Consider the following 72089-nt stretch of genomic DNA (forward strand, 5'->3'; position numbering starts at 1 on the left):
TCGGCTTCCTATTTCGCAACAAAGCATCCTTCACTCATGCTACCAAACATACCCTCGTAAAACTGACCATCCTACTGATCCTCGACTTCGGCGATGTCATTTACAAAATAGCCCCATATATTACCCACCACTGCGACCTGTATGCTCTCGTTGGCTGGCCCTCGCTTCATACTCGTCGTCAAACCCACTGGCTCCAGGTCATCTACAAGTCTCTGCCAGGTAAAGCCCCGCCTTATCTCAGCTCACTGGTCACCATAGCAGCACCCACACGTAGCATGCGCTCCAGCAGGTATATCTCACTGGTCACCCCCAAAGCCAATTCTTCCTTTGGCCGCCTCTCCTTCCAGTTCTCTGCTGCCAATGACTGGAACGAACTGCAAAAATCTCTGAAGCTGGAGACTCTTACCTCCCTCACTAGCTTTAAGCACCAGCTGTCAGAGCAGCTCACAGATCACTGTACCTGTACATCGCTCATCTGTATGTAGCCCATCCAATCTACCTCATCCCCATACTGTATTTATTTATCTTGCTCCTTTGCACCCCACTATCTCTACTTGCACATTCATCTTCTGCACATCCTACCATTCCAGTGTTTAATTGCTATATTGTAATTACTTCGCCACTATGGCCTATTTATTGCCCCTTGCCTCTCTTATCCTACCTCATTTGCACATGCTGTATGTAGATTTGTCTACTGTATTATTGCTTGTATGTTTGTTTATTTCATGTGTAACTCTGTGTTGTTGTTTGTGTCGAAATGCTTTGCTTTATCTTGGCCAGGTCGCAGTTGTAAATGAGAACTTGTTCTCAACTAGCCTACCTGGTTAAATAAAGGTGAAATAAATCAAATAAAAAAAGAAGCGACAGGCCCGTTCCTGGTCCTCGGGACCGTCCCTCTGGCCGGCCTCGTGCTGCGGCTAGAGCCGCGCGTCAGAGAGGGGGTACTGTCACGTCTCCAGCACTCGACGTTGCCAGAGTATTATGCACACCTGCCACCATCGTTACGTGCACCTGTGCCTCATGACACTCACCTGAACTCCATCACCTTCCTGATTACCTTCTCTATATCTGTCACTCCCCTTGGTTCTTTCCCCAGGCGTTATTGACTCTGTCTCCGACTGTGTGTTTCATGTCTATATTTTACTCCTGTTTCTTGTTTAGTTCTATGATCGATTTATTATTAAACTCACCGCCTGCACTTGCTTTCCGACTCCCAGCATATACTGTACTCTACAATGCTGAAAATGTGTTTTCGTAAATAATGTGTTTACGTATAGCTTTTACCCGGTTTGTCGTTTTTTTGCCCTCTTGATGTTTACGTGTGATGAAAGTTAATAGGTTTGGGCTACACTTAGAGATAATATTCTCTGATGGGAGTTGTGCAAAGTTCTGCATGTTATGAATGTGTTCAGTGGTTTATAAATCTCTTTAATGAAGGGCAAGGTCACTCACTGCTGGTGTTTGGATGAATAGAAATCTTCTCTTTCCTTCCGTTCCATCCTTAATTACAATGCAACCTCCAAGGGAAAGTTTGGGACAGTTTCAGGTGACATTTGAATAGAACATCTGAGTAAAAAATTCTTGTTCCTACTTTTTTTTTTTTTAAAGCTATTGGCTGGTTCAGCCACATGAGTGTTTTAAGGTTTGGTTAAACCCCAAAAAATGCTCAAATAAATAGATTCCGAGGCTTGACTTCCCAGGCCTGGTGGATCCAGAACGTAGTGTTCATTCTGGATCCCCCAGGCTTCCCAAAACCATCTCTCGCAAGCAAAAACAAGCTTTGTTCCCAGTATTATGAGACGATTAGCTCTTTGATATGGGTATCTGTTAGTGGTGGACTAATGAATTGTTGTTTCGATATCCTCCATCTGCTGAGCGCTCCTCCCACACAGCTGCTTGGGTCATAACTGCAGTCTGTCAAACATATGAAACAGGAGGGTTGTGTGTGTGTGTGTGTGTGTGTGTGTGTGTGTGTGTGTGTGTGTGTGTGTGTGTGTGTGTGTGTGTGTGTGTGTGTGTGTGTGTGTGTGTGTGTGTGTGTGTGCGCGTGTGTGTGCGCGTGTGTTTGTGTGTACGAATTTTGCATCAAAGCCATCATGAGAGATGGAGACCAAGGAGTCCAAGGTAGTTTACAGCTACCGGCGATGGCGAGTAAGTTTGTTGTAAAGCAGTCAGAAGGGGTGACATAACGCTCCTCGTTTTTATGCCTCCTCAGTGTTGCTGTGTGTTTGTGTGACGTGTGTGACGTGTACTAGTAAACCCCCTCAGTGTTGCAGTAACCTTGGAAAAGAATTGCGTATTTTTTCCATGGCCCTTTGTCGTCACCTTAGAATACTGCAGAGGGTTTCCAAGTACCCTGAGACGGGTTATATCGCGGCCCTGAAAAACAATATGCTGTTAGAAGTCAATCTCGACACTGTGCCTTTGTTCCCCCCTGCCTCTGACAGTGTAATTGAAGTTCTTGAGGATGTCTAATTAAGGTGGAGGGAGAGTGTGTGAGTGTGTTGTGGTGGGTAATACTGGTAATACTGCTTGAAGGAGGAAGGATACACAAACAGAAGACCAAAGGACACCTCAGCTAGGAAAATGAATCACTACGTTCCAATGCATTGTTACATTTGTTCATTGTCTCTTTTCCCCCGCTAGTCATTAAGACGGTGGCGCTGAAGAGGGCGCGCGTCTTGCCGGTTCCTTACTGAGCCATTGACTTTATGTTCATATTCTTATCTTTAATTATTTCCCATCGCTGTTGCATTGTTGAGAAGTCAGCGTTTCTTTGGACGGTGGATACGATGCGTATCCTGTACACACCACTCATTAAACTTGAAACTGAAGCTGAAACTGAAACAATGGCCGACTTCGGTATTTTCAAATCCACAGAACAACCTGAACAAATGTTGTCCAAAATGCACGTCTGACAATTCTGTATTTTCAATAGGTTATGCTTGTTGTTAGGTGTGCATGTGAATGTATAGTTTGCCTGTGTAAATTTAAAAAAGGGACACATATCTTGTTGTTTTTTTACAGCTTTTCTGCTACATATATACATACATTTTACATAGACATTTGACATATACATTTTGCCTACACATTTTACATCACAGAACAATAACACATTCCCAAACATAAGCTCTTTAATCCCACCCCTCAGCCACTCTTAGCCCATCCCACCAATCACTATAGACCACCCTCGTTTTGGTTTCCAAGTGCCATATAGTGTCAATTGTGCTGTGATGTTTTGCATAAATTGGTTTGCCTGTGTGTGTATGTAAGAGAAAGAGTCCAATGCCCAACCTTAATCATTTTCAAATCCACCAACCTCAACAAACGTTGAGCCAAATGCCTCTGTATGCCAGTTCTGTTATTTAAACAGCTACTTGTTGTTGTTATAAGATGTGCTGCAATTTTTACATATTTCCTCCAACAAATGGCATCCAAAATGTCACTGTGTTCAAGGTTATATTGTGTAAACAAGTTATTATTCTTGTGATGCAACCTTTACTCTTTCCTCTTCCATGTAAGGCAGGTTAGCGTTTTTTTGTCATGAGTCTTGTTCTGGAGGCAGCTCTGCAGAGTGGTCACTAGCTGGCACAGCCACAAAGTCATCCAATCTGATTTTAAACATAACCCTAACCTTAACCTGAACCACACTGCCTAACTAACCTTAAATTAAGACGAAAAAGCAGTTTTGTTTTCAGGAATTTTAGCAATATAGCCAATTTTAACTTGCTGGCGTATCTAAGAGGAAATCGCTTGGTTCTGCCTCCAGGACAAGAAGGTTGATATTTATTGTCATGACAATAAATATTAACCTGCTTCCACCACTCTCCCTCCTTCCCCCCAGTGTTGTTCTAGCAAGGGGAGTTTCTCTTTATGTGGTAGTTGGAGGGCCCAGTAAATAGCCACTGCTGCTGCCTGCTTAACTAACCAGCCCCTTTAGTGTGTCTGCATCTGCCACTGCCCAGACACAAGTCCCCTCTGTCCCTCTCTCTGTCCCTCTCTTTGTCCCTCTCTCTGTCCCTCTCTCTGTCCCTCTCTCTGTCGCTCTCTCTGTCGCTCTCTCTGTCGCTCTCTCTGTCGCTCTCTCTGTCGCTCTCTCCCTCTCCTTTCTTCTATCTCGCTGTCTCTCTCTCTCCTTCTCCCTCCTCTCACTCTCTCTCTTTCTCTCTCTCTTTCTCTCTCTCTCAGTGGCTGCTGAGTGTGTGTCTGTGTGTAGGCGAGCTCACATCATGCGTTCTGCAACCTGCTGGCACCTCTTATCCACAACTGAAACTCTCATTCCGACTGAGGGCTGTATGGACCAGTGTGTATGTGTATTTTGGCAGGTCATTATCTGGTGTGAGTGTGTGAGTGTGTGAGTGAGTGTGTGTGAGTGAGTGTGTGTGAGAGTGTGTCTGTGTTTGTATGTAGGAGAAAAGGTGTTCTAATAAAGACTGTGTTCTAATAAACACTGTGATCTAATAAACAGTGTGTTCTAATAAACAGTGTGTTCTAATAAACACTGTGATCTAATAAACAGTGTGTTCTAATAAACAGTGTGTTCTAATAAACAGGGTGTTCTAATAAACAGGGTGTTCTAATAAACAGGGTGTTCTAATAAACACTGTGTTCTAATAAACAGTGTGTTCTAATAAACACTGTGTTCTAATAAACAGTGTGTTCTAATAAACAGTGTGTTCTAATAAACAGTGTGTTCTAATAAACAGTGTGTTCTAATAAACACTATCTTCTATTAAACAGTGTGATCTAATAAACACTGTGTTCTAATAAACAGTGTGATCTAATAAACACTGTGTTCTAATAAACAGTGTGTTCTAATAAACACTGTGTTCTAATAAACAGTGTGTTCTAATAAACAGTGTGTTCTAATAAACACTGTGTTCTAATAAACAGTGTGTTCTAATAAACAGTGTGTTCTAATAAACAGTGTGTTCTAATAAACACTGTGTTCTAATAAACACTGTGTTCTAATAAACAGTGTGATCTAATAAACACTGTGTTCTAATAAACAGTGTGTTCTAATAAACAGTGTGTTCTAATAAACAGTGTGTTCTAATAAACAGTGTGTTCTAATAAACAGTGTGTTCTAATAAACAGTGTGTTCTAATAAAGACTGTGTTCTAATAAACAGTGTGTTCTAATAAACAGTGTGTTCTAATAAACAGTGTGTTCTAATAAACAGGGTGTTCTAATAAACAGTGTGTTCTAATAAACAGTGTGTTCTAATAAACAGGGTGTTCTAATAAACAGGGTGTTCTAATAAACAGTGTGTTCTAATAAACACTATGTTCTAATAAACAGTGTGTTCTAATAAACAGTGTGTTCTAATAAACAGTGTGTTCTAATAAACAGTGTGTTCTAATAAACAGTATGTTCTAATAAACAGTGTGTTCTAATAAACAGTGTGTTCTAATAAAGACTGTGTTCTAATAAACACTATCTTCTATTAAACAGTGTGATCTAATAAACACTGTGTTCTAATAAACAGTGTGATCTAATAAACACTGTGTTCTAATAAACAGTGTGTTCTAATAAACACTGTGTTCTAATAAACAGTGTGTTCTAATAAACAGTGTGTTCTAATAAACACTGTGTTCTAATAAACAGTGTGTTCTAATAAACACTGTGTTCTAATAAACAGTGTGTTCTAATAAACACTGTGTTCTAATAAACAGTGTGTTCTAATAAACACTGTGTTCTAATAAACAGTGTGATCTAATAAACACTGTGTTCTAATAAACAGTGTGTTCTAATAAACAGTGTGTTCTAATAAACAGTGTGTTCTAATAAACAGTGTGTTCTAATAAACAGTGTGTTCTAATAAAGACTGTGTTCTAATAAACAGTGTGTTCTAATAAACAGTGTGTTCTAATAAACAGGGTGTTCTAATAAACAGTGTGTTCTAATAAACAGTGTGTTCTAATAAACAGGGTGTTCTAATAAACAGGGTGTTCTAATAAACAGTGTGTTCTAATAAACACTATGTTCTAATAAACAGTGTGTTCTAATAAACAGTGTGTTCTAATAAACAGTGTGTTCTAATAAACAGTGTGTTCTAATAAACAGTGTGTTCTAATAAACAGTATGTTCTAATAAACAGTGTGTTATAATAAACAGTGTGTTCTAATAAACACTATGTTCTATTAAACAGTGTGTTCTAATAAACACTATGTTCTATTAAACAGTGTGTTCTAATAAAGTGTGTTCTAATAAACACTATGTTCTATTAAACAGTGTGTTCTAATAAACAGTGTGTTCTAATAAACAGTGTGTTCTAATAAACACTATGTTCTATTAAACAGTGTGTTCTAATAAACACTATCTTCTATTAAACAGTGTGATCTAATAAACACTGTGTTCTAATAAACAGTGTGATCTAATAAACACTGTGTTCTAATAAACAGTGTGTTCTAATAAACACTGTGTTCTAATAAACAGTGTGTTCTAATAAACAGTGTGTTCTAATAAACACTGTGTTCTAATAAACAGTGTGTTCTAATAAACAGTGTGTTCTAATAAACAGTGTGTTCTAATAAACACTGTGTTCTAATAAACACTGTGTTCTAATAAACAGTGTGATCTAATAAACACTGTGTTCTAATAAACAGTGTGTTCTAATAAACAGTGTGTTCTAATAAACAGTGTGTTCTAATAAACAGTGTGTTCTAATAAACAGTGTGTTCTAATAAACAGTGTGTTCTAATAAAGACTGTGTTCTAATAAACAGTGTGTTCTAATAAACAGTGTGTTCTAATAAACAGTGTGTTCTAATAAACAGGGTGTTCTAATAAACAGTGTGTTCTAATAAACAGTGTGTTCTAATAAACAGGGTGTTCTAATAAACAGGGTGTTCTAATAAACAGTGTGTTCTAATAAACACTATGTTCTAATAAACAGTGTGTTCTAATAAACAGTGTGTTCTAATAAACAGTGTGTTCTAATAAACAGTGTGTTCTAATAAACAGTATGTTCTAATAAACAGTGTGTTCTAATAAACAGTGTGTTCTAATAAAGACTGTGTTCTAATAAACACTATCTTCTATTAAACAGTGTGATCTAATAAACACTGTGTTCTAATAAACAGTGTGATCTAATAAACACTGTGTTCTAATAAACAGTGTGTTCTAATAAACACTGTGTTCTAATAAACAGTGTGTTCTAATAAACAGTGTGTTCTAATAAACACTGTGTTCTAATAAACAGTGTGTTCTAATAAACACTGTGTTCTAATAAACAGTGTGTTCTAATAAACACTGTGTTCTAATAAACAGTGTGTTCTAATAAACACTGTGTTCTAATAAACAGTGTGATCTAATAAACACTGTGTTCTAATAAACAGTGTGTTCTAATAAACAGTGTGTTCTAATAAACAGTGTGTTCTAATAAACAGTGTGTTCTAATAAACAGTGTGTTCTAATAAACAGTGTGTTCTAATAAAGACTGTGTTCTAATAAACAGTGTGTTCTAATAAACAGTGTGTTCTAATAAACAGGGTGTTCTAATAAACAGTGTGTTCTAATAAACAGTGTGTTCTAATAAACAGGGTGTTCTAATAAACAGGGTGTTCTAATAAACAGTGTGTTCTAATAAACACTATGTTCTAATAAACAGTGTGTTCTAATAAACAGTGTGTTCTAATAAACAGTGTGTTCTAATAAACAGTGTGTTCTAATAAACAGTGTGTTCTAATAAACAGTATGTTCTAATAAACAGTGTGTTATAATAAACAGTGTGTTCTAATAAACACTATGTTCTATTAAACAGTGTGTTCTAATAAACACTATGTTCTATTAAACAGTGTGTTCTAATAAAGTGTGTTCTAATAAACACTATGTTCTATTAAACAGTGTGTTCTAATAAACAGTGTGTTCTAATAAACAGTGTGTTCTAATAAACACTATGTTCTATTAAACAGTGTGTTCTAATAAACAGTGTGTTCTAATAAACAGTGTGTTCTAATAAACACTATGTTCTATTAAACAGTATGTTCTAATAAACAGTGTGTTCTAATAAACAGTGTGTTCTAATAAACACTATGTTCTATTAAAGAGTATGTTCTAATAAACAGTGTGTTCTAATAAACAGTGTGTTCTAATAAACAGTGTGTTCTAATAAACAGTGTGTTCTAATAAACACTGTGTTATAATAAACAGGGTGTTCTAATAAACAGTGTGTTCTAATAAACAGTGTGTTCTAATAAACAGTGTGTTCTAATAAACAGTGTGTTCTAATCAACAGTGTGTTCTAATAAACAGTGTGTTCTAATAAACAGTGTGTTCTAATAAACAGGGTGTTCTAATAAACAGTGTGTTCTAATAAACAGGGTGTTCTATTAAACACTGTGTTCTATTAAACACTGTGTTCTAATAAACAGTGTGTTCTAATAAACAGTGTGTTCTAATAAACAGTGTGTTCTAATAAACAGTGTGTTCTAATAAACAGGGTGTTCTAATAAACAGTGTGTTCTAATAAACAGTGTGTTCTAATAAACAGTGTGTTCTAATAAACAGTGTGTTCTAATAAAGACTGTGTTCTAATAAACAGGGTGTTCTAATAAACAGGGTGTTCTAATAAACACTGTGTTCTAATAAACAGGGTGTTCTAATAAACAGTGTGTTCTAATAAACAGTGTGTTCTATTAAACACTGTGTTCTATTAAACACTGTGTTCTAATAAACAGTGTGTTCTAATAAACAGTGTGTTCTAATAAACAGTGTGTTCTAAAAACAGTGTGTTCTAATAAACAGTGTGTTCTAATAAACAGTGTGTTCTAATAAACAGTGTGTTCTAATAAAACACAGTGTGTTCTAATAAACAGTGTGTTCTAATAAAGACTGTGTTCTAATAAACATGTTCTAATAAACACTTGTTCTAATAACAGGTGACACTGTTCTAATAAACAGGGTGTTCTAATAAACACTGTGTTCTAATAAACAGGGTGTTCTAAAACACTGTGTTCTAATAAACAGGGTGTTCTAATAAAACAGTGTGTTCTAATAAACAGGTGTTCTAATAACAGTGTGTTCTAATAAACACGTGTTCTAATAAACAGTGTGTTCTAATAAACAGGTGTTCTAAAAACATTGTGTTCTAATAAGACGTGTGTTCTAATAAACAGTGTGTTCTAATAAACAGTGTGTTCTAATAAACATTGTGTTCTAATAAAGACTGTGTTCTAATAAACAGTGTGTTCTAATAAACAGTGTGTTCTAATAAACAGTGTTCTAAAAACTGTGTTCTAATAAACAGTGTGTTCTAATAAACAGTGTGTTCTAATAACAGGTGTTCTAATAAACAGTGTGTTCTAATAAACAGTGTGTTCTAATAAACAGTGTGTTCTAATAAAGACTGTGTTCTAATAAACAGTGTGTTCTAATAAAGACTGTGTTCTAATAAACAGTGTGTTCTAATAAACAGTGTGTTCTAATAAACACTGTGTTCTATTAAACAGTGTGTTCTAATAAACAGTGTGTTTTAATAAACAGTGTGTTCTAATAAACAGTATGTTCTAATAAACAGTGTGTTCTAATAAACAGTGTGTTCTAATAAACAGTGTGTTCTAATAAAAGACTGTGTTCTAATAAAAACTATGTTCTATAAACAGTGTGTTCTAATAAACAGTGTGTTCTAATAAACAGTGTGTTCTATAATAAACACTGTGTTCTATAAACAGTGTGTTCTAATAAAACTGTGTTTAATAAACAGTGTGTTTAATAAACAGTGTGTTCTAATAAACACTGTGTTCTAATAAACAGTGTGTTCTAATAAACAGTGTGTTTAATAAACAGTGTGTTTTATAAACAGTGGTTCTAATAAACAGTGTGTCTAATAAACAGTGTGTTCTAATAAACAGTGTGTTCTAATAAACAGTGTGTTCTATAAACAGTGTGTTCTAATAAACAGGTGTTCTAATAAACAGTGTGTGTTCTAATAAACAGTGTGTTTAATAAACAGTGTGTTCTAATAAACAGTGTGTTCTAATAAACCAGGGTGTTCTAATAAACAGTGTGTTCTAATAAACAGTGTGTTCTAATAAACAGTGTGTTCTAATAAACAGTGTGTTCTAATAAACAGTGTGTTCTAATAAACAGTGTGTTCTAATAAACAGTGTGTTTTAATAAACAGTGTGTTCTAATAAAGAGTGTGTTCTAATAACAGTGTGTTCTAATAAACAGGTGTTCTAATAAAACAGGTGTGTTCTAATAAACAGGTGTTCTAATAAACAGTGTGTTCTAATAAACAGTGTGTTCTAATAAACAGGGTGTTCTAATAAACAGTGTTTCTAATTAAACAGTGCTGTTCTAATAAACAGTGTGTTCTAATTAAACAGGTGTTCTAATAAACAGTGCTGTTCTAATAAACAGTGTGTTCTCATAAACAGTGTGTTCTAATAAACAGGGTGTTCTAATAAACAGGTGTGTTCTAATAAACAGTGTGTTCTAATAAACAGTGTGTTCTAATAAACAGGTGTGTCTAATAAACAGTGTGTTCTAATAAACAGGTGTTCTAATAAACAGTGTGTTCTAATAAAACAGTGTGTTCTAATAAACTGTGTTCTAATAAAACAGTGTGTTCTAATAAACAGTGTGTTCTAATAAACAGTTGTTCTAATAAACAGTGTGTTCTAATAAACAGTGTGTTCTAATAAAACACTGTGTTCTAATAAACAGTGTGTTCTAAATAAACAGTGTGTTCTAATAAACAGTGTGTTCTAATAAACAGGTGTTCTAATAAACAGTGTGTTCTAATAAGACTGTGTTCTAATAACAGTGTGTTCTAATAAACAGTGTGTTCTAATAAACAGTGTGTTCTAATAAACAGGTGTGTTCTAATAAACAGTGTGTTCTAATAAACAGTGTGTTCTAATAAACAGTGTGTTCTAATAAACAGTGTGTTCTAATAAACAGGGTGTTCTAATAAACAGTGTGTTCTAATAAACAGTGTGTTCTAATAAACAGTGTGTTCTAATAAACACTGTGTTCTAATAAACAGTGTGTCTAATAAACAGTGGTTCTAATAAACAGTGTGTTCTAATAAACAGTGTGTTCTAATAAACAGGGGTTCTAATAAACAGTGTGTTCTAATAAACAGTCATGTTCTAATAAACACTATGTTCTAATAAACACTATGTTCTAATAAACACTATGTTTCTAATAAACAGTGTGTTCTAATAAACAGTGTGTTTCTAATAAACAGTGTGTTCTAATAAACAGTATGTTCTAATAAACAGCTATGTTCTAATAAACAGGTGTTCTAATAAACACTATGTGTTCTAATAAACAGTGTGTTCTAATAAACAGGGTGTTCTAATAAACAGTGTGTTCTAATAAACACTATGTCTATTAAAACAGTGTGTTCTAATAAAACAGTGTGTTCTAATAAACAGTGTGTTCTAATAAACAGTGTGTTCTAATAAACAGTGGTTCTAATAAACAGTGTGTTCTAATAAACAGTGTGTTCTAATAACAGTGTGTTCTAATAAACAGTGTGTTCTAATAACAGTGTGTTCTAATAACACTATGTTCTAATAAACAGTGTGTTCTAATAAAGCACTGTGTTCTAATAACCAGGGTGTTCTAATAAACAGTGTGTTCTAATAAACAGTGTGTTCTAATAAACAGTGTGTTCTAATAAACAGTGTGTTCTAATAAACAGTGTGTTCTAATAAAGACGGTGTTCTAATAAACAGTGTGTTCTAATAAACAGTGTGTTCTAATAAACAGGGTGTTCTAATAAACAGTGTGTTCTAATAACAGGGTGTTCTAATAAACAGTGTGTTCTAATAAACAGGGTGTTCTAATAAACAGTGTGTTCTAATAAACAGTATGTTCTAATAACAGTGTGTTCTAATAAACAGTATGTTCTAATAAACAGTGTGTTCTAATAAACAGTGTTTCTAATAAACAGTGGTTCTAATAAACAGTATGTTCTAATAAACAGTGTGTTCTAATAAACAGTGTGTTCTAATAAACAGTGTGTTCTAATAAACAGGGTGTTCTAATAAACAGTGTGTTCTAATAAACAGTGTGTTCTAATAAACAGTGTGTTCTAATAAACAGTGTGTTCTAATAAACAGTGTGTTCTAATAAACAGTGTGTTCTAATAAAGACTGTGTTCTAATAAACAGTGTGTTCTAATAAACAGTGTGTTCTAATAAACAGGGTGTTCTAATAAACAGGGTGTTCTAATAAACAGTGTGTTCTAATAAACAGGGTGTTCTAATAAACAGTGTGTTCTAATAAACAGTATGTTCTAATAAACAGTGTGTTCTAATAAACAGTGTGTTCTAATAAACAGTGTGTTCTAATAAACAGTATGTTCTAATAAACAGTGTGTTCTAATAAACAGGGTGTTCTAATAAACAGGGTGCTCTAATAAACAGGGTGCTCTAATAAACAGGGTGCTCTAATAAACAGGGTGTTCTAATAAACAGGGTGTTCTAATAAACAGTGTGTTCTAATAAACAGGGTGTTCTAATAAACAGTGTGTTCTAATAAACAGTGTGTTCTAATTAAAGACTGTGTTCTAATAAACAGTATGTTCTAATAAACAGTGTGTTCTAATAAACAGTGTGTTCTAATAAACAGTGTGTTCTAATAAACAGGGTGTTCTAATAAACAGTGTGTTCTAATAAACAGTGTGTTCTAATAAACACTGTGTTCTAATAAACAGGGTGTTCTAATAAACAGTGTGTTCTAATAAACAGTGTGTTCTAATAAACAGTGTGTTCTAATAAACAGTGTGTTCTAATAAAGACTGTGTTCTAATAAACACTATGTTCTAATAAACACTATGTTCTAATAAAGACTGTGTTCTAATAAACAGGGTGTTCTAATAAACACTGTGTTCTAATAAACACTGTGTTCTAATAAACAGTGTGTTCTAATAAACAGTGTGTTCTAATAAACAGGGTGTTCTAATAAACAGGGTGTTCTAATAAACAGTGTGTTCTAATCAACAGTGTGTTCTAATAAACACTGTGTTCTAATAAACAGTGTGTTCTAATAAACAGTGTGTTCTAATAAACAGTGTGTTCTAATAAACAGTGTGTTCTAATAAACAGGGTGTTCTAATAAACAGTGTGTTCTAATAAACAGTATGTTCTAATAAACACTATGTTCTAATAAACACTATGTTCTAATAAACACTATGTTCTAATAAACACTATGTTCTAATAAACAGGGTGTTCTAATAAACAGTGTGTTCTAATAAACAGTATGTTCTAATAAACACTATGTTCTAATAAACACTATGTTCTAATAAACACTATGTTCTAATAAACAGGGTGTTCTAATAAACAGGGTGTTCTAATAAACAGTGTGTTCTAATAAACAGGGTGTTCTAATAAACAGTGTGTTCTAATAAACACTATGTTCTATTAAACAGTGTGTTCTAATAAACAGGGTGTTCTAATAAACAGTGTGTTCTAATAAAGAGTGTCTTCTAATAAACAGTGTGTTCTAATAAACAGTGTGTTCTAATAAACAGTGTGTTCTATTAAACAGTGTGTTCTAATAAACAGTGTGTTCTAATAAACAGGGTGCTCTAATAAACAGTGTGTTCTAATAAACAGTGTGTTCTAATAAACAGGGTGTTCTAATAAACAGTGTGTTCTAATAAACAGTATGTTCTAATAAACACTATGTTCTAATAAACACTATGTTCTAATAAACACTATGTTCTAATAAACAGGGTGTTCTAATAAACAGGGTGTTCTAATAAACAGTGTGTTCTAATAAACAGTGTGTTCTAATAAAGACTGTGTTCTAATAAACACTATGTTCTATTAAACAGTGTGTTCTAATAAACAGGGTGTTCTAATAAACAGTGTGTTCTAATAAACAGTGTGTTCTAATAAACAGTGTGTTCTAATAAACAGTGTGTTCTAATAAACAGTGTGTTCTAATAAACAGTGTGTTCTAATAAACAGTGTGTTCTATTAAACAGTGTGTTCTAAGAAACAGTATGTTCTAATAAACAGTGTGTTCTAATAAACAGTGTGTTCTAATAAACAGTGTGTTCTAATAAACAGTGTGTTCTAATAAACAGTGTGTTCTAATAAAGACTGTGTTCTAATAAACACTATCTTCTATTAAACAGTGTGTTCTAATAAACAGAGTGTTCTAATAAACAGTGTGTTCTAATAAACAGTGTGTTCTAATAAAGAATGTGTTCTAATAAACACTATGTTCTAATAAACAGTGTGTTCTAATAAACAGGGTGTTCTAATAAACACTGTGTTATAATTAACAGTGTGTTCTAATAAACAGTGTGTTCTAATAAACAGTGTGTTCTAATAAACACTGTGTTATAATAAACAGTGTGTTCTAATAAACAGTGTGTTCTAATAAACAGTGTGTTCTAATAAACACTGTGTTATAATTAACAGTGTGTTCTAATAAACAGTGTGTTCTAATAAACAGTGTGTTCTAATAAACAGTGTGTTCTAATAAACACTGTGTTCTAATAAACAGTGTGTTCTAATAAACACTGTGTTCTAATAAACACTGTGTTCTAATAAACAGTGTGTTCTAATAAACAGTGTGTTCTAATAAACAGGGTGTTCTAATAAACAGGGTGTTCTAATAAACAGTGTGTTCTAATCAACAGTGTGTTCTAATAAACAGTGTGTTCTAATAAACAGTGTGTTCTAATAAACAGTGTGTTCTAATAAACAGTGTGTTCTAATAAACAGTGTGTTCTAATAAACAGGGTGTTCTAATAAACAGTGTGTTCTAATAAACACTATGTTCTAATAAACACTATGTTCTAATAAACACTATGTTCTAATAAACACTATGTTCTAATAAACACTATGTTCTAATAAACAGGGTGTTCTAATAAACAGTGTGTTCTAATAAACAGTATGTTCTAATAAACACTATGTTCTAATAAACACTATGTTCTAATAAACACTATGTTCTAATAAACAGGGTGTTCTAATAAACAGGGTGTTCTTATAAACAGTGTGTTCTAATAAAGAGTGTCTTCTAATAAACAGTGTGTTCTAATAAACAGTGTGTTCTAATAAACAGTGTGTTCTATTAAACAGTGTGTTCTAATAAACAGTGTGTTCTAATAAACAGGGTGCTCTAATAAACAGTGTGTTCTAATAAACAGGGTGTTCTAATAAACAGTGTGTTCTAATAAACAGTGTGTTCTAATAAACAGTGTGTTCTAATAAAGACTGTGTTCTAATAAACACTATGTTCTATTAAACAGTGTGTTCTAATAAACAGGGTGTTCTAATAAACAGTGTGTTCTAATAAACAGTATGTTCTAATAAACAGTGTGTTCTAATAAACAGTGTGTTCTAATAAACAGTGTGTTCTAATAAACAGTGTGTTCTAATAAACAGTGTGTTCTATTAAACAGTGTGTTCTAAGAAACAGTATGTTCTAATAAACAGTGTGTTCTAATAAACAGTGTGTTCTAATAAACAGTGTGTTCTAATAAACAGTGTGTTCTAATAAAGACTGTGTTCTAATAAACACTATCTTCTATTAAACAGTGTGTTCTAATAAACAGAGTGTTCTAATAAACAGTGTGTTCTAATAAACAGTGTGTTCTAATAAAGAATGTGTTCTAATAAACACTATGTTCTAATAAACAGTGTGTTCTAATAAACAGGGTGTTCTAATAAACACTGTGTTATAATTAACAGTGTGTTCTAATAAACAGTGTGTTCTAATAAACAGTGTGTTCTAATAAACAGTGTGTTCTAATAAAGACTGTGTTCTAATAAACAGTGTGTTCTAATAAACAGTGTGTTCTAATAAACAGTGTGTTCTAATAAACAGTGTGTTCTAATAAACAGTGTGTTCTAATAAACAGTGTGTTCTAATAAAGACTGTGTTCTAATAAACAGTGTGTTCTAATAAACAGTGTGTTCTAATAAACAGTGTGTTCTAATAAACAGTGTGTTCTAATAAACAGTATGTTCTAATAAACAGTGTGTTCTAATAAACAGTGTGTTCTAATAAAGACTGTGTTCTAATAAACAGTGTGTTCTAATAAACAGTGTGTTCTAATAAACAGGGTGTTCTAATAAACAGTGTGTTCTAATAAACAGGGTGTTCTAATAAACAGTGTGTTCTAATAAACAGGGTGTTCTAATAAACAGTGTGTTCTAATAAACAGTATGTTCTAATAAACAGTGTGTTCTAATAAACAGTGTGTTCTAATAAACAGTGTGTTCTAATAAACAGTATGTTCTAATAAACAGTGTGTTCTAATAAACAGTGTGTTCTAATAAACAGGGTGTTCTAATAAACAGGGTGTTCTAATAAACAGTGTGTTCTAATAAACAGTGTGTTCTAATAAACAGTGTGTTCTAATAAACAGTATGTTCTAATAAACAGTGTGTTCTAATAAACAGTGTGTTCTAATAAAGACTGTGTTCTAATAAACAGTGTGTTCTAATAAACAGTGTGTTCTAATAAACAGGGTGTTCTAATAAACAGTGTGTTCTAATAAACAGGGTGTTCTAATAAACAGTGTGTTCTAATAAACAGGGTGTTCTAATAAACAGTGTGTTCTAATAAACAGTATGTTCTAATAAACAGTGTGTTCTAATAAACAGTGTGTTCTAATAAACAGTGTGTTCTAATAAACAGTATGTTCTAATAAACAGTGTGTTCTAATAAACAGTGTGTTCTAATAAACAGGGTGTTCTAATAAACAGGGTGTTCTAATAAACAGGGTGTTCTAATAAACAGTGTGTTCTAATAAACAGTGTGTTCTAATAAACAGTGTGTTCTAATAAACAGTGTGTTCTAATAAACAGTGTGTTCTAATAAAGACTGTGTTCTAATAAACAGTATGTTCTAATAAACAGTGTGTTCTAATAAACAGTGTGTTCTAATAAACAGTGTGTTCTAATAAACAGGGTGTTCTAATAAACAGTGTGTTCTAATAAACAGTGTGTTCTAATAAACAGTGTGTTCTAATAAACACTGTGTTCTAATAAACAGGGTGTTCTAATAAACAGTGTGTTCTAATAAACAGTGTGTTCTAATAAACAGTGTGTTCTAATAAACAGTGTGTTCTAATAAAGACTGTGTTCTAATAAACAGTATGTTCTAATAAACAGTGTGTTCTAATAAACAGTGTGTTCTAATAAACAGTGTGTTCTAATAAACAGGGTGTTCTAATAAACAGTGTGTTCTAATAAACAGTGTGTTCTAATAAACAGTGTGTTCTAATAAACAGTGTGTTCTATTAAACACTGTGTTCTAATAAACAGTGTGTTCTAATAAACAGTGCGTTCTAATAAAGACTGTGTTCTAATAAACAGTGTGTTCTAATAAACAGTGTGTTCTAATAAACATTGTGTTCTAATAAAGACTGTGTTCTAATAAACAGTGTGTTCTAATAAACAGTGTGTTCTAATAAACAGTATGTTCTAATAAACAGTGTGTTCTAATAAACAGTGTGTTCTAATAAACAGTGTGTTCTAATAAACACTGTGTTCTAATAAACAGTGTGTTCTAATAAACAGTGTGTTCTAATAAACAGTGTGTTCTAATAAACAGTGTGTTCTAATAAACAGTGTGTTCTAATAAACAGTGTGTTCTAATAAACACTGTGTTCTAATAAACATTGTGTTCTAATAAAGACTGTGTTCTAATAAACAGTGTGTTCTAATAAACACTGTGTTCTAATAAACACTATGTTCTAATAAAGACTGTGTTCTAATAAACAGTGTGTTCTAATAAACAGTGTGTTCTAATAAACAGTGTGTTCTAATAAACACTATGTTCTAATAAAGACTGTGTTCTAATAAACAGTGTGTTCTAATAAACAGTGTGTTCTAATAAACAGTGTGTTCTAATAAACAGTGTGTTCTAATAAACAGTGTGTTCTAATAAACACTATGTTCTAATAAACAGTGTGTTCTAATAAAGACTGTGTTCTAATAAACAGGGTGTTCTAATAAACAGTGTGTTCTAATAAACAGTGTGTTCTAATAAACAGTGTGTTCTAATAAACAGTGTGTTCTAATAAACAGTGTGTTCTAATAAAGACTGTGTTCTAATAAACAGTGTGTTCTAATAAACAGTGTGTTCTAATAAACAGGGTGTTCTAATAAACAGTGTGTTCTAATAAACAGGGTGTTCTAATAAACAGTGTGTTCTAATAAACAGGGTGTTCTAATAAACAGTGTGTTCTAATAAACAGTATGTTCTAATAAACAGTGTGTTCTAATAAACAGTGTGTTCTAATAAACAGTGTGTTCTAATAAACAGTATGTTCTAATAAACAGTGTGTTCTAATAAACAGTGTGTTCTAATAAACAGGGTGTTCTAATAAACAGGGTGTTCTAATAAACAGTGTGTTCTAATAAACAGTGTGTTCTAATAAACAGTGTGTTCTAATAAACAGTATGTTCTAATAAACAGTGTGTTCTAATAAACAGTGTGTTCTAATAAAGACTGTGTTCTAATAAACAGTGTGTTCTAATAAACAGTGTGTTCTAATAAACAGGGTGTTCTAATAAACAGTGTGTTCTAATAAACAGGGTGTTCTAATAAACAGTGTGTTCTAATAAACAGGGTGTTCTAATAAACAGTGTGTTCTAATAAACAGTATGTTCTAATAAACAGTGTGTTCTAATAAACAGTGTGTTCTAATAAACAGTGTGTTCTAATAAACAGTATGTTCTAATAAACAGTGTGTTCTAATAAACAGTGTGTTCTAATAAACAGGGTGTTCTAATAAACAGGGTGTTCTAATAAACAGGGTGTTCTAATAAACAGTGTGTTCTAATAAACAGTGTGTTCTAATAAACAGTGTGTTCTAATAAACAGTGTGTTCTAATAAACAGTGTGTTCTAATAAAGACTGTGTTCTAATAAACAGTATGTTCTAATAAACAGTGTGTTCTAATAAACAGTGTGTTCTAATAAACAGTGTGTTCTAATAAACAGGGTGTTCTAATAAACAGTGTGTTCTAATAAACAGTGTGTTCTAATAAACAGTGTGTTCTAATAAACACTGTGTTCTAATAAACAGGGTGTTCTAATAAACAGTGTGTTCTAATAAACAGTGTGTTCTAATAAACAGTGTGTTCTAATAAACAGTGTGTTCTAATAAACAGTGTGTTCTAATAAACAGTGTGTTCTAATAAACAGTATGTTCTAATAAACAGTGTGTTCTAATAAACAGTGTGTTCTAATAAACAGTGTGTTCTAATAAACAGGGTGTTCTAATAAACAGTGTGTTCTAATAAACAGTGTGTTCTAATAAACAGTGTGTTCTAATAAACAGTGTGTTCTAATAAACAGTGTGTTCTAATAAACAGTGTGTTCTAATAAACAGTGTGTTCTAATAAACAGTGCGTTCTAATAAAGACTGTGTTCTAATAAACAGTGTGTTCTAATAAACAGTGTGTTCTAATAAACAGTGTGTTCTAATAAACATTGTGTTCTAATAAAGACTGTGTTCTAATAAACAGTGTGTTCTAATAAACAGTGTGTTCTAATAAACAGTATGTTCTAATAAACAGTGTGTTCTAATAAACAGTGTGTTCTAATAAACAGTGTGTTCTAATAAACACTGTGTTCTAATAAACAGTGTGTTCTAATAAACAGTGTGTTCTAATAAACAGTGTGTTCTAATAAACAGTGTGTTCTAATAAACAGTGTGTTCTAATAAACACTGTGTTCTAATAAACATTGTGTTCTAATAAAGACTGTGTTCTAATAAACAGTGTGTTCTAATAAACACTGTGTTCTAATAAACACTATGTTCTAATAAAGACTGTGTTCTAATAAACAGTGTGTTCTAATAAACAGTGTGTTCTAATAAACAGTGTGTTCTAATAAACACTATGTTCTAATAAAGACTGTGTTCTAATAAACAGTGTGTTCTAATAAACAGTGTGTTCTAATAAACAGTGTGTTCTAATAAACAGTGTGTTCTAATAAACAGTGTGTTCTAATAAACACTATGTTCTAATAAACAGTGTGTTCTAATAAAGACTGTGTTCTAATAAACAGGGTGTTCTAATAAACAGTGTGTTCTAATAAACAGTGTGTTCTAATAAACAGTGTGTTCTAATAAACAGTGTGTTCTAATAAACAGTGTGTTCTAATAAACACTATGTTCTAATAAACAGTGTGTTCTAATAAACAGTGTGTTCTAATAAACACTAACAAATGCATGCTGATTCCCTGGCCGCCTGTCTCCATCAGATATCCTCTACATCTCAATCGCTCCAAAACAATCACCATTGTCTCTGCCCTGTGTTGTCTCTGTGTGAAAAGGTCATCTGCGCCTACATCCCCTTACTCTCTATCTCCCCTGTTCTCTCCTCTCTCCCCAAACCTTCTCTCTCCCAACTTCTCATCACCCTCCCAGCCCCTTATCTCTCAGCTCCCACCTGACTGTGACTGTTGGGTCCCTGGGGGGAAAGGTATCGTGTCTGTTCCCACCAGCCTCCGTAGCCATTTTGGCTCAAACATGACTTGTGGCAGGGGCTGACATCCTATACATACCTCTTCCAGTTCTCCACAGTGTGTTATCTATGCAGGTCACCCAGACAGACCAGCAATAAACTACCTCTGGCATGAGTCAAGCCAGCCCTAAACTCCGAAAGCTCCTTACACCAACACAATCATCTAGGAGCGTGCCAATCCAGCCCAAACAACGGCAAAATGGTTTACATTCTTCAGGCTCCATTTTGGGCGAATGCTTCTTTTTCGGTTGCTGAGTTTCAAGCCTGCCATAACAAGGCACACGATACCATAACGGAAGAAGAAAAAACATCTGAATTCCATGAATAGAAGGTTTACAAGAATGTTTACAAGAATGGGCTATGTGATCACACTAGTTACTCACTAGCCAATTCATTATGCATGACACACACACACACACACACACACACACACACACACACACACACACACACACACACACACACACACACACACACACACACACACACACACACACACACACAAACAAACAAACAAACAAACAAACAAACAAACAAACAAACAAACAAACACACACACGTGATAGGTGTCCAGCGGAAGCCCTAACCTGCATCCTGCAGAGAAGCTGATAAGACTGCAGACACTCAAACAGACTGGAGGCTGGAGCAGAGAAAGCCATGATGAGAGACAGTCTGAGGGTGTATGCGGTGGTGTAAAGTACTAGTTAAGTCGTTTTGGGCTATCTGTACTTTACTTTACTATTTTTGACATATTTTTTACTTTTACTTTTACTTCACTATATTCCTAAAGAAAATCATGTACTTTTTACTGCATACATTTTCCCTGACATCCAAAAGTACTTCTTACATTTCAAATGCTTAACAGGGCAGGAAAAGGGTGCAATTCACAACACTTATCAAGAGAACACCCTTACTGCCTCTGATCTGGCCGACTCACAAAACACACATGCTTCGTTTGTAAATGATCTCTGAGTGTTCCCCCGAGTGTGCCCCTGGCTATCCATGAATTTAAAAAAGAAAAAAGAAAATCGTGCCGTCTGGCTTACTAAATATACTGGATGTGAAATGATTTTTAATAGGCTAATTGCTTAGTCTTATTACGAATCACATGAGAGGTATTTATCATACATTATAAATATTTTGCACACTACAATACTGTCGCTGTGAGATCACGACATACGACTCTGTGTAAAACTGTCATATGCTTCCACATATGACATCAACGAGACTTGACGGGTGATCCACACTAGTGACGATATTTACTTGAAGAGTTATGTCTGTGCCTCATTACGATCCCTCTCAGATGCCTCTGTTGCCGTAATGAACACATGACATTGTGTAAAAAAAGAAACATTGTATTGTGTGTAAATGTTGTATTACGCCACAGTCATTCATATCGAGTGGCATGGGTTTAGTATGAACTCATTATGTGTGAGAATCAGACCTGGGTTCAAAAGGCATTGGGAATGTAAGCGTTAAATTGAGCCTGCCTGGAGTGACAGATGGGCTGGATTTGAAAATGTGGAACTATTCCCTTGGTTCCAAGGCGCCAGGCAAGTTCAATCAACCCCAGCTAAATGTGAACCCAGGTCTGATATGGAGTGTGGTGCTTGTTTAACCAGACTACTGTTTCAGCTGAACTGTGGCACAGACAGGTGCACTGTGCCGCTATTGACATCTTCATGGCAGGCAGACAAAATGAGTGTTTTCACACGAGGAGGACAGGGTTGCGGTTAACGGACCACTTCGTCCCAAATCTCACCCTCTTCCCTACATAGTGCACTACTTTTGACAAGGGCCCAAAGAGGGGAATAGGGTTCCATTTGGGACGCAACCCATGAGTGGGTCCTTTCCTCCTAACACCAGAGTTATGGTAAGAGCATTAAATCCAGTTGCCAGTGAAAGCGTGCCGTTTCAATTGTCTTTGTAATAGCTGTGAGAAATAGGAAACATCAATCGTGGAGCGAGGTGCTTTGAAAAGTAAACAGAGCTTTCGATCTTCTTTATCTGCCTGCGCCAGTCCGGCCTGCAACACGTCCTTACCCCTAGAATAGATCAATACAAAAATAAAACAGCCGCCATTTTTCAAATGACTATCACAGCATAGCAACAAAAATATCTGTCAAGTTTTTCCGTTGTCTGACCGACATATATCAGACCACGAGGACACATTGTCTGTAATCGAATACAACGGCCAGAGCTCCACAGGGCAGGCAGGCTCTTCATACACAGCAATGAAATCCAAATTGCTGAGATTCTTATTTCCGTGGGTGTATGTCAAAGCAGATTATCAAAGGAAATACCAGACATTTCTTACAGAGCACAAAGAGGACAGACCAGAGTTCACCTTATAAAAGGCTGGCGAAACGCAGCCTGCCAACACAGGAAATGTCACGTGATGTTACTCATTTACGTGTCAGTCAATAGCAAGGACACTTCATAACTTAATTCTGCATGCCGTCCTATTTCCTGGATATTATGAGTCCGAAAAGGACCAAACCAGATGCATCAAAGTCATGCCTATAGCAATGGTTCCCTGGTCTCTACAATACTATGTATGGCAGTATGTTGTCATTGTAATGTAAACATGACTGAGAACCAGAGGTGGAAAAAGTACCCAATTGTCATACTTGAGAAGGCAAATGTGTTTTTAATTTTTTTTTGTTTATATGCATTGTTTGTAACTTATTTTTTAACTTATTTTGTACATAATGTTGCCGCTACCGTCTCTTATGACCGAAAATAAATTCTAGACATCAGGACTGCGATTTCTCAACACAGACTAGCAGAATCTTTTTTTTCCTTTCACGACTCTGACGAGCCCGACGCAAAGGATAAACTGCTTCCTCGGGAACAGGCCCTGATCAACGTGAACTGCGTGAAGAGGAGGAGGAGAAAGAGGGATCGAAGGGCGGGCTGCCTTCTGACAATTCGTAGGCGATCGAATAAACACCCACTTCCCTCCATTCTGCTAGCAAACGTGCAATCCTTGCAGAATAAAATTGCAGAGTTACGCGGAATATTAAACTACCAACGGGACATTAAAAACTGTAGCATCTTATGCTTCACGGAATCAATCAATCAATCAAATGTATTTATAAAGCCCTTTTTACATCAGCAGATGTCACAAAGTGCTAGACAGAAACCCAGCCTAAAATCCCAAACAGCAAGCAATGCAGATGTAGAAGCACGGTGGTTAGGAAAAACTCCCTAGAAGGGAAGGAACCTAGGAAGAAATCTAGAGAGGAACCAGGTGCTGAGGGGTGGCCAGTCCTCTTCTGGCTGTGCCGGGTGGAGATTATAACAGTACATATCCAAGATGTTCAAATGTTCATAGATGATCAGCAGGGTCAAATAATAATAATCACAGTGGTTGTAGAGGGTTCAACAGGTCAGCACCTCAAGAGTAAATGTCAGTTGACTTTTCATAACCAATCATTCGGAGTTAGAGACAGCAGGTGCGGTAGAGAGAGAGAGTCGAAAACAGCAGGTCCGGGACAAGGTAGCACATCCAGTGAACAGGTCAGGGTTCCATTACCGCAAGCAGAACAGTTGAAACTGGAGCAGCAGCACGACCAGGTGGACTGGGGACAGCAAGGAGTCATCAGGCCAGGTAGTCCTGAGGCATGGTCCTAGGGCTCAGGTCCTCCGGGAATGGAGACAGAGAAAGAGAAAGAGAAAGAGAAAGAGAAAGAGAAAGAGAAAGAGAGAAAGCGAGAAAATTAGAGGGAGCATACTTAAATTCACGCAGGACACTGGATAAGACAGGAGAAATACTCCAGATATAACAGACTGACCCTAGCCCCCCCGACACATAAACTATTGCAGCATAATTACTGGAGGCTAAGACAGGAGGGGTCAGGAGACACTGTGGCCCCGTCCGACTATACCCCCGGACAGGGCAAACAGGCAGGATATAACCCCACCCACTTTGCCAAAGCACAGCCCCCACACAACTAGAGGGATATCTTCAACCACCAACTTACCGAGTATAGCCCACAAAGATCTCCCCCAAGGCACGAACCTGAGGGGGGCACCAACCCGGACAGGAAGATCAGATCAGAGACTCAACTCACTCAAGTGACGCACCCCTACTAGGGACGGCATGGAAGAGCACCAGTAAGCCAGTGACTCAGCCCCCGTAATAGGGTTAGAGGCAGAGAATCCCAATGGAGAGAGGGGAACCGGCCAGGCAGACAGCAAGGGTTGTTCGTTGCTCCAGTGCCTTCTGTTCACCTTCACACTCCTGGGCCAGACTACACTCAATCACACAACCTACTGAAGAGATGAGTCTTCAATAAAGACTTAAAGGTCGGGACCGAGTCTGCACCTCTCACATGGATAGACAGACCATTCCATAAAAATGGAGCTCTATAGGAGAAAGCCCTGCCTCCAGCTATTTGCTTTGAAATTCTAAGGACAATAAGGAGGCCTGCGTCTTGTGACTGTAGCGTATGTGTAGATATGTAAGGCAGGACCAAATCGGAGAGATAGGTAGTAGCAAGTCCATGTAATGCTTTGTAGGATAGCAGTAAAACCTTGAAATCAGCCCTAGCCTTAACAGGAAGCCAGTGGGTTCAAGTCAAGCCAATTTTTGGGTTCTAGTCAAGATTCTAGCAGCCGTGTTTAGCACTAACTGAAGTTCATTTAGTGCTTTATCCGGGTAGTCGGAGAGTCTAGTCTAATCTAGAAGTGACAAAATCATGGATACATTTTTCTGCATCCTTTTTGGAAAGAAAGTTTTCTGATTTTTGCAATGTTACACAGATGGAAAAAAGCTGTCCTTGAAACAGTCTTGATATGTTCATCAAAAGAGAGATCAGGGTCCAGAGTAACGCCGAGGTCCTTTACAGTTTTATTTGAGACGACTGTAGAACCATAAAGATTCATTGTCATATCCAACAGAAGATCTCTTTGTTTCTTGGGACCTAGAACTAGAATTTATGTTTTGTCCAAGTTTAAAAGTCAAAAATTTGCCGCCATCCACTTCCTTATGTCTGAAACACAGGCTTCCAGGGAGGGCAAATTTGGGCCTTCCCCATGTTTCATCAAAATGTACAGCTGTGTATCGTCTGCATAGCAGTGAAAGTAAACATTATGTTTTCGAATGACATCACCAAGAGGTAAAATATATCGTGAAAACAATAGAGGTCCTAGAAATAGAACCTTGAGGAACACCAGAATTTACAGTTGATTTGTCAGAGGACAAACCATCCACAGAGACAAACTGAAATCTTTCCGACAGATAAGATGTCACGTTCCTGACCTGTTTTCTTTTGTCTTGTATTTATTTAGTTGGTCAGGGCGTGAGTTGGGTGGGTTTGTCTATGTGTGATTTTCTATGTTGGGATGTTTGTGTTCGGCCGGGTATGATTCTCAATCAGAGGCAGCTGTCAATCGTTGTCCCTGATTGAGAATCATACTTAGGCAGCCTGGGTTTCACGTGTGTGTTGTGGGTGTTTGTTTCCGTGTTTGTATTCGTGCCACACGGGACTGTTGTCGGTTGTATTCATTTTGTTATTTTTGTTTCATGTTAGTGTTCAGTTTCGATTTAATAAATTATCATGAGCACTACCCACTCTGTGTGTTGGTCCGATCCATGCTCCTCCTCGTCTGAGGAGGAGAACAACTATGACGACCGTTACATAAGATCTAAACCAGGCTAGAACTTGTCCGTGTAGACCCATTTGGGTTTCCAATCTCTCCAAAAGAATGTGGTGATCGATGGTATCAAAAGCAGCACTAAGGTCTAGGAGCACGAGGACAGATGCAGAGCCTTGTTCTGACACCATTAAAAGGTAATTTACCACCTTCACAAGTGCAATCTCAGTGCTATGATGGGGTTTAAAACCAGACTGAAGCATTTTGTGTATTTTGTTAGCCTTCAGGTAGGCAGTGAGTTGCTGCGCAACAGCTTTTTCAAATTTTTTAGAGAGGAATGTAAGATTCGATATAGGCCGATAGTTTTTTATATTTTCTGGGTCAAGGTTTGGCTTTTTCAAGAAAGGCTTTATTACTGCCACTTTTAGTGAGTTTGGTACACATCCGGTGGATAGGGAGCCGTTTATTATGTTCAACATAGGAGGGCCAAGCACAGGAAGCAGCTCTTTCAGTAGTTTAGTTGGAATAGGGTCCAGTATGCAGCTTGAAGGTTTAGAGGCCATGATTATTTCCATCAATATGTCAAGAGATATAGTATTAAAAATCTTGAGTGTCTCCCTTGATCCTAGGTCCTGGCAGTGTTTTGCAGACTCAGGACAACTGAGCTTTGGAGAAATATGCAGATTTAAAGAGGAGTCCGTAATTTGCGTAATTTGCTCAAAAGACAAAAACGCAGTCACTTTTTTTCGTAAATTGAAATTTGCTCTCATAAATGTTAGCAACACCTCCACTTTTGTGGGATGCGCGGGGGATATGGTCACTAGTGTAACCAGGAGGAGAGGTCTCATTTAACACAGTAAATTCATCAGGCTTAAGCCATGTTTCAGTCAGGCCAATCACATCAAGATTATGATCAGTGATTAGTTCATTGACTATGACTGCCTTGGAAGTGAGGGATCTAACATTAAGTGACCCTATTTTGAGATGTGAGCTATCTCAATCTCTTTCAATAATGGCAGGAATAGAGGAGGTCTTTATTCCAGTGGGATTGTTAAGGTGAACAACGCCATGTTAGTTTTGCCCAACCTAGGTCGAGGCACAGACACGGTCTCAATGGAGATAGCTGAGCTGACTGCACTGTCTGTGCTAGTGGCAAACTCCACTAAGCTGGCAGGCTGGCTATCTCATTGTCGTCGTGGCTGAACGACGACAATATCAACATACAGCTGGCTAGTTATACAATGTACCAGCAGGATAGAACAGCAGCGTCTGGTAAGACAACGGACGGCGGACAATGTATTTTTGTAAATAACAGCTGGTGCACGATATCTAAGAAAGTCTCGAGCTATTGCTCGCCTGAGGAAATGTATCTCTTGAAAAGCTGTAGACCCCACTATCTACCTAGAGAGTTTTTATCTGTATTCTTCAAAGCTGTTTACATACCACCACAGTCAGAGGCTGGCACAGCATTGAATGAGCTGTATTTCGCCATAAGCAAACAAGAAAACGCTCACCGAGAGGTGGCACTCCTAGTAGCTGAGTACTTTAATGCAGGGAAACTTCAATCCGTTTTACCTCATTTCTATCAGCATGTTAAATGTGCAACCAGAGGGAAAACAACTCTGGACCACCTTTACTCCACAAACAGAGACGCATACAAAGCTCTCCCTCGCCATCCATTTGGCAAAGCTGACCATAATTATATCCTCCCGATTCCTGCTTACAAGCAAAAATTAAAGCTAGAAGCACCAATGACTAGATCAATAAAAAAGTGGTCAGATGAAGCAGATGCTAAGCTACAGGATTGTTTTGCTAGCACAGACTGGAATATGTTCCGGGATTCCATTGATGGCATTGAGGAGTACACCACATCAGTCATTGGTTTCATCAATAAGTGCATCGATGACGTCGTCCCCACAGTGACCGTACGTACCTACCCCAACCAGAAGCCATGGATTACAGGCAACATCCGCACTGAGCTAAAGGCTAGAGCTGCCGCTTTTAGGGAGTGGGACTCTAACCCGGAAGCTTATAAGAAATCCCGCTATGCCCTCCGACAAACCATCAAACAGGCAAAGCTTCAACACAGGCCTAAGATCGAATCATACTACACCAGCTCCAACGCTCGGCTTGCAAACTATTACAGACTGCAAAGGGAAGCACAGCTGAGAGCTGCCCAGTGACACTAGCCTACCAGATGAGCTAAACTATTTCTATGCTCGCTTCGAGGAACATAACATAGAAACATGCATGAGAGCACCAGCTGTTCCAGAAGACTGTGTGATCACGCTCTCCGCAGCCGATGTGAGTAAGACCTTTAAACAGGTTATCAGTCACAAGGCCGCAGGGCCACACGGATTACCAGGACGTGTACTGCGAGCATACTCTGACCAACTGGCAAGTGTCTTCAGTGACATTTTCAACCTCAAGCTGACCACAGGCCTGCGCCCAAGAACACTAAGGTAACCTGCCTAAATGACTACCGACTTGTAGCACTCACGTCTGTAGCCATGAAGTGCTTTGAAAAGCTGGTCATGGCTCACATCAACACCATCATCCCAGAAACCCTAGACCCACTCCAATTTGCATACCGCCCCAACAGATCCACAGATGATGCAATCTCTATTGCACTCCACACTGCCCTTTCCCATCTGGACAAAAGGAACACCTATGTGAGAATGCTATTCATTGACTACAGCTCAGCGTTCAACACCATAGTGCCATCAAAGCTCATCAATAAGCTAAGGACCCTGGGACCTAACACCTCCCTCTGCAACTGGATCCTGGACTTCCTGACGGGTCACCCCCAGGTGGTCGCACACATCAGCCACGCTGATCCTCATCACAGGGGCCCATCAGGGGTGCGTGCTCAGTCCCCCCCTGTACTCCTTGTTCACTCATTACTGCATGGCCAGGCACGACTCCAATACCATCATTCAATTTGCCGATGACACAACAGTGGTAGGCCTGATCACCGACAACGATGAGACACCCTATAGGGAGGAGGTCAGAGACCTGGCCATGTGGTGCAAGGACAACAACCTCTCCCTCAATGTCATCAAGACAAAGGAGATGATTGTGGACTACAGGAAAAAGAGGACAGAGCATGCCCCCATTCTCATCGAATGGGGCTGCAGTGGAGCAGGTTGAGAGCTTCAAGTTCCTTGATGTCCACATCACCAACAAACTAACATGGTCCAAGCACACCAAGACAGTCATGCAGAGGGCACGACAAAACCTATTCCCCCTCAGGAGACTGGAAATATTTGACATGGGTCCTCAGATCCTCAAAAGGTTCTACAGCTGCACCATTGAGAGCATCCTGACTGGTTGCATCACTGCCTGATATGGCAACTGCTCGGCCTCTGGCCGCAAGGCACTACAGAGGGTCGTCCAAACGGCCCAGTACATCACCGAGGCCAAGCTTCCTGCCATCCAGGACCTCTATACCAGGCGGTGTCAGAGGAAGGCCCTAACAATTGTCAAAGACTCCAGCCACCCTCGTCATAGACTGTTCTCTCTGCTACCGCACGGCCAGCGGTACCGGAGCGCCAAGTCTAGGTCCAAGAGGCTTCTAAGCAGCTTCTACCCCCAAGCCATAAGACTCCTGAACATCTAGTCAAATGGCTACCCAGACTAATTGTATTGCCCCCCCCCCCCCCCCCCTCTCTTCACACCACTGCTACTCTCTGTTGTAATCTATGCATAGTCACTTTAACAGCTCTATCTACATGTACATACTACATCAACTAACCGGTGCCCCCGCACATTGACTCTGTATCGGTACCCCTGTATATAGTCTCGCTATTGTTGTTTTACTGCTGCTTTTTAATTACTTGTTACTTTTATCTCTTATTCTTATCCGTATTTTTTGGAAACTGCATTGTTGGTTAGGGGCTCGTAAGTAAGCATTTCACTGTAAGGTCTAAACCTGTTGTATTCGGCGCATGTGACTAATACAATTTGATTTGATTTGTTGTGATTTGACTAAATGTAAAGCTACCTTAATAGAAAATGCTCAGACATAATTTACAAATGAAGCATGTGTGTTTAGTGAATCGGTCAGATCAGATGCAGTAAGGATGACCAGGATTTTTCTCTTGATAAATGCATGAATAGGACAATTTTCCTGTCCCGTTAAGCATTCAAAATGTAAGGAGTACTTTTGGGTGTCAGGGAAAATGTATGGAGTAAAAAGTACATTATTTTCTTAAGGAATGTAGTGAAGTAAAAGTAAAAGTTGTAAAAAATATAAATAGTAAAGTAAGTACAGATACCCCCAAAAATTACTTAAGTAGTACTTTAAAGTATTTTTACTTAAGTAACCGCTGCCAAGAACATGAGTGTTGTAGTTGCGCGCTGTGTGAACGAGAGCACCATGGAAGTGTGCATGTGTAGGTAATGATATAACGAAGCACAATATCCACTGAAGTTCATGGAAATGTCATATTGTTATGATGAACACGTTTTCCAGCGACACGAGCAACTCTCCAATTAATGCTGTTCATTGAAGAAACATGCACACGCGCACACAACCCGCGCACACACACATGCACATGCGAACTCATGCGCACACGCACACACAGGGGAAATGTAATCCTGCCGTCACTGCCTGGACGCCCTATCCTGGGGGGTGAAATGTATAACTGCCGAGTTATCCTTCACTCAAGGGGAACAGGATGAGCTCAGACAAACTATGGAGGGCAGAATGTTGATCAGCAGTCCAACCAAGACCTGGGTTCAAATCGTATTCTTCTATTTTGAAGTACTTAAGCTGCACTTGATTGAGGTTGCCTGGCACAATGGAATCAGTGGAATAGTCCCAAAAGTGCAGCTGCAAACCCCGCTCATCGGGCATTCCAGGTAGGGCTCAATCAAACAATAATTGAATACGAAAAATACTATTTGAACCCAGGTCTGAATGGGATGGATTGGGATGGGACAGAATGTTTTAACAGGACAGTAGCCCCAGTTGCACATAAAGGCTTCTGACTGGGAACTGTAACGAGGCGGTGGCTGTGACAGCTGAGCGTCCTCAACGCTACATAGGAAAGTGCTGGACACGGGGTTACATTTCAGACACTCTTACCAGTTTGGACAGGGGGGAGGGGGGTATCCACTATCCAGCGTGTATTTAAAATCTAAAAAGTAATAACAGTTGATTTAGCGACAGAAGGAAAACAGATGCAGGGGGAAATATACCTTAACTGTTTCCCATTCCTCTTTTCCATGTTTTAGATGTACTGCAGTGTTTAGAAATACCGAAGTGAGTCGGCTGGATAATTAGATTTGGATATGAACTGTACTACTGTGCGCTTGAGGCAAGAAGTTCTCCTAAATAGCGTTAGTCGATTTCCTCCTTAAAATGGATAACATGTCAAATATCAACTTTGTAAGTCACCTTGTATGGTCAAGGGTGTCTGCTACAAGAAGCAGAACAACGATAGAGGTTGCTTTCACCTAGACATGTCAATTGCACCCACAGTCACATCACAGACCATGTTAATAATTTCATTTCCTCGTTTTAAAGTTGCTTGTTACCGGAGGAGACTAGATTCATTGTTCCTTAAAGAACTTCACAGAAAAGTGACACGTTTGTCCGTGGAAGTTAATACGTTCAAAGGACAGCAAGAAAAAAAAATGTCTGCTTCTGTCTAGTTTCCAAAAGTGGAATAATACATTTGAGAAAAAAAAGTATGTTGGATTGGATAACAGTAGTGTTCTGCTGACATAGCACACTCGTAAATACATTCCCTCACATGTTCTGTAGTCATGTCCAGAGCCTACAAATGGACAGATTTAGAAACCATTATGATAAAAAAAGGACATGATGAAAAATGGAGATGATTGACAGGTGGCCATCTTGGAAGGACATTTCTGTAAGAGTTATGTTGCAGCCCCTCCAGGCTCCAGTTATCCGTATTCATGGTCCATGGGAGGTGTTCTGCATTGTTCCGAGAAGCTGCCTCTAGCCTGCAGACTGGCCAGGTTCAGGGTGACTGACATTGTGTCGTTAGTTATTGCATTATTCTGCATGAGCAGAAAAGCATCCAGCATACCCCCTTCTCACCCATATGCCACAACGAATCAGGGAAAAAAAGACAATATTTTAGACTTTTTTGAGGACTAACCCTGGATGTGTAGCCTAAGAGGGGATCGTTTTGAATCAGATATTATCAAACTATTACCTGTGATATAAAAATGAGATGTAGGCCTATGCTCATTCAGCCCGTGCATAAATAGCCATACTTCTCATACTTCCCATGCAATATGCATAGAAATATATAATCCAGTCCTCTTTCTTAGGCAATATCACGGCTAGCCTATACTCCTCAGCCAAGCATCTTGCTCGATGCTTTTGTGTGTTTTTCTCCACTTAGGTATCTTTTGAAACGCAACTGCAGAAAAAAAGGGAGTGCAGATTGAAGCACAGCATGTGTGTTGCCCCTTGTGAGTCCGGCAGCGACTCTGCATTCTGCCTCGCACCATTTTCCCAGAGCTTGTGTCCCCTCCGCTGCTCTCCCCCTCTCCCTGGTGGCTCATAACGACCAATCCCCCCCCCCCCCCCCCCCCCTTGGGGGACAGCAGCAGCTGTACAGAGTCACTGGGGACTTACAACTTTACAGCTAGGACCCAGAAGGCCATTTTCACTCAAACCTACAGCTCTGGGTTGGGGCCATGACTGACAGTGTCTTTGTTGCAGTGGTCATTTCAACTCACTTGTGGTTTTGGATTTGTTATGTTTCAAATATCTCTGCCAAATGTTTAAAATAATACTAACACATCTAACAGTATGTACCAGAGCTACAAAATGCACAATTAAGTATCTATTCTATTATATTCTAGCTATTATACACTACATGGCCAAAAGAATGTGGAACCCCCTTCAAATTAGTGGATTTGACTATTTCAGCCACACCCGTTGCTGACAGGTGTGAATGAAAACAAGCACACAGCCATGAAATCTCCATAGACAAACATTGGCAGTAGAATGGCCCGTACTGAAGAGCTCAATGACTTTCAACGTGGCACCGTCATAGGATGCCACCTTTCCAACAAGTCAGTTCGTCAAATTTCTGCCCTGCTAGAGCTGCCCCGGTCATATGTACGTGCTGTTATTTTGAAGTGGAAATGTCTAGCATAAAAATCGTCTGTCCTCAGTTGCAACACTCACTACCGAGTTCCAGACTACCTCTGGGAGCAACGTCAGCACAAGAACTGTTCGTCAGGAGCTTCATGAAATGGGTTTCCATGGCCGAGCAGCCGCACACAAGCCTAACATCACGATGCGCAATACCAAGCGTCGGCTGGAGTGGTGTAAAGCTTGCAGCCGTTGGACTCCGGAGAAGTGGAAACACGTTCTCTGGAGTGATGAATCACGCTTCACCACCTGGCAGTCCGGCAGACAAATCTGGATTTGACGGATGCCAAGAGAACGCTACCTGCCCAATGCATAGTGCCAACTGTAAAGTTTGGTGGAGGAGGAATAATGGACTGGGGATGTTTTTCGTGGTTCGGGCTAGGGCCCTTAGTTCCAGTGAAGGGAAATCTTAACACTACAGCATGCAATGACTTTCTAGATGATTCTGTGCTTCTAACTTTCTGGCAACAGTTTGGGGAAGGCCCTTTCCTATATCAGCATGACAAAGACCCCATGCACAAAGCGAGGTCCATACAGAAATGGTTTGTTGAGATCGGTGTGGAATAACTTGACTGGCAAGCACAGAGCCCTGACTTCAACCCCATCGAACACCTTTGGGATAAATTGGAACGCCAATCTCCCAACATCATTGCCCGACCTCACTAATGCTGTTGTGGCTGAATGGAAGCAAGTCCCCGCAGCAATGTTCCAACATGTAGTGGAAAGCTTTCCCAGAAGAGTAGAGGCTGTTATAGCAGAAAAGGGGGACCAACTCTATATTAATGGTCATGATTTTTTTATGAGATGTTCGACGAGCAGGTGTCCACATACTTTTGGTCATGTAGTGTATTATATTCTACTGAAGGGTTTAGTTTGCATGTAGTCTGGCTTCAGGTTGTATATGTCAGCGATATAATACTGAAATAGTCTAAACATCAACTGAATATTAGGCTATGGGTAAAATATATACACTCGCGGCGACACTGGCATGCGTGTTGAGTGTGTGGAAACGGGCGCGACTCCCTCTCGTGGCATCGCAGTTATTAGGCGACGCGTCACTTAATCCACTTGCTAGGGAGGAGCGCAGGGCTCAGATGCTGGGGTCCTAGGCAGGCTGAGACTCTGTCTTACGGGTTGGACTTCTTACTAAAAGAATACCAACAGTGGACTAGAATCGGACCATCCGGTGCTATGGAGCTACAAAAATATACTTACTGATACTTCATTTGAGATTTGACATTTTTACTACCTCAAAGAACTCAAAGAAAGTCCCTGGCTGGAGCAGTCTTCAGTTTTTAAAAAAAAGGAATAGTTGATCCTGCATTTTCAGACAGAGGGATGGTGCTGTTATTGCGCATCGGTTTTTATTTTTGTTGGGGAAAAATTACGCATTTAATAGATGAAACAATCTAGATTACACTGGAGATGTTTATAAATTCAAGACAATTCACATATGTGAGAAGAATGTCCCATTTCATCTCGTTTTCTTTGCATACTGGAAACAAACAAAACATTATGAATACCACTTTGTTTTCCCTTGGAATCAAACTATAACATTTTCTTTATGGAGTTTCAAAATGAAATATTCTAATTTGATGAACGAAAGCAATGATGAAATATATTTTGAAAAAGCTCTCAACGAATCCTTCCTGGACCAAATCTTATTCACAGACAACAGCACCAACTCCACCAGCTGCACGAACATCACACTGGACCCCCAGGTCATTGCGGTCGGGGTCTTTCTATCCGTGTTCATCTTGGTGGCTATCGTTGGGAACATTTTGGTTATCCTCTCGGTGCTATGCAATAGACACTTACAGACCGTCACCAACTTCTTTATAGTCAACCTGGCCATAGCGGACTTGCTATTGAGCATTATTGTGCTGCCTTTCTCCGCGTCTTTGGAAGTGCTGGGATGCTGGGTGTTCGGCCGGGTCTTCTGCAACATCTGGGCAGCGGTGGATGTGCTCTGCTGCACCGCGTCCATCCTCAGCCTCTGTATCATCTCCATAGACAGGTACATCGGGGTCAAACACTGCCTCAAATACCCCACCATCATGACGGAGAAGAAAGCCGCTGTCATTCTGGTGGTGGTCTGGGTCTCCTCCATGGTCATCTCCATAGGACCGCTGCTGGGATGGAAGGAACCGCCGCCGACCGACGAGAGCGTCTGCAGCATCACCGAAGAACCGGGCTATGCCCTCTTCTCCTCGCTCTTTTCCTTCTACCTCCCGCTTATGGTCATCCTAGTGATGTATTTCAGGGTCTACGTGGTGGCCCGGAGGACTACCAAGAGTTTAGAAGCGGGGGTCAAACGGGAGAGAAATAAGTCGATAGAAGTGGTGCTCAGGATTCACTGTCGGAGCATGCTGGAGGATACTTCCAAGAATAAAAACCACCCGTTCCGGAGTTCGCTGTCCGTGCGCTTGATGAAGTTCTCCCGTGAGAAGAAGGCTGCCAAAACCCTGGCGATTGTCGTCGGGATGTTCATCCTGTGTTGGCTACCGTTTTTCTTTGTTTTACCACTGGGTGAGTGTTGGTTTGCATTATCAACATTTAATTAGCAATTGATTGGGGGTTAAAGAGGTCCACAATAGAGGCTACAGTCTAATTGCTTCTCTGTTTTAACCATATGTAAAATATGTGTCTCAGAATCTGTACGTTTGTGGGTGCGCTCACTTGTGTGATCAGTAGGATTCGCTGTATTGATTGACGAGTGTGCATTTTACTGCGAGGATGTAGCCTATACCTCGTGTCCATATCACTCAAATACGATTAAATTACTTTTAAGTTATATCTTGTTCACTGTGCTTATGTTTACATATCGAAGTGCACTATTTAGAACGTGAAACATTATTAATTAAGCAAGGATGTTTGAAATTCATCCAAGTGCATAATTATTATGAGAAGGTTGCGCGCATCGTGCAAACTTCGAATAAAATACAGTCTTTTCATTTCTGAAATTGTGAGGTATTGGTTTTTCTTTTTTTTCTTTTCTAGAAGATCAACGTAGCATACTGAGAAAATCCACAATTACGCACAATTACGCACTACATATATTCGGTAACAATGTACTAAAACCTATCATGAAGAGTTGTAATTCTGGCATGCGGCATCATTACACATAACTATAAGTCCGATTTGTCATATGCCTATATACAAGTGCAATTCATCGATGTATTGTTTGCAGTCCATAGACATAAAATGTCCTTCAAAGGCGTCATCAATTGTGCTTAAAGCCCTACTGTTTGGTAGCAGTATGTTGAAGAGCAAATACAAGCCATTCCTATTTCTTTCCTGACATAAAAGTACACAAAAAAAAACTATTTTATTTATCATAGTGATTAAGGAGTCACATTAAAATATATAATATTCCCCACCAACATTAGACAACCATACAGAACATTTGAATTGCTTAAATAAGTACATGAAATCAATGATAAGAGAATAGTCAGATGAATTGATAACTGACACAGACATGGTGGTGTTGCAGGAAGATTGGCATGCCATGAACCAAGAGGTTGTGTGTTCAAATCCCAGGTGAGGACATGTTGAATCATAATTACTGTATAAATGAACATGCACCATGTCATCGTGTGACAACTATGTATGTTTAAAAAGCTGTGTGTAATCAACTGCACAGCCGTTTTTAGTTAAGATTCCCAAACAATAGTCTCTACTTGAATGAACATATGAGTTGAGCAAACATCATTTTAAATTGACAGAATTTTTGGGGACAAAGTTTTCTCAAGTTGGAGCTTAGTTTGGGCCAACGAAATGTTTTTTAGTTCAGGTTAACACTTGGACAAGAAAAGTTGAGCAAACAGAAAAAAGGCTGTGTAACCGGTTACTTAATAATAATTAGTTGAAATAACTAGAGTTGTGGGTGTTTGTTCTACAGTGAATCTCTCTGCAACAACAGGTCAATGGAAAAAAGGAGTCGAAAGGGTGTAGGAGGTGTTCAAACACAACACATAGATACACAACACATAGATACACAACACACAGATACACAACACATAGATACACAACACATAGATACACAACACATAGATACACAACGCACAGATACACAACACAATATACTATACAGATCATCAAACAGCAAAAAAAACTATGTGTAAGAGTAAAGTGCAAGAACCGTTGTCTGATGGTGATTTGAGAAACAAACAGGTGACTTGCTCACAGAGCAGCAGACAGTCAATAAAATGCTAATGAGTTGAAAGGTGCTTTACTGGTGAAATGGGGTCAGATGTAGAGACGAGAGGCACAACAGGAGTTAATCAAATACCACCCTAATTATCTCAGGTAATAGGTTTTATAAGGAGCATCAATGAGAAAGACTGGGGCATAGCGGAGCCATTTATGATAACATCCCACTGGGCAAAAACTGGTTGAATCAACGTTGTTTCCACATCATTTCAACCCCTCCCAAAATGATGTGATGACATTGAGTCAACATGGAAAACTGATTGGATCAATGTAAAGGGCATTTCATATTTTTGTCACCCAAATTTTAACCCAAGTCCAATGACATGGTAACATTTGTTGTTGATTTCACGTTGAATTCACGTTAGTTGACAACTCAAATCAAAATTAGATGGTGAACTGACGTCTCTGCTCACTGTGATGTCAAATAAGAAAGACACACACATTGTACACACCAATGGCGGTCAGTGCCATTTAAGATGAGGGAGGACACACCTTTCTTTTCATGAGCATGGCCTCTTACAGCATGTTGGATGGCTGTCATTCATAATCCATTCACCCAGTTCAATGTAACAGAGATAGGTTAAGGCTACTACATGATACTGACGTTTTCCCTATACCCATCATGAGGTTGCTACAACCTAGCCTATGAATGAAAGTTTACAACATAGGTGCACACAGGTCGAGGGAACATTTTCGAGGTGACAGAAAGTGTCATATGGACAGACAGTGACACATTCAATACTGCCTTGCACACTCTTGCCTGTATTTAGCTGATCTAGGGTGTAATCATTAGTCCAGCAGTTACAAACAGAGAGTTTCTACTGCACAAATTCAGGAAAGTTTATCCCCGTTTCGTTCTGATTACTTCCATTTAAGAAACGTTTCTCAACAGAATATGGCTAAATGAATACACCCCTGATCACACGTAAACACAGTTCACTTTCATAGCAGCCATGTTGTATCCCTTCTCGCATCTTTTCACTTCGTTTGTGGACTTCAATCCACAACACATCTGCTAAGTCTATGACATTAAAATACCTATTTATTCAGTTCCGTCTGACTGCGCAATCCACTGTTTCATCAGACTAGCCAGGGAATGTATAAACTTGATCTCCACTGTAAAAAGCATCCAGACATTTTCTCACATTTCTTTTAGACTAACATTTCATTTTCAATGGCGGAAATATGTATAAACCTTGCTGTCTGTCTCTATGACATTTACAACATTGTTTCAATATTCAAATTCTATCTCCAGCTGACCCATAGTAATGAATGTGTCGGGAGTCGGAACGAGACAGACAGGCAGGCAGCGTTTCCCAGCCAGTTGAAATCATGAATCAGCTGGCATCATTTTTATGGATATACAGTGCATTCGGAAAGTATTCAGAACCCACTTTTTCTACATCCTGCCTTATTCTGAAATTGATTAAATTGTCGTCGTCCCCCCCCCCCCCCCCCCCCCCCCCCATCAATCTACACACAATAGCCCATAATGACAAAGCAATAACAGGTTTTTAGACATTTTATCAAATTCATCCCCCCAAAAAACTGAAATATCACATTTACATAAGTATTCAGACCCTTTACTCAGCACTTTGTTCAAGCACCTTTGGCAGCAATTACAGCCTCGAGTCTTCTTGGGTAGGACGCTACAAGCTTGCCACACCTGTATTTGGGGAGTTTCTCCTATTCTTCTAAGCAGATCCTCTCAAAATCTGTCAGGTTGGATGGGGAGAGTCGCTACACAGCTATTTTCAAGTCTCTCCAGAGATGTTCGATCGAGTTCAAGTCTGGACTGTGGCACTCAAGGACATTTAGTGACTTGTCCCGAAGCCACTCCTGCGTTGTCTTGGCTTTGTGCTTAGGGTCATTGTCCTGTTGGAAAGTGAACCTTCACCCAAGTCTGAGGACCTGAGCGCACTGGAGCAGGTTTTCATCAAGGATCTCTTGGTACTTTGTTCTGTTCATCTTTCCCTCGATCCTGACTAGTCTCCTAGTCCCTGCCACTGAATAACATACCCACAGCATGATGCTGCCACCACCATGCTTCACCGTAAGGATGGTGTCAGGTTTCCTCCAGATGTGACGCTTGGCATTCAGGCCAAAGATTTCAATCTTGGTTTCATCAAACCAGAGAATCTTGTTTCTCATGGCCTGAGAGTCTTTAGGTGCCTTTTGGCAAACTCCAAGCGGCCTGTCATGTGCGGAGTGGCTTCCATCTGGCCACTCTACCATAAAGGCCTGATTGGTGAAATGCTGCAGAGATGGTTGTCTTTCTGGAAAGTTCTCCCATCTCCACAGAAGAACTCTGGAGCTCTGTCAGAGTGGACATCTGGTTCTTGGTCACCTCCGTGAACAAGGCCCTTCTCCCCCGATTGTTCAGTTTGGTTGGGCGGCCAGCTCTAGGAAGAGTCTTGGTGGATCCAAACGTCGTCCATTTAAGAAAGATGGAGGCCATTGTGTTCTTGGGGACCTTCAATGCTGCAGAAATGTTTTGGTACCCTTCCCCAGATCTGTGCCACACAATCCTGTCTCTGAATTTTATGGACAATTCCTTGGACCTCATGGCTTGGTTTTTGCTCTGACATGCACTGTCAACTGTGGGACCTTATATAGACAGGTGTGTGTCTTTCCAAATCATGTCCAATCAATTGAATTTACCACAGGTGGACTCCAATCAAGTTGAATAAACATCTCAAGGATGATCAATTGAAACAGGATGCACCTGAGCTCAATTTCGAGTCTCATAACAAAGGGTCTGAATACGTATGTAAATAAGGTATTTCAGATTAGATTTTCTTATAAATTTGCAAAAAAATCTAAAAACATGTTTTCGCTTTGTCATTATGGGGTATTGTGTGTTGATTGGTGAGGACATTCTTTTATAGATTTTTTTTAAATATAAGGCTGTAACGTAACAAAATGTGAAAAAAGTCAAGGGGTCTGAATACTTTTCGAATGCACTGTATACAAAGAAATGTCAATTGAAAAATTAAACAAAGTGTAGCTAGTTTGCAGTCTTTCCAGCTTCAGTTGGAAGTGATTGTTTTATCTGTGTTGTTGGCTAGCTCCTCGGAACAACAGTGTCCTAACAAGTGAGCACATTTTCTATGCCAGGCGAAATCGCACCTCATAAGCTCATTTTTATGGATGCATCCAAATAAATGTCACTAGAAAACAGCTTAAACAAATGCAAATGCAGCTACTGTTGCTGTTATTCTGACTGCACTTTTTGAAGTGACTGCAAGTTAGTCATAGTTGGCTAGCTAGCAAACAAGGGATAAGAACGTTGCCAGCCAGTATGGCAATGGAACATTTAGAAGGAACAACTGGGTTTTCTAGCTAAGTGATTGAAATTGAAAGTGGAAAACAAAAATATGAAATCCCTCTATCTCTCTCTCTCTTGCTTTTCCTTTTTTTGGAAGAAATGTATTTGTTCAAAACTGTTCAACTATTGTCTTTCTCTCTCTGAGTCAACTACTCACCACATTTTATGCACTGCAGTGCTAGCTGGCTGTAGCTCATGCTTTCAGTACTAGATTCATTATCTGATCCTTTGATTGGGTGGACAACATGTCAGTTCATGCTGCAAGAGCTCTGATAGGTTGGAGGATGTCCTCTTGAAGTTGTCATAATTACTCTGTAAGTCTATGGAAGGGGGTAAGAACCATGAGCCTCCTAGGTTTTGTATTGAAGTCAATGTACACAGAAGAGAACAGAAACTGTAGACCTTCATTGCAAAACAGTGTATTTTAATCAATTATTTTGATGACGTGAATATATTTAGTCTAGTTTTATATAAAAAGGATAACTTATAAAATGTTTTAAAATGTTTCTTTTACTGAAATTCACTGAGGAGTACAGTCCTCCCCGTCCTCTTCTGAGGAGCCTCCACTGGTACACACACACTCTATACCTCGTCCTTTCTATTGCATTATTTACAGTACGTATCAGGAAAATCATTCAAAAGATGGCCAGCACCACTTCATTAGTTCCACCCAGCGCTCAAATATTTGGCTGCAGTTCTATATTCTTAACAACAGAACAACAGAACAAATGGACTGTGCCCCCAAGATAGACAAAAGATTTTAGAGATGGGTAATTCTAAAAGCGATATTCTGGCAAACATTGCTTTTGGAACAATGCGGGAGTTTAGTCAGGCAGGAGTTTAGAGAGGGTGGCATCTTTTAGAAGTTTGCAATAGGGCTTTCTATAATGGGAAATCCTATTCGCACCACAGATGTTAGGTTGAAAAGGAAAGTGTGTTTAAAACCATTGGGGATTTCCATCTCAATGGACCACTGTTTGTAACATTGTTGCAAGCCACCACAGCCTTGTTTTGTATAAGCCTACACATAACATACTATGCCTACTAATCAAGTTGAGTTCCTTAGATTTCATTTCCTACAATCCCCCGGAATGTTATTGTGCGTACTTGGCTGTTGGCTGGCTGATAGCGTCTCCTGGCACGGCCCCAACCAGCACGCTCTGCTACTTGTGCCAGGCTAGCTGAGCCCCCCCCCAGCCCCAGCCTTCCAACCTCCCAGCCTCTCAGTCCTCCAGCCCTCCAACCTCCAGTCCCTCAGTCCCCAGCTCCCCAATCCTGATTCAATTACGTTTAAGTTATATATCTCTTTCACTGTGCTTGTGTTGACATATTCCAAGTGCACTATTAAGAAAGTGAAATATTAAACAAGGATATTTCAATTTCATCGACACGAAAGAGTCTATTAAGAGAGATGGGTAATTCTAATTGGAGTAGTCAGGCCGCTGACCCCAGGAACACAATGGTCCACTGCCCTTATGACAGCTGTAATTGAATTCCTCCCATAGTCTCAACAACACACGCCCAACAGCCAGGATGAGGGGAATAAAAAGGAGGAGGGGGAAGGGAGGAGGTAAAGATGGCACCATTCCACACGTACAATACCCCTCTCGTTCTTTTGTTCTCCCCCCCCTTCTCAAAACGTCTCTGCCTTTCCTGTTCATGTCTCTGAGTTAGCCACGCAATGGCTTGGGTAGAACGAAGTGAGAAGCATGGCTTGGTAACCTCATGATAATGCACAGAGCGAGGAAGTCAACTACCAAGACATTTCATTCAGGGCGCAACAATAAATCCACAATAAGTAACCACTGAAGGCATTGTCATCATCTTAGGCTAAAGAAATGTGGCTCTGATGATGCTCGTGACTCAATTTCTGTGGCTCCAGTCCCCATGACACATCTATTTGTGTTGGAACACAAGCTTTTAGCATTTGTCCGAACACACAAACGCACACGCAAACGCACACGCACACGTACACAAACACACACACGTACACACATACACACATACACACACACACACACACACACACACACACACACACACACACACACACACAGCCTTAAATAGTTACCAAAATCTTTCAAATGTCATCACCTCACCACTCAAATGTAGAGCGACCCTCCAATTCTAGGAATGCAGAGCAGTTGAAAAGAGATAATGTTTAACACTTCTTCTACGAGCCTTATCGCTGTAGGAATGTCCGTGTTAATGTGGTGGCGGAACTGCGACAGACTGACAGCAAGAGAAAATAATGTAATACAGTCAGCCCAACGTTTCACTTTTTCCAATAAACAAAATGTCAGTGCTGTCCATAGGTCTAATCCGAAAAAACGGAGAGAAATATAAACTTTGGGGCCGTGTGCTGTTAAAGCCGAGGAACAAAACGAAAAATACATTTTGAGGCCGTAATGTCTCTGCCTTAAGGAGATATACTAGTCATATATTATACGCATTTTCTACATTGTAGAATAATAGTGAAGACATCAAAACTAGGAAATAACACATATAGAATGATGTAGTAACCAAAAAAGTGTTCAACAAATCAAAAAAATATGTTATATTTGAGATTCTTCAAAGTAGCCACCCTTTGACTTGATCAAAGCTTTGCACACTCTTGGCATTCTCTCATCCAGCTTCAACTGGAATGCTTTTCCAACAGTCTTGAAGGAGTTCCCACATATTCTGAGCACTTGTTGACTGCGTTTCCTTCACTCTGCGGTCCAACTCATCCCAAACCATCTCAATTGGGTTGAGGTCTTCACGATTATTCTACAATGTAGAAAATAGTAAAAGAAAGAAAAACCCTTGAATGAGTAGGTGTCCAAACTGTTGACTGGTACTGTAGATATCCGAACTCCGTACTTTTACAAACAGAACAGACACGTTGTACGTAACCTGAAACTGTAATTACGTATCGCTTCTGATTGTTACAAAGGCATCTGATGATGGCCTCGGCACCAGTATCAAAATGTTATTGAAGACACTGATGTTGTAAGGAAGGAGGCCTTTGACTCCAAGCAAAACGAGACTACTGTATGGATTTGTCCCAAAATGGGCTCCTGAGTGGCGCAGCAGTCTAAGGCACTGCATCTCAGTGCTAGAGGCAACAGACCCTGGTTCGATTCCAGGCTGTATCACAACCGGTGATTGGGAGTCCCATAGGGCAATGCAGAATTGGCCCTGCGTCGTTAGGGTTTGGTTGGGGTATGCCTTCATTGTAAATAAGAATTTGTTCTTAACTGACTTGCCTAGATAAATAAAGTTTGCGCCATCTCCTACATAGTTCACTCCTTTGACCAGAGCCAAATGGGTCAAAAGTAGTACGCTATATAGGGAATAGGGTGCCATTTTGGACATACCACATGACTAATATGTTGTTGCGCTTTTTTCGCATGATACCATTATGAATATCCCCATACCCGTGGCGGGGGAGAGGTGGGAGGGGGCAAGGGGAGCTCTGCTTTGCCAAAGGAAATAATTAGCTCAGGAAAAACAGGCCTGCACGATGTTATCTTTGAGGATTTTTTTTTTTTTCATTTCACATTCTTGATAGGTTCTGAGAATACTTTGGCCAATAGCGAGAGGGGCTTTGCCATTTGTTTCTCTCATCATCTATTTGAAAGAAGACAAATTGTGAGGGCTTGTCAAATTTAGCAGGTTGTGTCCAACAATAGGCTACCTCTGTAAGCATAGCCTTCCCCCTTAACTATATATATATATATATAATTATTCTTGCGTCTGATAGGCCTACAGCAGGTTGAATATTGGACAATATTCAACCTGCTGTAGGCCTATCAGACGCAATAATTATTATTCTTCCATACCTTTTTCGTACGGCCAAATGGGTGGAACACTTAGACGATTTGTCCACTTACTCCATTTGTACAGAGACGGATCTTTCTTAGCACTTGTAAGCATTTCCGCAATCAACTCCTTTCTCCGTGGCACTCATCTGTTCACTCTGATTCATAATGGACCACTATTCCCAGAAACCAAAACTAGTAAAAACAGAAGATTGAACCAGAAGTGTGTCCTACCATGTCCTCTTGTGCTTTTCTCAGCCACATCTCTAAAGGACATCCAAAATAACTAGTCTGGACCAAGAATCGTATTACCTTCAACACGCCATAAAACAGACTTAAAGGGATACTTCATCCAAACGACAAAATGACACATTGGTTGCCCTACCCCGGTCTATGGACATGGAGTGCGGTGTTACCTTGTTCATAGACTACTCACAGGGATAAGAAAAACGATGTCATTTTTTATTTGGTTGAACTATACCTGTAACACTCTCTTGAATGGGGCGGCAGGTTGCCTAGTGGTTAGAGCGTTTGACTAGTAACTGAAAAGTTGCAAGATCAAATCCCCGAACTGACAAGGTAAAAATCTGTCATTCTGCCCCTGAACAAGGCAGTTAACCCACTGTTCCTAGGCCGTCATTGAAAATAAGAATTTGTTCTAAACTGACTTGCCTAGTTAAATAAAGGTAAAATAAATAAGTACAATTTAAAAATAAAAAAAACTCTCTTGAAAACAGATACCCTATGAAGGCTTACAGAAAGCGTAAGTAAAAACCGCAAGTTAGTATTCAAAGTATCTAAGTATCATATGGCCCAGCCAGATCCATCAGCCAGACCTGTACGTGACTCACTCCAAGTGAGTGGCACCTGTCAAAGCTTGCACAGCACTCATTACACTGTAGCACAGTCCTTTGTAGCCCTCTCCACTCAAGGTTTCAATTACAAAGCATTGATTCATAGAATAATGACCTTTACATTGAGTGTCGTCTTAAATTAAGTAATCCTCTCCCCCAACACTACACCGCAGTTGATTGACAGGTAGGTCATTTGCTTATTATAAATGGCTGACATACTGAATAGTTTCCAGGTAACAATTAACTTAAAACCTGCCGTTAAAATGCTTTATAACTTTTTGTAAGCATGTATCAGCCATTATAACTGTGTCACAATGTATTATATCTGCTGGTTCTAAGTATGACAGAGTTTCTCCTGGAATTGGGAATATTACAGCTGAGATGTCACCAGCTCCTCACGCACTTAAAAGTTTACAAACCTGCATTTTTCAAAGCATTCAATTTATAGCTTAAATTGATGTATACAGGGCCTTCAGAAAGTATTCACACCCCTTGACTTTTTCCACACTTTGTTGTGTTACGGCCTGAATTTAAAATGGATTCAATTGAGATTGTTTGTCACTGGCCTACACACGATACCCCATAATGTCCAAGTGCAATTATGTTTTTAGAAATGTCTTGAGTCAATAAGTATTCAACCCCTTTGTTATGGCAAGCTTGAACAAGTTCAGGAGTAAACATTTGCTTGAGAAGTCACATACGTTGCATGGACTCACTCTGTGTGCAATAACAGTTGAACATCATTTTTGAATGACTACCTCATCTCAGTACCCCACACATACAATGATCTGTAAGGTCTATCAGTTGAGCAATGAATTTCAAACACAGATTCAACCACAAAGACCAAGGATGTTATCCAATGCCTAGTAAAGCAAGGCACCTATTGGTAGATGGGTAAAAAATAAAACAACCAGACATTGAATATCCCTTTGAACATGGTGAAGTTATTAATTACACTTTGGATGGTGTTGCCGGAGAGGAAGGAAACCGCTCAGGGATTTAACCGTGACTTTAAAACCGTTACAGTTTAATGGCTATGATAGGAGAAAACAGAGAATAGATCAACAACATTGTAGTTCCTCCACAATACTAACCTAAATGACAGATTGAAAAGAAGGAAGCCTGTACAGAATACACTTATTCCAAAACATGCATCCTGTTTGCAATAAGGCACGAAAGTAAATTCTAATTCACATTTCAGCAGGACCATAATTTAAAACAGAAGGCCAAATCTACACTGGAGTTGCTTCCCAAGAAGAGAGTGAATGTTCCCGAGTGGCCTAATTACAGTTTTGACTTAATGCGGCTTGAAAATCTATGTCAAGGCTGTCTAGCAATGATCAACAACCAACTTGACAGAGCTTTAAGAATTGTAAAAAATAATTGACAAATGACAGAGTCATCCATGATTCACCAAACTATATTCCTCCATATCCACTAACTGAAGTTACTTGAAAGGATTTTTTTTTTAAATAATAGTGTAAAATGAACAGCTATACAGAAAGACTCATTGGACGCCTAATTACAGAGGAGGAACTTCTAGATGCAATTAAAGCCTTCAAGTCCGGGAAAACTCCAGGTCTGGATGGCATACCAGTTGAGGTACAGTACCAGTCAAATGTTTGGACACACCTAGAAAGAATTTATAAATATTGCACAATCCAGGATTTTGCAGCTGGTTTGTGTTTCATTTTCAATAAATTTTCGAACATTTCAAAAACCTGTTTTCACATTGTCATTATGGGTTATTGTGTGTAGACGGGCGAAAAAATTATCATATTTAATCCATTTTGAATTCAGATTGTAAGACAACAAAATGTGCAATAAGTCAAGGAGTATGACTACTTTCTGAAGGCTGGGACTCTGGGAACTCTGTTAAACTGTCACGACTGAACTTTTCAAAACCATATCCTCACAAAATACTAAAACAAAACATCTTCTCGATAGAGAAGCTCCACATAAGAGACTCCGTAATCTCCTAAAAGCAGTTTAAGTACTATAAAGTAGTTATTCATCTCCGGCTGCTGATGTGGTCATGGCAACAGCGGCGATGTGTCAAGGCATCAAGCCAAATCAATCCAGGCACTTCCTAAGTAGCATATGACTCGTGACTACAATCGGAATTCATCGCTCAAAGTTGATGTCATTTTGCCAATTAGAATCAATACACAACTACTTTGTCCCATGATGCCTTGTGTCTGATAGTTCATTTTAATGCTGTGTTGTCGTGTTGAACCAGTCAGCAGTGAAGCCTCTGGGAAGAACAGGACCAAAGGGACATAAATCTCTCCTTCTGGCAGATGTAAATTGGCATGACTCATTCTTGAAACACGATTCCTAGCTCCGCACCAGATGAAAGCCAATGTCAAACTGGACAGATGAGGGCAGACTAGGGGAAGGAGGGTATAAAGTTGTTTATATGACACACACCCCCTGCGGCAAAGTTAGAAGTGTGTGCATGTGAATAATGAATCTGTGTGTACTGTATACACAACAGACCTGGGTTTGAAATCTTTTCAAATACTGTGAACGTTCCCTTGAGTCTGCCTGGATTGCCAGATGGGCACACTTTAGGGACTAATTCATTGGTTACATTGCGACAGGCAAGCTCAATCACAGCAAACAGCAAACTAGTGTATAGTTCCCCCAAAAACCAGCAGAAAAGAACATGCGCTGTATACAACACATTGATAGTTGTATCTTTGTTTCATCATCAGCCGTCTACATAAAGAACACAACACTAATAAGGAGAGAAAACGAAGCAAGCCTCAAACAATGAACCGCCGGTTAGTTTCACTCTGTCTACATCACCCACCTAATGGTACCGAGTCTTCCTGTGGGGCCCCTCTATGGCCCTGTCTAACAACAGTACAGTAGTAGCCTAATGGGCCACATACATCCAACAACAGTACAGTATAATGGTGTCATCAGTCAGATCCCACACAGGGGGTCACACGGGGTTGTCTGGTTCTTTAAAGGGATAGTTATGTACAGTAATGCCCCAAAACTCCGGCTTGGTGGTGGCGGGTTCCTCAGAGCAACACTAGCACACCAATTACCCGTTACACACAAGCACACGCAAGACACACCAATTACCCATTACACACAAGCACGCGCAGACACACCAATTACCCATTGCGCACACACACGTATGCACACACACACACACACCAATCTTGTCCAAAGGAACACGCTTTCATCTCAGAGACCTGACTACCACCCAAATTACCACCATACTGGCCAAGAGAGGAGGCCTGTTGTGACCCTATGTCAGGTTGTTAAAGCCACTCCAGTGGGTGATGATGGTTGATGATAACCTCCCCTCTCTCACTACGCTACCTCCCTTCCCCTCTACTTGCAAGTGTCCCTCTCTTTTGCTATGTACATCTTTGCTACTGGTATAGTGCCTGTGAAGCCGGTGCAACGCTGACACTTGCAAGTAGACTGCGTGTGCGTGTGCGTGTGTGTGCGTGCGTGTGTGCGTGTGTGTGTGTGTGTGTGTGTGTGTGTGTGTGTGTGTGTGTGTGTGTGTGTGTGTGTGTGTGTGTGTGTGTGTGTGTGTGTGTGTGTGTGTGTGTGTGTGTGTGTGTGTTTTCCTCACAAGCATAGTAAAACAAGGAACATTTGGACAAGTGGGCACATTTCACCTGTCCCCACAAGGAAAAAGGCTATTTTAGGCTTAAGGGTTAGGGTTAGGGTCAGGGGTAAAAGTAAGGCGGTACGGTCTGGTACGGTGACCCGGCAAAATAAATCATGTGGGTACGTCGTAGCAGTAAAACATGAGCCTATCACAATAATTAAATCCAAATGTCAAGAAAACTGTAGGCTATTACATCAATTGGCTATTGCACCAATGCATAGACAACGAGGAGACAGCCTACAGGGAGGAGGTCAGAGACCTAGTCGTGTGGTGCCAGGACAACAACCTCTCCCTCAATGTGATCAAGACAAAGGAGATGATTGAGGACTACAGGAAAAGGAGGACCGAGCACGCCCCCATTCTCATCAACGGGGCTATAGTAGAACAGGTTGAGAGCTTCAAGTTCCTTGGTGTCCACATCACCAACAAACTATCATGGTCCAAACACACCAAGACAGTTGTGAAGAGGGCACGACAAAGCCTATTCCCCCTCAGGAGACTGAAAATATTTGGCATGGGTCCTCAGATCCTCAAAAGGTTCTACAGCTGCACCATCGAGATCATCCTGACTAGTTGCATCACTGCCTGGTATGGCAACTGCTCGGCCTCCGACCGCAAGGCACTACAGAGGGTAGTGCGAACAGCCCAGTACATCACTGGGGCCAAGCTTCCTGCCATCCAGGTCCTCTATATCAGGCGGTGTCAGAGGAAGGCCCTAAAAATTGTCAAAGACTCCAGCCACCCTATTCATAGACTGTTCTTTCTGCTACCGCACGGCAAGCTGTACCGGAGCGCCAAGTCGAGGTCCAAGAGGCTTCTTAACAGCTTCTACCCCCAAGCCAAGACTCCTGAACATCTAATCAAACGGCTATCCAGCCCCTCTTTTACCCTGCTGCTACTCTCTGTTTATTATCTATGCATAGTCACTTTAACTCTACCTACATGTACATATTACCTCAATTACCTCGACTAACCGGTGCCCCCGCACATTGACTCTGTACCCGTACCCCCATGTATATAGCCTAGCTTGTTATTTTACTGCTGCTGTTTAATTATTTGTTAGGGTTAGAATTATGGTTCGGGGTTAGGTTTAGGGTTAGGAGTTAAGGTTAGGGGTTTGGGGTTAAGGTTAGGTTTAAAGGATTTTTTTTTTAAATGTTAAACTTAATATTCATCCTCTCCAGCACCACCCCAACATCAACATATGTTAAAATTGGGCGTTTCTATGTTTGTAGTAAAAAACTTAGAGGAAGACAAGTTTTTCCAGCAACATTGGTGTGCCTTATGTGATTTTGACCACTTATGAGTAGGCATTGCCTACGAATTAATTGCCTACTAATTGGTTGATGATGTCATTGGAAACATTTATCTTCTTTTTTTTGTACAAAACATAGAAAAGCGCCATTTTCACATATGTTGATGTTGGGGTGGTGCTGGAGATGATGAATATGAAGTATAAAATATAGAAATGTCCCTTTAAGGCTAGGTTAAGCCATAGAGATTTAGGGTTAGGGGTTAAGGAAAATTGGATTTTGAATGGGAATCAGTTGTTTGGTCCACACAAGGATAGTGTGCGTGTGTGCCACGTCAGCTCCAATCTAAACTAAACTGCCCACAGGTCCCTAAGGAGAGGGCCCAGGCCAGGGCAAGTAGAGATGAAGGAAAGGAGGGCCAGTCAACACCGTGGCGGAGATGAGATGAGATTAGGGACGTGGGGGCTGTACCAAGCGTTCCTCTCCACTAAAACATCTCTACCGAGAGTACCATTTTTCGTAGCTGTCTATGTACCTCTACAAACCAATGCTGGCACGAAGGCCACGCTCAACAAGCTGTATAAGACCAAAAGCAAACAAGAAAATTCAGTTCCAGAAGCGGTGCTCCTAGTAGCCGGGGACTTTAATGCAGGAAAACTTCAATCTGTTTTACCTCATTTCTACCAGCATGTTATATGTGCAACAAGAGGGAAAATAACTCTAGACCGCCTTAACTCCACACACAGATGCGTACAAAGCTCTCCCTCGTCCTCCATTTGGCAAATCTGACCATAATTCGGATGTTGCCTGTAATCCATGGCTTCTGGTTAGGATATGTAACTATGGTCACTGTGGGGATCACGTCATCTATGCACTTATTGATGAAGCCGGTGACTGATGTGGTATACTCTTCAATGCCATCGGATAAATCCCGGAACATATTCCAGTCTGTGCTAGCAAACAGTCCTGTTGCATCCGTGTCATCTGACCACTTCCGTATTGAGCGAGTCACTGGTGCTTCCTGCTTTAGTTTTTGCTTGTAAGCTGGAATCAGGAGGATAGAGTTATGGTCAGATCTGCCAAATGGAGGACGAGGGAGAGCTTTGTATACATTTCTGTTTGTGGAATTAAGGTAATCTAGAGTTTTTCCCCTCTAGTTGCACAGGTGACATGCTGGAAAACATTTGGTAAGACAGTTTTTCAGATTCCCTGCATTAAAATCACTGTCCCTATATAGCTGTTTATGGCAGTATACTGTACATCTCGTTGAGTGCAGTCTTAGTGCCAGTATCGGCTTGTGGTGGTAAATAGACAGCTATGAAAAGAAATAGATGAAAACTCTCTAGGTAAATAGTGTGGTCTACAGCTTATCAAGAGGTATTCTAACTCAATTGAGCAAAACCTAGAGACTTCCAGAGATCGCGCACCAGCTGTTTTTTTACAAAGAAACTTACACCTCCCGCCTTAACCTTACCTGAAGAAGCTGCCGTTCGCTCTTGGCGATGCATAGAAAAAACAGCTAGATGTATCTCATTTGAGGCCAATTCTCGTCTTACGCACAAAATGTCAGAGTTTAAAAAATGAAGAGTGATTAAAAATGTCTCGCACAGAAGTTATCTTAAAGATGATCACAGATCCTAACGCCTCTCTCCTCTGTCCCCTCCCAGGTTCCTTCTTCCCGGCACTGAAGCCATCTGACATGGTCTTTAAGGTCATCTTCTGGCTGGGCTACTTCAACAGCTGCATTAACCCTGTCATCTACCCGTGCTCCAGCAAAGAGTTCCAGCGCGCCTTCACCCGCCTCCTCCGCTGCCAGTGCCACCGCCGCCGCCGAGTCCTGCGGCGCTTCTACGACCAGCGCTGGCGCACGGCCGTCAAGGGCCATCACCACCAGGGCATAGATGGCAGGGAAATGGGTACTATGGGTATTGGCGATGCCAGTGTGACAGACTACCGGCCGGGGTACGCCATCAACCATGAGTCGTGCGGGAGCTCGCACTACTACAAGGGTACTCAAGGACGTTCACTGAGTTTTAAAGGGTGGAGCCTGTTCTCTCAGAAGTCATCGTTCCATCTCAAGGAGAAGATGAACAATCTGTCCAATAAGATTAAGGGAGGCGTCACGGCCCCCTCCCTTGCGAGGACAGAAATTGACACGGTTTCCATGGGGATTTACAACGAAGTCGCCGAGCAGAGCTGCTATCAGATCTATGACCTCACAGAGTGCTACGGCCTGAAGGAGACAGACATCTAGATTCTAGAGGGACAGACAAAGGGAGTGGCGAATTTGGATGGCCACTGTCATTCAATTGCTTAACCTTCTTCAATGACATTTGCAGTGACGCGGCAAGTGAAAGCGCTTGCTGGTTGCCATTGGAGTATCAACATGGGGAACGACCAATATACTTCCTTCCTTAAATAACCTAAATGGGGTTTGCCGTTGCAAAGCAGAAAGACGTAAAAGTCAAAGGAAAGTGCTCTTTTTCACTTGCACCATGGAACGGAATGCGGAAATTCCACAAAATGTAATATCGGAACTTGGGGTTATCATGGGACCATTTGACCAGCAAATAAACAAGACTGGGGGAACATTTGTCTGCAGAGAGTTGTTTGGACATCGATCAAAGGCTTGAGTTCATTTTGTCTGGAAATGGCCCAATTTGATCCAAGCACAAATAGCTCCAAAATATGATATCAAACCTTAATGATTGTATCGTGTTTGTTTCATTTTGTTGGATGGCGATTGAAGTGAAGTGGAATGGAACGTTATTTATTTGAGCTAAAAGACAAACGCAGAACAATAAGTGGGTCTGGAAAAGGCACTTTCTGGACAGGTGGCAAGATGTCAAACTGACTTCTCATTGATAGGCTGGGATCATCAGCAGCCAGTCAACTATGTCCTTTGAGCATTCTCACTCTCAAGTCCAAACAGCTCAACCCCTACAACCAGCAGCAACATCGAGACACAAAGTCACAACTCACAACCCCCATTCTACCATAACCTACAGACAAATACCCCTTTTCTAGGGTATCAGATCATCCGGCTCGACTTAACACAACGCAGCTGGGCATAGACGTGTGTTCTCTTAGAGAAAACACATATATCAAAGTGAAAGCCACTGACTTGAATGACGAAAGCATGATATGAGTAAAGATAGGGTAATGTATGGGTAATAATATCTGCATATGATTATTTTGCTAAGTGAATGAGTGAAGTGTGATGATCTGACATTAGCAGACCTCTGTGAAAAAGCATTATAAAAGTGATGGGTCACATTCAGACTGGAAACAATGTATGGTGCAGTTGAATAATTATCGTGGTGTATTTACCTTACCTGCAATCAGAGCCAGAGAGAAGAGAGGCCATTTATCTTTTGAAAGGACAAGGATTGACAGAATCAAATCCTTGAACACATGGATTACAGTATTTGTCTGTTCTTTGCATTGCCAAAAATACGCTTTTGTTTCGTTTGTACTTGCTGATGGTTCAATGACGTCTGTCAATGTTAAGCAAAATAAAATGTCAGTCCTGGAGGGCCTTGGTCGGTGCAGGCTTTTGTTCCAGCCTAGCACTAAAACGCTAGGCTGAAGCAATTCAACGGAACAACTGGTGAAACCTTAACTGGCTGTATCAGGTATATTGTACGGTGGCTAGGTTCGGACAAAATACCCACACATACTACACACCACATATGCATTGTAACTACATATTGTACTGTACCTGTCATTCCCAGCAGGTGTCACTATTGGCAGCTGCTATTTACCATTTACTGAAACCCCCTACCAGCTGCATTCCCTCACAATCACAATTCAGTTCAAATGTCCATGATCACATCAACGACGTCTTCTCTGACACCATTTGAGTAATAGTAGCACTACCAGAGTAGTAAAACTACTGTACCACAGATGAGGGCATCAAAAATGGTACCTTGCCTCTGTGTGTCACACACCGAGTGTACAAAACATTAAGAACACCTTCCTAATGTCGAGTTGGTTGTCTAGGTCTTAATTGAAAGGGGAAAAAACTAAAAGCTGCAGACACTAGAACCTGCATGAATGAGTTTGACAGCCTTGATCTACACTGAGTGAAGGTGATTTAACAAGTGACATCAATAAGGGATCATATCTTTCACCTGCATTCACCTGGTCAGTCTATGTCACAGAAAGAGCAGATGTTCCTAATGTTTTGTCAACTCAGTGTATATCCCCCCCCAATAACTTTTGAGACAAAGGAAAGCACTAGACATAAATCATAGTCCACTGTGTCCTAAACGGCACCCTATTCCTTATATAGTGCACTACTTTTGACCAGAGCCCTATAGGGCTTAATGGGGGATAGAGTGCCATTTGGGACGATGCCTTAAGTACTGTATGAGTCAGCCGCTGTGTTAGGGGCCTAGCCAAAATTTCTGCCAAGCTGACAAGAACAAAATGGCCATACAAGCAATTACTCCAGACAGAGACTTCAGCTAAGAGGACTGAGAGAGGGAGAAAGAGAGACAGAGAGAGAAGAGAGTGAGAGGGAGTTTCAAGTTGTATTGTCATGTGCATAAGAACAGTGAAATGCCTTCCTTGCTTTCCAAACAATGAAGTAATCAATGTCAGTAGTAATACAATTGAAGTCGGAAGTTTACATACACTTAGGTTGAAGTCATTAAAACTTGTTTTTCAACCACTCCACAAATTTCTTGTTAACAAACTACAGTTTTGGCAAGTCGGTTAGGACATCTACTTTGTGCATGACACAAGTCATTTTTTCAACAATTGTTTACAGACAGATTATTTCACTTATAATTCACTGTATCACAATTCCAGTGGGTCAGAAGTGTACATACACTGAGTTGACTGTGCCTTTAAACAGCTTGGAAAATTCCAGAAAATGATGTCATGGCTTTAGAAGCCTCTGATAGGCTAATTGACATCATTTGAGTCAATTGGAGGTGTATCTGTGGATGTATTTCAAGGCCTACCTTCAAACTCAGAACATCTTTGCTTGACATCATGGGAAAATCAAAAGAAATCAGCCAAGACCTCAGAAAAAAAATTGTAGACCTCCACAAGTCTGGTTCATCCTTGGGAGCAATTTCCAAACGCATGAAGGTACCACGTTCATCTGTACAAACAATAGTTTGCAAGTGTAAACACCATGGGACCACGCAGCCGTCATAGCGCTCAGGAAGGAGACACGTTCATTCATTTTAATCCCACTTTGTAGTGGAACAAAATTTGAAACAATTCAAGAGGGGTGAATACTTATCAAATCAAATCAAATGTATTTATATAGCCCTTCTTACATCAGCTGATATATTAACGTGCTGTACAGAAACCCAGCCTAAAACCCCAAACAGCAAGCAATGCAGGTGTAGATGCAGGAAAAACTCCCTAGAAAGGCCAAAACCTAGGAAGAAACCTAGAGAGGAACCAGGCTATGAGGGATGGCCAATTCTCTACTGGCTGTGCCGGGTGGAGATTATAACAGAACACGGCCAAGATGTTCAAATGTTCATAAATGACCAGCATGTTCAAATAATAATAACCACAGTAGTTGTCGAGGGTGCAACAAGTCAGCACCTCAGGAGTAAATGTCAGTTGGCTTTTCATAGCCGATCACTGAGAGTATCTCTACCGCTCCTGCTGTCTCTAGAGAGTTGAAAACAGCAGGTCTGGGACAGGTAGCACGTCCGGTGAACAGGTCAGGGTTCCATAGCCGCAGGCAGAACAGTTGAAACTCGAGCAACAGCACGGCCAGGTGGACTGGGGACAGCAAGGAGTCATCATGCCAGGTAGTCCTGAGGCATGGTCCTAGGGCTCAGGTCCTCCGAGAGAGAGAAAGAAAGAAAGATAGAAAGAGAGAATTAGAAAGAGCATAATTAAATTCACATAGGACACCGGATAAGACAGGAGAAATACTCCAGATATAACAGACTGACCCTAGCCCCCCGACGCATAAATACTGCAGCATAAATACTGGAGGCTGAGACAGGAGGGGTCAGGAGACACTGTGGCCCCATCCGATGATACCCCCGGACAGGGCCAAACAGGCAGGATATAACCCCACCCACTTTGCCAAAGCACAGCCCCCACACCACTAGAGGGATATCTTCAACCACCAACTTACCATCCTGAGACAAGGCCGAGTATAGCCCACAAAGATCTCTGCCACGGCACAACGCAAGGGGGGGGCGCCAACCCAGACAGGAAGACCACGTCAGCGACTCAACCCACTCAAGTGACGCACCCCTCCTAGGGACGGCATGGAAGAGCACCAGTAAGCCAGTGACTCAGCCCCTGTAATAGGGTTAGAGGCAGAGAATCCCAGTGGAGAGAGGGAAACCGGCCAGGCAGAGACAGCAAGGGCGGTTCGTTGCTCCATAGCCTTTCCGTTCACCATCACACTCCTGGGCCAGACTACACTCAATCATATGACCCACTGAAGAGATGAGTGTTCAGTAAAGACTTAAAGGTTGAGACCGAGTCTGCGTCTCTCACATGGGTAGACAGACCATTCCATAAAAATGGAGCTCTATAGGAGAAAGCCCTGCCTCCAGCTGTTTGCTTAGAAATTCTAGGGACAATTACGAGGTCTGCGTCTTGTGACCGTAGCGTACGTGTAGGTATGTACGGCAGGACCAAATCGGAAAGATAGGTAGGAGCAAGCCCATGTAATGCGTTGTAGGTTAGCAGTAAAACATTGAAATCAGCCCTTGCCTTAACAGGAAGCCAGTGTAGGGAGGCTAGCACTGGAGTAATATGATACATTTTTGGGGGTATAGTCGGGATTCTAGCAGCTGTATTTAGCACTAACTGAAGTTTATTTAGAAAGTAGAGCATTGCAGTAGTCTAACCAAGAAGTAACAAAAGCATGGATTAATTTTTCTGCATCATTTTTGGACAGAAGGTTTCTGATTTTGGCAATGTTACGTAGATGGAAAAAAGCTGTCCTTGAAACAGTCAAAAGAGAGATCAGGGTCCAGAGTAACGCCGAGGTCCTTCACAGTTTTATTTGAGACGACTGTACAACCATCAAGATTAATTGTCAGATTCAACAGAAGATCTCTTTGTTTCTTGGGACCTAGAACTAGCATCTCTGTTTTGTCCGAATTTAAAAGTAGAAAATTTGACGCCATCCACTTCCTTATGTCTGAAACACAGGCTTCTAGCGAGGGCAATTTTGGGGCTTCACCATGTTTCATTGAAATGTACAGCTGTGTGTCATCCGCATAGCAGTGAAAGTTAACATTATGTTTTCGAATGACATCCCCAAGAGGTCAAATATATAGTGAAAACAATAGTGGTCCTAAAACGGAACCTTGAGGAACACCGAAATTTACAGTTGATTTGTCAGAGGACAAACCTTTCACAGAGACAAATTGATCTCTTTCCGACAGATAAGATCTAAACCAGGCCAGAACTTGTCCGTGTAGACCAATTTGGGTTTCCAATCTCTCCAAAAGAATGTGGGGATCGATGGTATCAAAAGCAGCACTAAGGTCTAGGAGCACGAGGACAGATGCAGAGCCTCGGTCTGACGCCATTAAAAGGTAATTTACCACCTTCACAAGTGCAAGTCTCAGTGCTATGATGGGGACTAAAACCAGACTGAAGCATTTCGTATACATTGTTTGTCTTCAGGAAGGCAGTGAGTTGCTGCGCAACAGCTTTTTCAAACATTTTAGAGAGGAATGTAAGATTCGATATAGGCCGATAGTTTTTTATATTTTCTGGGTCAAGGTTTGGCTTTTTCAAGAGAGGCTTTATTATTGCCACTTTTAGTGAGTTTGGTACACATCCGGTGGATCGTGAGCCGTTTATTATGTTCAACATAGGATGGCCAAACACAGGAAGCAGCTCTTTCAGTAGTTTAGTTGGAATAGGGTCCAGTATGCAGCTTGAAGGTTTAGAGGCCATGATTATTTTCATCATTGTGTCAAGAGATATAATACTAAAACACTTGAGTGTCTCCCTTGATCCTAGGTCCTGGCAGAGTTGTGCAGACTCAGGACAACTGAGCTTTGGAGGAATACGCAGATTTAAAGAGGAGTCCGTAATTTGCTTTCTAATGATCATGATCTTTTCCTCGAAGAAGTTCATGAATTTATTACTGCTGAAGTGAAAGCCTTCCTCTCTTGGGGAATGCTGCTTTTTAGTTAGCTTTGCGACGGTATCAAAAATAAATTTCGGATTGTTCTTATTTTCCTCAATTAAGTTGGAAAAATAGGATGATCGAGCAGCAGTGAGGGCTCTTCGATACTGCCTTTCCAAGCTAGTCGGAAGACTTCCAGTTTGGTGTGGCAATTTTCTGGAAGCTTGCTTCAGAACTCGGGTATTTTCTGTATACATTTACATTTAAGTCATTTAGCAGACGCTCTTATCCAGAGCGACTTACAAATTGGAAAGTTCATACATATTCATCCTGGTCCCCCCGTGGGAATTGAACCCTGGTCCCCCCGTGGGAATTGAACCCACAACCCTGGCGTTGCAAGCGCCATGCTCTACCAACTGAGCCACACGGGACCGTATACCAGGGAGCTAGTTCCTTATGACAAATGTTTTTAGTTTTTAGGGGTGCAACTGCATCTAGGGTATTGTGCAAGGTTAAATTGAGTTCCTCAGTTAGGTGGTTAACTGATTTTTGTCCTCTGATGTCCTTGGGTAGTCAGAGGGAGTCTGGAAGGGCATCAAGGAATCTTTGGGTTGTCTGAGAATTTATAGCACGACTTTTGATGCTCATTGGTTGGGTCTGAGCTGATTATTTGTTGCGATTGCAAATGTAATAAAATGGTGGTCCGATAGTCCAGGGTTATGAGGAAAAACATTAAGATCCACAACATTTATTCTATTAGGTCCAGAGTATGACTGTGGCAGTGAGTAGGTCCAGAGACATGTTGGACAAAACCCACTGAGTCGATGATGGTTCCGAAAGCCTTTTGGAGTGGGTCTGTGGACTTTTCCATGTGAATATTAAAGTCACCAAAAATGTGAATATTATCTGCTATGACTACAAGGTCCGATAGGAATTCAGGGAACTCAGTGAGGAACGCTGTATGTGACACACACTGTAGTAGATTAAACAACATGGAGGCCCAACGAAATCTTGGTTATCTCGCCCAAAACACTGCATGTGTGATAAAATGGTATCTTTGCCCCAAGTCTAATCCATCAGTCTCTAAGCCCTGTCTAAGCCATTCAGGCTTAGATTGTTTTAAGAAGGTCATACCAAGGATTATTTTGCTATTTGATTTTGAAATGTAAGACCCTTTGAAGTATAAAAAAAATATCAACAAATTATTTGATGAAAAAGTATTTTTGGCCTTACTGCTATTAGCCCATACAAACACATTGAATAACATATTCTCTACATGGAACAACAGATATTCCAAAAATATATCAAAAGGAAGTCTGGGGAAGGGTACCAAAAATTTCTGCAGCATTTAAGGTCCCCAAGAACACAGTGGCCACCATCATTCTTATATACGTAGAAGAAGTTAAGAACCACCAAGTATCTTCCTAGAGCTGGCCGCCCGGCTAAACTGAGCAATCGGGGGAGAAGGGCCTTGGTCAGGGAGGTGACAAAGAACCTGATGGTCAATCTGACAGAGCTCCAGAGTTCCTCTGTGGAGATGGGAGAACCTTCTAGAAGGACAACCATCTCTGCAGCATTCCACCAATCAGGCCAGACGGAAGCCACTCCTCAGTAAAAGGCACGTCAAGTCTGTAAGCGTCACGTCTGGAGGAAACCTGACACCATCCCTACGGTGAAGCATGGTGGTGGCAGCATCATGCTGTGGGGATGTTTTTCAGCGGCAGGGACTGGGAGACTAGTCAATACCGAGGGAAACATGAACGGAGGAAAGTACAGAGAAATCCTTGATGAAAATCTGCTCCAGAGCACTCAGGACCGCAGACTTGGGTGAAGGTTCACCTTCCAAAAGGACAACGACCCTAAGCAAACAGCCAAGACAATGCAGGAGTGGCTTCGGGACAAGTCTCTGAATGTCCTTGGGTGGCCCAGCCAGAGCCAGGACTTGAACCTAATCGAACATCTCTGGAGAGACCTGAAAATGGCTGTGCAGCAACACTCCCCATCCAACCTGACAGAGCTTGAGAGGATCTGCAGAGAAGAATGGGAGAAACTCCCCAAATACAGGTGTGCCAAGATTGAAGCGTCATCCCAAGAAGACTCAAGACAGTAATCGCTGCCAAAGGTGCTTCAACAAAGTGCTGAGTAAAGGGTCTGAATACTTATGTAAATGTCATATTTCAGTTTTTATTTTTTATGAATTAGCAAACATTTCTAAAAAACTGTTTTTGCTTTGTCATTATGGGTTACTGTCTTTAGATTGATGAGGGCAAAAAAAATATCTTGATCCATTTTAGTATAAGCCTGTAACACAACAGAAATGTGGAAAGTCAAGGTGTCTGAATACTTTCCAAAAGCGCTGTACATGTCCATGGTGCAATCAAATTTCGAAAACCCCCTCATTATAAACTCCCTAGTAATGCCTCAGGATTTAGTAAGACTTTACACGTGACTTTACTGACAAACTGAACTGGTGCAACACAACTGCGGTGTAGGATAGTAACCTACAGTGTTATAACATGAACTCTTACCCAGCCGATAAGGTTCGTCCTCCATCAGAGCTTGTTTTGATGTTTCTTGCAGACTAAAACAGCCAAAACAAGTGATGCTCTATCAGCTGTGAGAACACATCTGCCGTACTCATCAAACAGCCTATATAACCTTTTGCAGGGAGAGGTTTATTTTTCCTTTTTCTCTTCCAAATCACCAATCCCATGCAGGGTGGACTGTTGTTATCACAATAATCATCCAAGCAAGGGCAGATTGGGAAGTCCAGGAGGACACGTGTTTTAACGCCTCTCAACGACTTCCCGTTGTGATGAAACAGGGTAGGGTCCTTTTAGGGCAAGTTATAAGAACAAACATTTGAATAATGGAACTGTTTGATCATTTTCGAGTGAGAAGGTAAACCGTATGGAGTTACACATCGGATTCTGTATAGGTAAACATGGGAAATGTGTATTCCTCTTCTTCTCCTTATCTCGTCTCCCTCACACAAACCAGCTCTCAAGACTCTTTGCCTCAGATGAAGGATTGAGAAACAAATCTGAAAAATATGTGTGTGCATGTGTGTGTGTGTGTGTTCCTGTTTGCGTGCATGTGTTCTTCCTGTTGCACCTCCAGATGACTAATCCACCTGAGGTGTGTGTGAGCGGTGAATCTCTCTGGGCGTAAACACAAAGCACTCAGCATGACAAAGCTATGCTTCAAGTCACACTCTGTTACCCTATCTGTCTCTCCAGTCCCCCTGGTTCTGCCATAAATAAACTCAGCAAAAAAAGAAACGTCCTCTCACTGTCAACTGCGTTTATTTTCAGCAAACTTAACATGTGTAAATATTTGTATGAACAAAACAAGATTCAACAACTGAGACATGAACTGAACAAGTTCCACAGACATGTGACTAACATAAATTGAATAATGCGTCCCTGAACAAACGGGGGTTAAAATCAAAGTAACAGTCAGTATCTGGTGTGTCCACCAGCTGCATTAAGTACTGCAGTGCATCTCCTCCTCATGGACGGCACCAGATATGCCAGTTCTTGCTGTGAGATGTTACCCCACTCTTCCACCAAGGCACCTGCAAGTTCCCGGACATGTCTGGGGGGAATGGCCCGAGCCCTCACCCTCCGATCCAACTGGTCCCAGACGTGATCAATGGGATTGAGATCCGGGCTCTTCGCTGGCCATGACAGAACACTGACATTCCTGTCTTGCAGGAAATCACGCACAGAACGAGCAGTATGGCTGGTGGCATTGTCAATGCTGGAGGGTCATGTCAGGATGAGCCTGCAGGAAGGGTACCACATGAGGGAGGAGGATGTCTTCCCTGTAACTCACAGCACTGAGATTGCTTGCAATGACAACAAGCTCAGTCCGATGATGCTGTGACACACCGCCTCAGACCATGACGTACCCTCCACCTCCAAATCGATCCCACTCCAGAGTACAGGCCTCGGTGTAACGCTCATTCCTTCGACGATAAACACAAATCTGACCATCACCCCTGTTGAGACGAAACCGCGACTCATCAGTGAAGAGCACTTTTTGCCAGTCCTGTCTGGTCCAGCGACGGTGGGTTTGTGCCCATAGGCGACGTTGTTGCCGGTGATGTCTGGTGAGGACCTGCCTTACAACAGGCCTTCAAGCCCTCAGTCCAGCCTCTCTCAGCCTATTGCGGACAGGGATTGTGCATTCCTGGTGTAACTCAGGCAGTTGTTGTTGCCATCCTGTACCTGTCCCGTAGGTGTGATGTTCGGATGTACCGATCCTGTGCAGGTGTTGTTACACGTGGTCTGCCAATGTGAGGACGATCAGCTATCCGTCCTGTCTCCCATGTAGCGCTGTCTTAGGCGTCTCACAGTACGGACATTGCAATCTTTCTTTTGGTGTTTTTCAGAGTCAGTAGAAAGGCCTCTTTAGTGTCCAAAGTTTTCATAACTGTGACCTTAATTGCCTACCGTCTGTAAGCTGTTAGTGTCTTAACGACCGTTCCACAGGTGCATGTTCATTAATTGTTTATGGTTCATTGAATAAGCATGGGAAACAGTGTTTAAACCCTTTACAATGAAGATCTGTGAAGTTATTTGGATTTTTACGAATTATCTTTGAAAGACAGAGTGCTGAAAAGGGGACGTTTCTCTTCTTGCTGAGTTTATATATCTCGTGAAATTCAAGTAAATGTTCACAAAATCATATCATTCGGTAACCTGCTTGAAGGATATTTTTTGTCTTGGCTGTTTTCAATGTTGGCCAGGTTCTGATTTAGTTGTGGTTCATTTGGTCTCCAAAAGAAAGTGGAGACTCACTTTGTTAAAATAGAGAGTGGAGAGAACATTTGGGAGATGTGTTAGCTTTTTTGCACAAAGTACATAGAAGTACACCGGTGGAATTTCCTTTCTCATCTCGTGCTATTCCCTCTTTTCCTTCTTCACATTGTTATTCACTGACACCCACTCCTTCTCTTACTTAATCTCTCCTTTACCCCTCTCCTCTCTCTCTCTTTCTCTCATCTCTTCCCCCACTATCCTTCTCTTCCTCTCTCTCCTTGGCACGAACCCAAAATCCATTCTCTCCCTTATTATTCTTACTTGGCTGGTGCCAGTGCTTGACCCTGTCTGTCCAGTCACAGGCAGTGATCATTTCATAAGCACCATTTAATCAAAACATAACCATATTTCAGCTTCTATTTTCGCCCCGGCTATTTCCTCTTACAAATATGTCCTGAGAGGCAATCTAAACCCAAGTGTTTATACCGTGTGTGTGTTTATGTGTGTGTGAATGTGTGTGTGCATGTTTGCGTGCGTGCGCGTGTGTGTGTGTGTGTGTGCATACTGCTTTATTACAGCAATCAGTTTGAAACTAGTTTGTAATGGGTCCACACTTGGGAGGGGACACATCGCACATTCATGGCAAAGTCATACAGAGACCATCCTCTTATTATAAACAAGTTGAGCCCAATTACTTCTGTGTGCTCCTCTCTTCTCTAATCAACACGATAGTCGGTAGTCAGAAGCACTCTATGCAAACAGAGTGTGGACAGTATCCTCATTATAAGGTGACTATGTAAGATGATTAAAACTTTCATTAGAGTTGTGTACAAGGTTATTATTGTAAACTAAAAATGAAACGAAAACAATAAATAATTAACAAACCCATTATCTTTGACTCCAAAACAAAATAAAATAAAATAAAAATCACCCTGAATCACCCTGAATGTTTAGCTTACTTTGGCCAAAATCCGAAAGGGGGTTTTGAGCTTTTGGGGCGTTTTCAAGCAACTGAATCTGGCGGGTTAATGCGGCCAGGAGATGGCGATGTTTCAAAAAAGGCCTAGCTTGTGCATCACTATCACTTGCTAAAATGTTTTTAAAAAAATGTAAAAAAAACGTCTAGGAGACTAATTTAATTCCTCCAAAAGCATTGGATTGGTGTAAAAATGGGCGAGAGAGAGTTTCCTTCCACCCTCTATTTTCTTTGCACCAGCCTCAGCGCTATTCCTTTCAAATCCAAGTCCCATTAAGATTAATCCCAAATGCGCAAAGAGTCTGGTGGACCAACATGTCAAATTTTGCCTTTGTTAGCCAATATAGAAACACCGGGAGAAACTCCCAGTGCATTGGCTTAATCAGCTTAATCTACCAACTACTTTCCCCCTAACCCTCCCTGTTACGCTAGGAGACTACAAGCACAGAGCCACACCTCTTAGTTGTGTGATTTGATGACGACAAATACTTTACTCAAGGTCAATCCAATAAAATCCTCTGGTCAGTCCCACTAAGGCTAACTTTGAATCGTTGATGTACCAGGCTTATATGCACTTGCCTGAGGATGAGGTTACAATAAGATTGACTTTATAATTTAAACTTAACCTAAACCTTAACTCTCAAGAACCCAAGGACAGACAGCCATAGGGCTCTCATTTGAACAATTGACCACAGCGAGGCCAACCTGTACAATTGTACAGACGCTGTGCCTACAAGTTGATAATCACTGCGTTTAATAGGGAAACCTCAGAAACTCTACTTTCATATCACCCCCCCCAAAAAATGTACAAATACAAAAGGTACACTTACTTTGTGTCATTTTAACACAGATTTCCATTGATGTTTTTTGATTTGCACTTCCTGAGCTAATGGAAACTTGGGAGGGAAGCCCCAAAAAATGTCGACTCAAACCTCCAAAAAAAACGGTGGAAATCTGTGGTAAAACTGTAAGCGTATCTTTTTAATTTGTAAAGTTATTTTGGATGATAATCAAGTTGGTTTTGAAGGTTTCCAAAACCGTATCGCAATCAAGGGTCAATTGTTTCTAGATAGAGCCGTCACACTTGAACAAATCACCTCAGCTAACTGAAACTAAACTGAATTCAAAACAAAATCGAAAAACGAATAGAAATATAAAACAAATATAAAAACACAAAAGTGTAATAACCTTGGTTGTGTACATTCTTATACCCCATACATCAATCATCATAGAAAACCCAAACAATTTATCGAGCGACCAATTCAGACAAGCAGACATGACTATTTATTTTGGATCGCTGAGATTTTTGAAATGCAAATGAAGAACCAGACATTATATTTATTTACACACTAGAACAACATTTGCTGAAGAGTATTCACTTCTTTATTTTTTACATGTATTTTCTTTCTCTCTTTTTTAAAATTTTGAACGACTACCAAAATACAATGTTTATTTGCACCCTGTCATTTGAGGGTTTTGCAGTTCAATCTTGTGTTTATTTCAGTTTTGTCCGTCTCAGAAATGCACAGATTGTTTTAAACGTCAATGCTTTCATCAGTCAGTGGCTTAATCCTCTTTAATATAACAATAAAAACTTTATCCCTTCAAGTGTTCTCTACCTGTACACAATTAGCCGGTAATTTTAAAAGTCTCCTATTGGTTGTCTGTGTGTCCCATTGCCCTCTTTCTTGGCGTGTGATAGGTCGATGTCACATCCATGTGTGGAGTGTTGCAATTCTTGTCTCCTATTGGTTGACCTTGCGTTCGTTGCTCTCTTTTGATAAGTCCAGACCCGGTGAGGAGCTCGACAGACATATCCGACATCCCATAATCATCATAAACGCTCTACGGAAGGATCTATTGAAGAACCCATACAAGAATGGGTTAAGCGACGAGTTAACGTACCCCAGCCACAGGAAAAACTCCCACACCTCCACCGCTGTGCTGTAGTCGATGAAGGGATCCACGATGTTGACGGTGAAGAAGGGAAGCCAGAAGAGGAGAAAGACCCCCATGATGATCCCCAGGGTCTTAGCCGCCTTCCTCTCCCTCCTCATGGCGTTGCGGTGCCTTTGCTTCTTGCTGGAGTCCTTGCCCACCCCGGCAGAAAACTGGCTCTCCATGGCGCTGATCTGCATGGCCTGCCGCTTGGCCGCCTTGTAGATCTTCCAGTAGGCCGCTAGCATGATGCCCATGGGCAGGTAGAAGGCCACCAGGGAGGCCATGACGGCGTAGACGCGGTTGACCAGGAAGACGCAGGCGTCCTCGGGCGGCATGGGCACCATGTCCACCCCGGCCTTGTGGAGGCCCAGCATGATGGGGCCAAAGGAGATGAGCAACGGGACGGCCCAACAGACCACGATCAGGAAGGCTACCCGGCCCTGGGACATTTTCAGGTGGTAGACCAAGGGGTTACACACGGCGTAGTAGCGGTCGAAGGCGATGCAGCTGAGGTGGAAGATGGATGCGGTGCACAGCATGACGTCCAGGCTGGAGTGGACCCGGCAGAAGAGGGCGCCGAAGAGCCAGCAGCCCTCCACGGTGCGCACCATGCTGTAGGGCATGACCACCAACCCCACCAGGCAGTCGGCCACCGCCAAGGACATGACGAACGAGTTGGTGGGCGACTGCAGCTGCTTGTAGTACGCGATGGCCAGGACCACCAGGAAGTTGCCCACCACTGTGCACACGATGCCCGCTGTAAAGAAGGCATACAGGATCACCCGGGATGCCTGGTGCCTTGACGACGTAGCGCAGAAGTTCTCCAGGGACCCTTGGAGAGAAGAAAGGTTGGCATCACCATCCAGATCCTCTGGCCATCCCAAACTGGTATTAGCCATGGCTTGGTCTTGTTCTGTCAAAATACACACAACATCCATGATGTTAATAAACGTTTGGGCATGATTTAGCAGTAGGGTGAGACATTTCCAAAACAGAAAATATATCCCCTGTGAGAAATCTGTACACTCAAACAATCTTACCAATACAAACAAACCACCCAGAATTGTGCTGGTTCTGCTTAATCCATCCCTCTCCGAGGCACTTCATTGTTAGTTAAACCTCGAACTGTGTGTTTTAGCCTGACACGTAGCTAAATCAGTGTTTGATGAGATCACACAGCCAGGAACCTTGGCGGAAGAAGCTAATAGTTCTGGTGCCGGTTTCGGGTTCCTATCTAGACTGCGATCTCCCTGGTGGGCTAACTGAGGAAAACCAGATGCTCTCTCGAGTTTATCTACAAGCCTCACCAGCGCAAAGGAAATTACAAATGAACGATGCTGGCAAAACTTATCAGAAACAATCAAACAGTGAGACACCTCCCAGTAAACATGCCCACATTGGCATGATATCCCCCATGTATGCTGCCAACATTGGGTCAATGCGCCTTTGCTATTTAATAGGAATGTATTTATTTATTTATTTATTACAATTTAATTAAATGCATCATTTCAGTGGGTCATTTTCCGCAACAACTAAGAGCGTTGAAGCACGAGGCACAACTTCTCTTCTGTTTTGGTGGCCTGGCTACCACGGTGTGAACAGCATGAAGCGAACCCATGCACATGTGCAGACACTGTGTGTGACTGTGAGAGCAAAGTCTTGCATCTCGCTCACCTCATTATCTGCGATGCTGCTCGTGGAAAAGTAATTTAGCTGAGTCTACCTTTAAGTTTCTCGTATATCATATGCACTAATTGAACTATTTTTTTTAAATAAGACGACTTCATCGTTGGCAGTGTACAAGATTTAAACAATTTAAATTGTCCATCACACAACACAGCACTTAAACTTTAACGACACTCTCAGTAACGGTTGCACAACAAGAACTCAGTGCAAACCACGCCCCCAAATATTCTAACGTGCCCCCGCCTCTAGCTGGGCTTGGTTTAGGCTGGCCCGTGTTGGGCTGGTGTGGACTGGCCCGTGTTGGGCTGGTGTGGGATTGCCTTAGGCTAGCTCGTGCTGGGCTGGTGTGAGCTTGGTGTGGGCTTGGTGTGTGCTAGCCCGTGCTCACCTTGCCCAAAGAAGACACACATGGGGCCAATGGGGTCATGTTTGCTGGGATGATGCCTGTGTGGGACTCGGAGGCGGCCATTTTGGAAAATGGTCAAGCACAATGCAAAAGAAAGCACTTTGGTGACTTTGTTTGACAATTTGTTTGACCTTCCCTGGGCTCCCTTTTCCCCAGTGGAACCTTCAAGAATATTCCACTGTGGATACAGTTGTCATCAGTCCTGTTGGAGTGGAACTATACAGGAAACACAGTGACAGATAGACAGGCATACCATTGTACACCTTTCAACTGAACCCTTTGGGGACCTATGTAACCGTGGCACAAAGCAGTCTACTCCTTTCTCTCCTAAACGTAAGTGATATTTGCAGGGTGTTCTGGGGATTTCCTATCTGGCAGGTTGGTAGAGTAGGTTGTTAGTGGTCAAGTATGGTGTCCATATTCGGATAGATACCTGTCCACAAAGCTGTCCTAATATGTACACTATATTCCTGAGAAGGGCTGATTGAAAGCAGGGTTAGCACTGCTTTGCTGTTGCAGTGATAATGTCTGATGCGTTAGACATTATCATGCACAGTGAACATAATATTACTCAGATGGGCGTTTGGTACGCAACTCATGGAGTTACTGTGGTATGAGAGCAGCAGCTGGAGGTGCTCATTGTTTTCGGAGACTAAAACAGAGGAAGCATAGAGAAATGGTTCTAATTCGGTGAGAATGCTTTTTTTTAATTAACACCAAAGGGACTGTAGTGTTGTAGGGGTCCGAGTGAAGCAACGTCCCCTGCTCCTGTCAGTCATACTAACATGTCAAAACAAAGGCCTTCATCGTTGTCATCACCGTCGTCTTTATCGCTGTCACGATCCTTGTGAATATTGTTGCCACTACTACCATCATCATCATCCTCATCACCATCAACCACGCTGTCATTCCTATTCTGGTCATCATTGGTCATCGTCGTTGTCATCCTTCTCACGAGCAGAATTCATGCTTTTACAAGAGACAAAAGAGCAGGAAGGAACGCCATTCCTCTCATCTTATGACAGTTGACCTGATTCTATCAGAAAGTTCTCACCTTTCCTTATTTATACATAAACCCACACTGCATTTGTAAATCAAGCAACTCCACATAACCTACTTATATTGGCTCGGCAATGCGACAGAATATAAACAAAGTTCTCAGCCTGACACAGATAATATCTTGTCTCAATTGTCACCATATTCCCTATACAGTGTATGACTTTTGACTAGAGGGTATAAAGGGTATAGGGCGCTATTTGGGACGCAGACAGAGAATGTCGGTGGGACAAGTAATGGAACAAGCAGGTCGATTTGGACTGTCCCAGACTCCACATTTACGGAAAAGTTCTATCTCAGTCAGTAAATCAGTGGGTCAAATCAATGACGCTTCGCTGAAAAAAAATGGAAATAAGTTATAGTTTTACCCTCTTATTCCAGAGGTATTAGTGCTTAAATAACCACACCTACCCCTGAGCAAAACATCTCCACTAAACTCGATATGTTGTCTCTTTCCAGTGCACATGATGGATCTTTGGAGTTTTGGACATTGGTTCAAAGGATCAAGGGGGATGAATCTCGGTCAATGCGATTACAGAAATATGTTATGTTCTCCCAACTTCACAGACAGACAGACTCCACACAGTGCACACACACACACACACATGCACCACCCTGTGTCACCACACACCCCACCCCTCACACAAACACCTTCAACACACAGTATGAGTACAAGCTATAATAATAACTCTACCGAGTGCACATAGGGTTGCTTGTTGCTCCTGGTCTTCTAAGAAGGGGGTGTGTGAACAGACACAGACAGACAAACAGGCATAACACCGCGCCCACTACTGAGTGGTCAAGATGGGAGGTCAGAACATCAGAACAGAACAGGAGCCGGGAATGTGTGTGGGTGGAAGAACGTGTGAAGAAACGTCAAAAAAGAAACGTCCTCTCACCGCCAACTGCGTTTATTTTCAGCAAAAATATTTGTATGAACATAAAAACATTCAACAACTGAGACATAAACTGAACAAGTCCCACAGATATGTGACTAAGAGAAAATGAATAACGTGTCCCTGATCAAAGGGGGGGTCAAAATCAAAAGTAACAGTCAGTATCTGGTGTGGCCACCAGCTGCATTAAGTACTGCAGTGCATCTCCTCCATGTAAACTGCACCAGATTTGCCAGTTCTTGCTGTGAGATATTACCCCACTCTTTCACCAAGGCACCTGCAAGTTCCCGGACATTTCTGGGGGGAATGGCCCTAGCCCTCACCCTCCTATCCAACAGGTCCCAGACGTGCTCAATGGGATTGAGATCCGGGCTCTTCGCTGGCCATGGCAGAACATTGACATTCCTGTCTTGCAGGAAATCAGGCACAGAACGAGCAGTATGGCTGGTGGCAATGTCCTGCTGGAGGGTCATGTCAGGATGAGCCTGCAGGAAGGGTACCACATGAGGGAGGAGGATGTCTTCCCTGTAATGCACAGTGTTGAGATTGCCTGCATTGACAACAAGCTGCAATGACAACAAGCTCAGTGACACACCGCCCCAGACCATGACAGACCCTCCACCTCACAATCGATTCCGCTCCAGAGTACAGGCCTCGGTGTAACACTCATTCCTTCGACGATAAACGCAAATCCGACCATCACCTCTGGTGAGACAAAACCGTGACTCGTCAGTGAAGAACACTTTTTGCTAGTCCTGTCTGGTCCAGCGACGGTGGGTTTGTGCCCATAGGCAACATTGTTGCCGGTGATGTCTGGTGAGGACCTGCCTTACAACAGGCCTACAAGCCCTTAGTCCAGCCTCTCTTAGCCTATTGCGGACAGTTTGAGCACTGATGGAGGGATTGTGCGTTCCTGGTGTAACTCGGGCAGCTGTTGTTGTCATCCTGTACCTGTCCCGCAAGTGTGATGTTCGAATGTACCGATCCTGTGCAGGTGTTGTTACACGTTGTCTGCCACTGCGAGGATGATCAGCTGTCCGTCCTGTCTCCCATGTAGTGCTTTCTTAGGCGTCTCACAGTACGGACATTGCAATTTATTGCTCTGGCCACATCTGCAGTCCTCATGCCTCCTTGCAGCATGCCTAAGGCACGTTCACGCAGATGAGCAGGGAACCTTGGCATCTTTCTTTTGGTGTTTTTCAGAGTCAGTAGAAAGGCATCTTTAGTGTCCTAAGTTTTCATAACTGTGACCTTAATTGCCTACCGTCTGTAAGCTGTCTTAACGACCGTTCCACAGGTGCATGTTCATTAATTGTTTATGGGTCATTGAACAAGCGTGGGAAACAGTGTTTAAACCCTTTACAATGATGATCTGGATTTTTACGATTATCTTTGAAAGACAGTTTTCTGAAAAAGGGACGTTTCTTTTTTTGCTAAGTTTATTATGGATGAACATCTATTTGTGACTCGTGGTTACAGGGTTAAAACAGAAACTGAGTCATTGAACACTGGTCACTTTAATAATGTGTACCTATTGTTTTACACACTTTATATGTATATACTTTATTCTAGTCATGGCTCATCCTATATAACTACTGCTGTACCCACCTTTTCTATTCATATACTGTCCATACTGTCTATACACACCATTCTATACATATACACATACACTCTGACATTGCTTAATCTAATATGTCTTTCTTTTCTTTTTTTTGAAGGGGGGATTATGGGTATAGTTTTTTTAATAGTTTTATTTTATTACTGAACTGTTGGAAGCGAGAAACACAAGCATGTCACCGCACCTGCGATAACATCTGCAAATCTGTGTAGGCGACCAATAAACTTTGATTTGTTTTCAAAAGAGTTACATTTAGGTATTCATTCTGAGTGGTGAAAAGGTTAGGGCTATGGTTTGGGGAAGGCTTAAATCAAAATAACTAAAAACGAGGCGCTGTTACCATCAACTATCAGCAAGTATTCTCGCGGCTTG

General features: G+C 40.6%; 2 protein-coding genes across 2 annotated transcripts; one reads left to right on the forward strand and one right to left on the reverse strand.

Moving 5' to 3' along the window:
- The first annotated feature begins 34776 nt into the window (after positions 1-34776).
- Positions 34777-52543, forward strand: LOC120034651 (alpha-1D adrenergic receptor-like). Its single transcript, XM_038981229.1, has 2 exons — positions 34777-35728; positions 51957-52543. Exons 1-2 carry the CDS (start codon positions 34777-34779, stop codon positions 52541-52543), a joined length of 1539 nt encoding a protein of 512 aa, XP_038837157.1.
- Positions 52544-65781: 13238 nt separating this feature from the next.
- On the reverse strand, positions 65782-66954 carry LOC120034710 (5-hydroxytryptamine receptor 4-like). The gene has a single exon (XM_038981317.1). The coding sequence runs from the start codon at positions 66952-66954 to the stop codon at positions 65860-65862; it is 1095 nt and encodes a 364-aa protein (XP_038837245.1). The 3' UTR covers positions 65782-65859.
- Positions 66955-72089: the final 5135 nt, after the last annotated feature.

Source organism: Salvelinus namaycush, chromosome 42, assembly GCF_016432855.1.
Source record: "Salvelinus namaycush isolate Seneca chromosome 42, SaNama_1.0, whole genome shotgun sequence".
NCBI lineage: Eukaryota > Metazoa > Chordata > Actinopteri > Salmoniformes > Salmonidae > Salvelinus > Salvelinus namaycush.

What these genes read in the sequence shown, in the direction of transcription:
- LOC120034651 (XM_038981229.1), top strand. Translation starts at nt 34,777, where the DNA reads ATGAAATATTCTAATTTGATGAACGAAAGCAATGATGAAATATATTTT. An exon ending in TTTCTTTGTTTTACCACTGG is followed by an intron (nt 35,729 to 51,956) that starts GTGAGTGTTGGT and finishes GTCCCCTCCCAG; the next exon opens with GTTCCTTCTTCCCGGCACTG.
- LOC120034710 (XM_038981317.1), bottom strand. Translation starts at nt 66,954, where the DNA reads ATGGCTAATACCAGTTTGGGATGGCCAGAGGATCTGGATGGTGATGCC.